Genomic DNA, 72089 nt, shown 5'->3' with positions numbered 1-72089 from the left:
GTTTTCCCATAGGTTTGAGTCTGAGGACCATACAATACCTTGGTTCTGTCCAAAAATTAGATTTTCTTTAAGTAGTTGGTTTCCCCATAGGTTTGAGTCTGAAAACCATACAATACCTTAGTTCTATCCAAAACTTAAATTTTCTTTAAGTTTTGAGATTAGCCCCTGGACCAAGGTGTGAGGCGTTGACTTGATGTTGGAAGCCCCTAGAACTGCCCGTGCCACTGACACTGCGAAGTGTAGTCCCTAATGGAACTTTATATTAGGGCAACAACAGCATGCTGCTGGAAATGATGAAAGGGCTTTCGTAGACCCTTGTTTGACAGAGACTTGATCCTACGACCGCCTGTGCTAACGCACAAGCCTCCCCACAGACGGCGCCAATTGTAAAGACTCAATTTGTAGCGATCCTAATTTGGTTTATTGGGTTCAAACGTTAAAGATCCAAACAATAAATTTGTAGAAAGTGGGCTAAAAGGTTAGACCGTGATCAAAAAATCTAATGTTGGCCTTGCCATTGTCATCTACCCCATCAATCTCTGCTAAGCATTTAAAACAAAAGCACACCCAAACATAACTCTAAATGTTAACAAAAAGAATATATCAAGAATTGAGCACACACTTTACACAATTTTTTTTTGATGATATTATTCTTAATTGAAACTTGATTATCCAATCAGTAGTTGTATTTTCTAAATTTCTCATAGTTCTATCTTCTCCTAGGCCTTTCCTAAACACATCTATTTTCAATAGGCTGATACTCCCAGTGCTATTAAAAAATAAAAATAAAAAGTAATTATGATATTTTGAGACCAAAGAATTCAAAGAAAAATACTAAAACCCATCTTTTTTTAAACTGTTTTTGTTTAAAGTTTTTTTAAATCAAACATTAACAAATGATAAAGAGATACAAATTTAAATAAAAGCAACAAAGGAAAATTAGGTTGGCCTGACCTTTATATTTAATCAAGTAGCTCTTCTTGAATAGCTACCAACTGTCTTATAAGCCAGAGCAGAGATGATAGATCTACATTAGCACGTGAGGGAAAAAAAGTCATTGAAAATACAAAATTACTGAGAAGCAACAATGTAAATGAGGTCCTCGAAAATTTGGCATATTTATGAATTATTAGTACTTAACAGGAAAAACTCAACAAAAAATGAAAGGGTAAGAAGGTTTTTTAAACTGACAGAAGAGAAAGATGAAAGATAGACACACACAAAACAAACTATCATTAAGTAAATAATCACACAACCATATTAAGTAAATAATCCCTTAATATGCAGTAACACATTTTTTAAACAAACTATTTGCCATTTATTTGTTCGTTTCTACTCAAAATTTCACTCTGGAAAAATTCTCAAAACAAAAAAGTAGAGACCTTAGTATGAGACCAAAGCATCCTAATAAAAACCAACGTTGCATCTTCTGGGCATTTTATCGAACACTTCAAGTGCATAATTAAACCTGCTACTGTCAAGAACAGCAGCATATTTTGATTCTGTCAAATATTTACACCTGAATGCAATGGGTAGGACTAACTTCCCTTTCACAATCCAAACATTCATATGAAAATCTACTAACCCAAGTTTCGACTAATGCTAAATTAATCATTATGCATGAGCATGGAAATACTTTACTTTGATGCATGAAATGCATAAGAAGTCAATGAAATTTAGAGAAGATATAGGGCTTACCAATTGATAGAGAGCAACAACAATTAATAAGGAATTAATATGCGTAAGGAATTTGATGGAGGAAAGGGTTTATCCGTGTGTGTCTAATCGAGTGGGAGAATTTGTGATTTTGGATTTTCTTTTCCTATTGATTCTCCAAATAAAAACCAAAAACCCTTAATTTGTGGTGGATGGAGGCTTACGGTGATGACAGAACTTGTGGTGGTGCACCTTTCTCAATCCATGGCGCATTAAACCTCTCTCTACCGTTCTCGGACTTTTGGCATCTAAACCTTGATTATCCAAACCCAATTGTAAATACGCTAAAACTAAACCAAAATCAAACACAAAATTAGTTGAATCCAAATACTCCCAAAAGTTTTTAGTATTCTGAGAAAGTAAATCAAATCAAAACCTAATGAAACCCAAATACCTAAATACAAATCAATCCAACCAAATTTCTCTAAACTCTCAAAACAAATCTAGAATATTCCGTAAATTGACGGAAACAGGGGGAATTTATCCCGAAATCACAGAGAAGTTTCAAAACCGAATCAAACAACAAAAACTCATAGAGAGAAGGAGAGGGAGAGGAAGAGAGAGAAGAACGTACCTGGAAAACTCAAAAGAGGACAGCGATGGTCGGCCAATCGAATCTCCAGTGTGGCGCAAGTTTTTTTATTTTATTTTTATTTTTCTCCTAGCAGAGTTTGATGTGAAGAGATCGCCTCTATCGCAGTATGGGTAGGGTTTTTTTAGAGAGAAAAAATATTAAGAAGACTGATGTGAAGAGGGTAGGGTTTTTTCCTTTTTCCCTTTCTCTGTATCGCAATATTAGCAAGATTTTTTAATTTCTACGTTTTTTTTTAATTTCATAGAGATCGGTAGATATTTTTAAATTTCTACGTTTTTTTTTTTCCTTTTAACAGTTTTTTTTTTTAAATATAAACAATTACAGCCAAACAGTGTTAAAGTTTTGAAAACAATATAATGTATCGCTTTTTAAAGTTATTAATTTTAGGTAGGGACTTTTCCTATTTGTCATTATCTCCTTAATTCTAGGAACTCATTTTCTCTCAGCTTCTGCTTTTATATATATATAGAATATAGATATAGATATAGATTAATCTATCACTTTGACTAACATACCCCTTGTGGGCACCAGCTTACAACTGATAATAATTAATTTATTGACATGCTTAATCCTATATAGTATTTTATCAATTTTAATTTTAAAAATTACTATTATATTATATATATGAACATCATGGTGATAATTTTTATTGGTGTCATTATCATCTAATTCATTTTGATAATTCTCTTAGTCATTTGAGGGATGTTCATCTAAATTTTTTGTAACATTGTTAGTAACAAATTTATCAAGAGATGATATTTGAGATTTAATTAATTGTTCTAATCTTCTCTCCCTTTTAAGTTTTCCTAATCAGACTAATAGTTTTTAGTAGACATTTATAATTATAAAATATTTCCAAAAAATAAATATCATCTACAATATAAAATAATAATATGACCCAAATAAAATAAATTTTAAAGCATCAAACAATGAAGTCTAACTTATTAAGTTTATTATTCAACTTCCCTTAATAATAGAATCACCCAATAGCTTCAACATGTTCATGCAATAATGAACTAAACACGTAACTTGATGAATTAATAATCAAACTAAGATTAATTTCATATAAAGAATCAAATATTATGACTAAGTATAAAATCTAACAAAAAGTGAAATTATTATTATTTTTAAGTAGGTTTACTTTACGTTGGGTAATGCGATGCGTTGTTAAGGAAAATTGAAATTTAATTTTCAATTTTAATTTTGCTACTCAGAGAGAGAGAGAGAGAGATTGATGTGTGATTGTGTAGGAGAGTAGGTGATTAATGTTGAAAAATCTACCAGATGCGAGATTGATTTACAAAAATGAAAGGCTCAAACTATTAGCGAAATTGATCTTCTAGAGTCGGGAGCTGACACTGCTTAGATATGGTATTTATTGTTGGAAAAAACGCTGAGCACACTTAAGCACAAAGGCTTTTTAGAGCTTAGTTGCAAAGCACAAGCATGTATCCAATTGAAGTGAAGTGCATATTATTTTTTATAAAAAATAATTTGATAAACTAGAATATAATTATTAATGGGCAATACAATATTTAAGTGATCAAATAATCATATAAATTGAAATAAAACATTTTAAATATTTCTTATAACATTTATATAAACCCATACTACAATTTTTGCCACAAAAATTGCAAATCAAGTCACCTTAATTTTTGGATCAGCTAGATATGGTCATATGAGTACTTCCATGAAATATCCTTTCTTGAATCTCTGGTAGCCATAATGCCACATGGCTAATTACTAATATTAATTAATAATTTAATCACTTTATAAATTTAAGTTTATAAGAATTAGTCAATATAAAGTCAATGGTGAACTATGGAGTGATTGCGGTCCAAATAGGCCTTATAAAAGTTGTAGGAGTTGAGAAGTGAATAGTAGCACACCATAACATTGAATAATATTTATATTAGTAATGTTAAGATTGATCCTATGGTCACAATTCCATTTAGTTTAATCTATGGTGGAGAGAGAGAGAGAGAGAAATCATGGAAAATGTTTGGCGGAAAAATGACACGTGTCACATCATGTGTAATGCACATGACTCAGTTGGTTGGTTGAGTTAAGTAAGTCAAGTGCATTACACATAACAAAGAAAAATATCATTTTTCTATTGGTAGTTGGAATCCAAGGATTCAAACAACTTTGTTCTTTTTTGACATTTTAAATTTGTGAAGGTCAATCTTGACCCTTGCAATTAATTTAGTATTAATGACAGCACTTTTTTAACCGTCACAAATAATACACTTTTTGCATGAGATTTTTAATTTTCCTTCACAAATAATAAGGAGGGAAAAATTCCCTCAAAAATATTAGTATTTGTGACGGTTACAACATATAATTGCAATAGCTTTTCTTGTTAGTCACAAATGTTTTTTTAATATCACAACTTTCATTATAAAGTTTCAAAAATCAATGCAATATTATGAATTGCTAATAATAATAATAATAATAATAATAAATTATTAGTTTACATTAAAATATTGAGCTAAGACATACATTGTAGACTAAAAGTATCATTGTGGTACAGTTACTTTAGGACAAATAAATTCGACCAATCAAAATAATAAAAAATCCATTTTAAACTTACAATTTCAAACACAATCACACAAACCCACTATGAAAGTTCACTTAAAATTAAATAAACTCATATGCAAATATGTATATATGAAAAACTCATAAATATATAACCCATGCTAGGCTTAATGAAGCAACCTATTTTGGCCAGGTAAGAATTCCGGGAAATATTATTTCAAAAGTGCTGATGTTATTCTATGTATCCAATATTCTAGGAGCATTGTTGGACAATCCTCAAATAACACACACTCCCACCATTTATGGAAGCAACTTTGAAAACTTTGAGTACTCAACAAAATTTGGGTGTTTAGGAATGCATGTAAAGATGTGGGGGTGGCCTAACAAATTTTGAAGCCTAAAGCGATATATTTAAGTTGAGCATTTTTATTATCACTTAAATAATATTTAACTAGTATTTAATATTTTGCTCCAAAAAAAAACTAGTGGTTAATATCATAATTTTTTATAACAAAAATCAATTCTTTATATTTTGTAATATGCTTTTCTTTTTGGAAAAATGCTAAAGCTATAACAAATTTTACTACAAAAAAAAAACTTACAAACGATGTAGCAATGAATTTGATTAGTGATACTTCAAGAAGATAATAAACAAGTATTTGAATAAATAAATTTAGAAATATTATAAATTTTACAACATGAGGCATACAAAGATGTTCCACCAATCACAAAAAGAAATTTAAAAATGTATTTAATAGGTTGTTAACGTCTACAAATCATGTTAAAAGTCACATCAATTTGTAAAGGCTTTGAAGTAAAATTTATAATATTTCTAACATTTTCCTATTTAAATTATTTCTTATGATTAGTGACACTTATATTTATAAGACTAATGTATTTAAAATTGTATTATCTCTAGTATTACTCAATTTTTTGGGACTTTTTAAAAGTAGAGGAAAAATGTAAAGCTAATTTCTTTTTCCTGTATCTCCAAAAAAATAATTTAAAAAAAAAATATATATATATATATATATATATATCAATTTTTGCCCCAAAATTTTGGGGCCTTTCTCTTGTTGGGGGCCCTAGGTGATGGCCTAAGCAACCTAGGCCTAGGGCTCCGGCCCAGGACATTCATGTGGGGTCCACCCCCTTGTGAGGGGGAGGACGCATGTTTCTGAAACATGCTAAAGTTTCTCCGCAAAAAGAGCTCATTCGCCAAGTCCAAACTCCCACTTTATCGTCGTTGACAACTCTTCTCGATGCTAGCAACCGTGTTTGACCCTTTTCCGTGCTTCTTTCAATTTCCTTACATAGGGCCGGCCCATACAACCCACAAAATAAATTTGTTTTGCCACAACGTAATTTCTAGTTTGACATGTGATAATTATAGGGAGAAACATGAAGGTGTGACCCATGCTCTATGTTCTTGCCTAGTGATTGAGGAAACTTTGCGTGGAGTTGCTTGAGTGAAACCTACTTAAAGTTTTTCAACATTCCCTTCTTTGATGTTACGATTCATATGATAAACCACTTGAGCAAGTCAGAATCGGAGATAGATAAGAAAAATATGTTATATGTGTATCATATAAGAACAATTGGTATATCATGATCATAGGTTAGGTGCACCACCATCAGTGCTTCTGAAGAAGTGGTATATCAGATAAGAACAATTGCTGCATCATCCCGTCGAAAATGATACACCAATTGCACTTTTACAAGGAGTTGGCAACCAAAGCCCTTGCGGATTCAGAGACTACAGATCCTATGAGCCATGATATGCCTCTTCCTTTTTCTTTTACTCATTTCCTATTTTCTGTTTTAGTTTGGATCCTTACTCATTTTCTATGTCTTTCTTTGCAGAGGTAATTATAAAAAGAGTAAATCAGCTAATCAAGTTGTATATTTTCATTATTTTGTAATATTTCTTTAGGCAGAATTTTTAATAAAAGAAAAAAGACTTCAAAGTAAAGGCTTGCATAGATCTAAATGCTCAATGTAAATCATGGAGATTGGTCATACAAACAGGTGATCCTAGTGGCGGCCAGCAAAAAGATAGGTCATTGTCAAATGTTAATTCCAGTTGGTTAAATTGCAGAAAGTAGTAGTGTCAATCCACAATAGCCTACATTTAGATCGGGAGAGTGAAGATGGAAACAATCCAGCACAACCAACGAAAGCAACTTAAAACTCTGCAGCAACATTCTTGTACTACCCCGTGTTATCGTACGACTAGCTTGACTCTTGCATGACCCTGTGATATTTGGAACTGCTCATTTATACCAAAATGTGCCATAAGAAGCCACACATGTGTGAGAAGCTCTCCACCTTGGCTTAACTGCTTAGCATGATAATTCCCTCTGCAATGGCAGGCTGCATAAGCAAGCATCTCCACCCAATTCCTAGTAATCATCTCCCATTTCTGATTTTTATCTTCTATGGCTTGCAACTTTGATGCAAGCCTACATGCATCAAATAACACAGATTTGCTTCTGTCCCCTTTCACTTTAGCTGGCAAAACTGGAGTGTTCACTTTAGACAGTATTTCACATGCTTGGTATTTGTCAAATGCGGGTTCTCTTGATAGGAAGCAATTTACACCCAACAAGCAAGTGTTCCTAGACCTATGACTGTAATCCACACTATCTGCCATGTACTCATGATCTTCAAAAAATCGTGTGACCTCAGCACAAGTATCTTGAAGCCTTATCATCCCAATCCCCATCGGCAACATGGAAGGACAAATGACTAAAAGATAAAGCACATATTGCGATAGCCAGTTGCTGAACTTAACATTTGACATAGCAGGTTCTTGGTCTCTCCAATCCAAGTGGTAGCAGAGATCTGTAGCAATGTGCCAGATAAGAATTATTTTGTCAAACTGTCCCTGAATACTCCAATCCAGTTCATTATGATTAAACTTTTCTAGTACTTCACCTGCTCTGAAGGAACACAAGGTCCTGAGAACATTCTCATCATTTGAACTTCTTTTGAGATGATCGAATTTCTCTTTGAGATACTCAAATATGAATTCTTTCAAATCCACAGTGACTGTCTCACAGGTCGTATACCGATTATTTTCTAGCATTTTATCAATGCGAAGGAGCTTCTGGATTCCATAACAGATCGTCTGCTTATCTTTGAGGGAAAAGCTCAACAGATTGAACTGTGACATGGAATTTGACCACCTAGGTTGTTCAGGTTGTTGAATAAAAGAAATGGCTTGGCCGATGCAAGTGGTTGCATGTTTAGTCAACCAAAGCCTGGTCCAGTCGGAGGAGAGCAGTAAGAAAAATGCATATACCTCTAACAGTATAGCAACAATCAGCAATAGGAAAGTTAAAACTAGATCAATAGTTGAGTACTTATGCTTATCAATGACTGGGACTGAGAAGACTACCAACGCAATAATAGTGGAAGACAAACTGAATATGTGAAGAATCCAGCCATGGGATGAATGTATTACAGTTGCTTTGGTATAGAGTATATCAAACATAAATCCAAGTTCCATCTCCATCATTCTAAAGGCTTTATCTGAAGAAATTTTATTGAACAAAGATTGACTGTGGTTCCTATCATCAAAACCGAGGATAAGGTCAGCAAAAAGATTCTTGAAAATTTGGAGTAAGTCGTAGGCAGTAACCAATTCAGCTCCATCTGGAATGAACTCATTCTCGATAAGAGGAATCATCGACTGATCCTTAATCTCTTCTACAGTCACATGGTATCCCTCAGACTGCTTTAAAGTATATTCCCTCGAGAATTTGTAATAATTGGGACCAGGATCAGGAGGAGGGAGCAAGGATTCTCTGAGTTTCCCATTGCTTGCTAACCAGAGGACCCATATCCTTTCACCATACTTGATTATTCCTGGGAAAAACATCAAAATTGAAAGAATGCAGAGTTGAGAACCTGTCCCAGCTACAATCCATATGTAAATTACCGCCACTGATTGAAAGCCTAATGCAAGCAAGTGCCTTAACCATAGCTCATTATCTTCCAAGGAATACGCTGTAATGGTATCAGGGCCACCCAAATGCAATAGAAGAAATGGTGCCCAAAATGCAGTTATTTCAAGGAGATACTTATCTTGGTCATCTTTGACATCCCAAAGGTTTCTTGAGATAACACCTAACACAAAAGTTGCTACGGAATCAGCCATCAAATAGGCACACCACAGGACAATTCTGATACTTCTTCTGCTTGTAAATTTTCTGTGTTTGCCAAAACTGATAAGTACCATCTGCAATATGAGGCTTACTAAAACTAGAATTCGCACCTCCCAGTCCTTCCACTGATTCCCAAAACTTAAAGGAAAAAACTCCATGAGTTTCCTTCCCTTATTGATCAAACTGCCAACAACTTCCACAGATTCCCCAAAGCAGGTTCCAAGAGTCTCCTTCAAATCAAGCTATCAACAATTGAATATCTATATGCTATAAGACAACATTCAATGTATTTAAAGCTTTAAAAAGCACATTGATTATGAATTAAGAATTTTCACAACAAGAAGGTCTACTTTTTTCATGATAACATCCCTAGTTTCAACTACAAAAACTGCACAACATCCTCCAAAGTAACTTTAATTATGTAATTGTTCACAAAAGAGATCAGAACCATCATTATACAAGCAAAAAGACATTAAAAATTTAAATAAAAAGTATCTAATCTGCTAATTGGAAGCCCTGTATCAGGCAAAGATGTAAATAAAAAAAGTTTATGATATTGAACCCTGTATCAACCAAATGTACAACAGTGCATATATTAGTTGTCGTGAGACATCCCCAAGATCAACTTCACAAGAACGTAAAAAAAGCTTTCAGATGCTAAGCAATAAAGTGAGTGCATCACACAATTCACTCAAGTAAATGAAACTATAAGAACCAATGGAGTTACGTGAAAAATCCATATTTATATCTGTATTATCACCATGAATTCAGGACTGCAAAAATGTAATAATTATATAATGTTCTACTTTAAATGTGTAAGAGAATTAGTTTGACTAACAAATAGACTACATGGCTCTGACTTCGTCGAATTCTTCCTCAAAACATACAAAGATTCATATCTTGGATTCAAAGAAGTCATACTTTGAGAAACATGCTTGATCATAAGCACAAAATTGATTGAATTAGATAAAAATAATAATGTAATCTAGTTCTAGTGTACAAGGCAAAAGAAAGCTGTGCTCCAATACCCTCAAATTATAACAACAAAACAGCAAATGAAAAGTCACAAGACTACATGAATATCTGATTCACTGGATCAAAGGAAGCAACTACACCCAACAGATTTTTGCATGTATCCTCAAAAACAATAAGAATAATCAAATGGACATAATGGGGTATTCCCAGCATCAGACTTATCGATACCCAATTCCTCTTCTGTGTAAACAGTAAATGGCGTAGCATATCAAGTTTTTTTTTTTTACATGAATTAGAGTTAATGAAACCTTTCAAGGAATCCCTTCAAAAATTATCAACTAATTAGAATGGTTCCTTATTAGACCATGATATTTGATTCACCAAATACACCATTATTGTATACTCTTTCGTATGTATGGCAAAACCCATTCCTTTTTTTCTAAAGTTTCTAATGTCTTACCCAGCCCCCCATTGGAATATTTAACTAGTAAGAAATTAACTCTTGACATACTGAAATTGCAAAAGAAAACTAAACATACTGAAATTACTAGCCTGAAATCAAGATTTCATGGGAATTGAAAATGATACCAACGAATAAATAAAAGGAAAAAGAAAATGACAGGGATATTCCAGGCTTCAACAAATAAATAACTAAAAGAAAAGGTTTTTATGTTTTCTTATTGCAGTTTTTGTTTGCAGCTTGTAATTCAATCTTTTCTTCTGTAGATTTTTAAACTTCTTTAGTTCGATAAAATCTCAATCAACCATGAAAAGAGATTAAAAAAAATAGAAAAAAGAAAGAAAGAGAGAAACATAAGTTAAGTTACATACTTGTAGAGATCACTGGCGGATGTTTCTGGTATCTTCAAAAAGATAATACTGTGTTGGGAACATTGAAGATGAAGTGATCTTTTCTAATCATATCAAGCTTGATTATTTGCTTTCAATCCCTATTAAAGTATCAATGTGATTGTGAAACACCTATATAAATACAGATTGAAAGAAGCAAAAAAACAGAGTAACAAACTTCCCTGATTTGTAGGGAATTTGGAGGGAAAACAATTACAACCAATTTCTATGTACACGTGTGCTTGGAGTGGCTAATCACACAACCAATTACTTAAGCTATCTGACATCATCACCAATAGTGTATGAACTGCTCATTAGCTCTCTGCTACATGTGAGACTTGTGCAAGTGTTTCAGCATGAAGCACAGCTTGAACCTTACTCTGATGTTGTGCAAGACCTCTTTCATTATTATCAACATGAAGCAAAGTTTTGGAAGAGCAGAATCATAAGAGGGAGAGAAATGCGACCAGAATGAATCGAGCATGGGTGGTCTCACTTTATCAAAATAATGAGGTCAAGAAGAAGTTATTATCAGCAAAGAAGAAGTTGGTCTTGGAAGAAAACACTGAAGAAAGCCAGAAGAAGAAGAAGAAAGCTCAAAAACGACTATACTATAGTCTTACTCTCTGTTTTAGTTCTTGTATCTGTACTACATTTAGTTTTAGTTGTATATAGATATTAGTTTAGTTGTCATAAGCACGAGTGCTTTTAGTGAGTTAGATTAGGCGGGAAATCCACATAGTTTGTGTTGAAAACAAAGAAACTCAAAACGACAGAGGTAAAGGCAGATTTAAGAGTGAAACGACAAGGGCTAGAAGAAGCTCAAAACGGGGAGTTTTGATTAATGAACTCACACAAGTCACACGTGCAAAGGGAAAGAAGAATTCAGTTAGAGGAGACAGCTGTCAATTTGCCATTAGATAGTTAGTTACAATTCTGTTAGCTTGTTTCGCGCCTAGAGCCATGCTCTGTTTTATGATTGTATATAAGTAGCTTAGTTGGTAATTATTTTACTTGATTCATTTGGTGTAAAATTCATTTTTCAGTTAATGAGAATTCTAGCATTCCTCAACTCTCTGTCATTTTACAGTTTGGAAGTTAGTTTTCTTTCTTCTTTGCCTCTTATATAAACAGAGGTTGTACCAATTTTGCTAATTAATCAAATCAATTATATTTCTCTCAATTTCTCATACACTTTGCTCTTTAGTCAACCATATATATCTGGCCCCGCCTGTGGATGTATGATTGTACGAGGAGAAAAGATCTCGAGGCTCTTGCAATTGGGTAGAGGGACTCCACTGAATTTCAAAAATGGGGAAGTATTAATTTCTTGTATGATCGGTTGGGGATGGAGCCTATGGACCTTTAAAAGCTTATATAGTTAGTGATTGTCCATGTCCATGCACCAAACGGAATTTTTGGGACTTGTTTTCATGACGTGTCGGAGAGTATTATATGTTTTTGCCGAACCAGAGAGTATTCGAATACATGATTTAATTCTAATTTATATTATATTTATTTATATCCAAAAACTAAAAGGTAACATTTATTGTTGCTACGCTCTAATGAAACCACATTAGCGTCCATCTCATTATCATTTTCTTTTCAATTTTCCTATAATTGTTTTTAACATTTACTTTTTATTTTATTTTAATATTTATACTTTTTCTAACATTTTTCCACCTTTACCTTTCATCTCCCCATTACCCTCTACATAAATACTATTTTTCTTCTTTTTATCTTCCCACTACCCTCTACATAAATATTATTCTTCTTCTTTTTCTTCACCTTCCTTTATTTTGTCTTTTCTTATTCACATTCTCTTACTATAAATTTGTAACTATCTATTCCATTCTATGCATGATTTTCTCTCACAAAAAAAGGTTCTCTCTCTCTCTCTCTCTCTCTCTCTCAATTTTTTGATGAATTTTTTATACATTCTTCTATTTGTGCCAAATTATTAATCTTTGGGAATCCTTTCTTTTCTTTTTTTTTCTTTTTTTTTTTCCTACACTAAAATCATTATGCTCATTTTCTCACTTAATTTAATCGGGTAGTTTGCCGAAATTCAAAAAAAGGTTCTCTCTCTCTTTCTCTCTCAATTTTTTGATGAATTTTTTTATACATTCTTCTATTTATGCCAAATTACTAATCTTTGGGAATTCTTTTTCTCTTTTTTTTTTTCTTTTTTTTTTCTACACTAGAATCATCATGCTCATTTTCTCACTTAATTTAATCGGGTAGTTTGCTGGAATACAAGTAAAACTAGACAATAAGAAATTTTACAGCATTGGAGAATGCTTGAATATATACTAGCCAAAAGTTGAAAGTTAGCAAATTAGTGGAGCTATGATTAATCTTTAAACGGGATTGATAGTATTGTCAATGTTCTTTAATTAGCATCCTTATTTCTATTTCTCTATATATGTTTCCTAGAATTAGTATTAGTCTCATTTTTATTTTCTCTATTATATTCTAGGTAAACCAAGAGTTCTTTAAAACTCCACATTGGTTAATGTCATTTAAATTTGTTTTTTTAAAATTTTTTTCTCTTTAATTGTTAAATGTTATCCTATTTTTGTTCTTTCTTATAACTCTAATTGATGTTGATGATTCTTTTTTTATTTTTTTGGGTAGTTAAGGTTGATGGTTCTTTCTTACAGAGAAAAGAAAAAATTGAAAACATTTGAATTCCGTATAAACCTGTACCTAAAGGGAATAGGAGCCTTTGTTTATTTGATTAGAGATAATATATCAAAGGAGCACATAATTTGGCCATTGCATTGCATTTCTTAGAGGTTAAAAGATAAAGCTTGTCATTATAGGAAAACATTTTGGGTGGGGATAAGGGTGTCATTTTGTTTGCTCTAAAAGTAACAAAAATCCTATTATAAAGGAAGTCCACAATCATATCACATGCTTATTACACTAACCATGAGCACAACCCATTATTCTCTCTCACCATGTTTCTACTACATTTGCATTTAGCAACCTAAGATTAGAATTTATTCCCAATAGAAGACTTGTAGAATCATTTAGTTTTTATAGGAAACTAGCCGCTGACTCACGCGATGTGTGGGGATATAAATATTATGCAATGAAGTGTAATATATAAAAAGTAACAATTACTTCAAGCATTGTCTTTTTTTCCAAAAAAAAAAAAAAGGATTTTTACACTTATTTTTTTAATCTTTTTATCACTACAAATATATCATTTTAATTTTTTTTTTTGTGTATTTTATTAATATTTTTTAAGGTGAACCATATTCTTCTAACTTTGTTGTAGTGTGTTACATTTGCTTAATATACAACTCATCTCTTTAAGGAATAAGGAAATTATCATAATAATAAAAAATCATCACAAAATTATAATGTTAACTTAACCAAAATTAAAATAAAACTAAAGAAATAAAAAATAGATTTTATAATAATTTATTAGTCAAAAAACTGGTAGGCATATTCAAATTCCTATTTCCAAAAACAACTAAGTATTAATCCAAACCAGAATTCAATCAAAATTATAAAAGGGAAAGAAAAGACTTTCTAATGGGAAATTAAAAAAACACAATACAAAAACACATATTAAAAAAAAAACCATCAATTTTAATTAGAGTTATAAGAAAAAACAAAAATATTTTATGTGCAATTGTTCTTTTTATTGGTATTTATTGTTATATATTTTATTTTTACTCTTTTTTTTTCTTCTCATCTTATGTTATTCAACATTTAAATTCAGTCACATCTTCTACATCATTAAATTATTTATATTTTCTCTCTTTTTTAATTTTTAATAATTAAACATGGGATATTTTATTTAAATTCAAATCATTAAAATTATCCTTAAAAAATTGTACTTTTTTTTTATTTTTACATTTACACTTTGTCCAAGCTTTTTCCTTACTTTTTTTTTTTTTCATATCCCCACTACCTTCTACCTTAATATCACTATTCATCTCCCCACATCTTCCATATCATTAAATTATTTATATTTTTCCCTCCTTTTTATTTAAAAAAATTAAAATTTTAAAATTTTACTTAAATTCAATAAATAAAAGTGTCCTCATAAAGTGGAGTAATACTATGGACACACTCATTCTTAAACCCAATATATCAAAGAAAAAATATAATACAAAACAAATGCCAATTGGGAAACACTAAATTAAAAAATAATAATAATAAGGATATCAAACCAAATATAATATAAAGAATAGCTATGGATATACTAACTTAAGGGTGGCAAAATTAAATTAAAAAAAAAAAAAAAAAAACTAAAATGCATATTTTATTATTTAATGCAATAAATTTAATGCAATAAATTTATGGGTCCATATAATAAGTATTGGGCATAAAGTGTTAATCACCTACACTCATCAATATATTGTGAAACTTGGCGTGTCCCTAGATTTATTCAGATATAAACAATAATGCTACGAATACAATTATGGAGGTGTCAACTTTTTATAGGTCAAAATTAAATAATAAAATATAAGACTAGGACAAACTAGAAATAAATGTATTGTGAAAATGTTGTAACATCTTCTTGTTGTTATGATATTTTCACAATTTCCAAGATCTTGGTTCCTTATAGATAAAAAAAAACAAAAAAAATGCTAAGTCTACAACATTTCCACATTAATTTCATAACAAATCTTATCTGGCAAGCTCTTATTGATAGATAAAAAAGTGATATCAATGATAGACCTAGTTTAAAACCAATAACAAGTTGTCATCTATAATTTTCTCACTTAAGAGCAACACGTAACTTGCACATGCAACCCAAACTAGTATATATATAGTAAATGGGAGTAGTTGGAGTAAGAGTGAGATTAAGAAGGCTATAAAAGAAATTAAAAAGTAAAAAAATAAAAATAAATAAATAAATAAACCTCATAATTATTTACGTTGTATATATCTTTTAAGGATAAGAGCGTAATTACCACCCATTAGGTTTTTAAAAAGTACTAAAATAAAAAGACCAAAAAGTCTTACACTTATTTGACTTTGTATATGCTTCTAGTTCTAGGGGTACCAATGTAATTTTAGCCCCCATTACACTACAAACAAAACCAAACAAAATTCTTATTTTTTTTATCTATCTGTTTATTTATTTTTATTTTTTTGGTTAACATTTTTTTATCTATCTATACTACTACTAACATGATTCTTCTGTTTGAGCTTGACTTTTTAATTGTCCCAAGTTGCCCTCACACACATAATAGTTAAAAACTAAGTCATATTTACTATTTTTTAAAATCATTGATTTTAGATAAACTTCTTTTTTCCCACTATATAAATTCAAATTGAACGTTCATCCATTTGTTGAACACGTACTTGGGTTTCTTATCTTTCATTCTTTTTTTTTCTTTTTTTTTTAATTACTTTTTGAATCTCAATCTTATCGACATCTATTTACGATTTTATGGCTTTTGTTGCTTTGTGATAGTGGTTTCTTGGGGTTTTTGGTTTAATTCTGTTTTGAAGCGAATTAGAATTAATTTATATGCTGGCAATTAGATAATTTTATGTGAAGTCTCTCTTAATATGTATTTTTTTTTTTCTTGTTGTATTTATGTTATGGTTATTAGGATTTTCCGTTTTGATAGGCTAGTTATTAGGAAGTTTGTTTCCTTTTTTTTTTTTATGGGTATCTTTTATTTCTCACTATTAAACAGATGATTTTGCTTTTGCATGAAGTTGGATTTAATTTTTAATTCTTAAGGTAGTAAGGAAGGGTGTCTTTTCACAATGGTCTATGTTTGCGTGTGAATTGTAATTTGTGGGGATGTAAATGATTTGATTTTATTGTAATGATTGCATGGGTTAGGGAAGAGATGTTTTTGTATTTATTTTATTTTGTGGCTCTAAAAATTTATCAAGAACCCAAACACAATACAACCAAATTTAGTATATGAGGAGTTTATTTTGGTACTATGGTATAAGAATTACAATATTAAAAGCTATGGGTTTCTGGCCTTTAATATCCATGGTTTTTAAATTTTTTTTTTTTTATTGAAACATAGATTTCAAAGTTACAAAATATTTCAATTTTTGTATTAATTAATGTTTCTAGAGATTTCAAGTCCATATAAGATTTAGCGTTAAGTATTACTTTCTTTTAAAATTACTTTAGGGCCTGTTTGGTTTCAAAAAGTGGTGTATCCACTTTTTATTTTCTTTATTCTATATTCAAATCATGAATTTGAATATATATATATATATATATATATATATATATATAAGAGCACTTATTTTCACATTTGGTAGTGTTTAGTTAGTTGTTTTGAATAAACAATTTGAGTATATAATACATCATACCTGAGTTTGGTCTTCATTAATAATAAAAATCTGAAAGCACTTAGTTACAGAACCCTATGGTGTACAAAACCCAGTAGCTTCTCACAAGGAAAATAAGTTTCTTGGTCTCTGTATCCGTATGTGACAACTTTTAAAATAAGCCTTATATATGTCTAGGGTTGTGAGAAAAGAAATTCTAAACAATTACAAAAGCCTGGACTGAATTTCAAATCTGAAAAACTGAAAATCATAAGTCTCAATAAATCAAGCTGCTGTCGAGCTATCTATCGAGCTTCACATTAAGTTTTGATAGTAGGCATCTGTTAAGTTATCTGTCGAGACTTAATGAACAACTTTTCTTCACTTGTTTCTTAAATCAATCTTCATATCTTTAATATTTGACTTGAACAACATATTTCTTGAAGTACTAAACTCATCTTAAATCTACCCAATTACAAGTAAAATGCATTTTGTTAAGGATTAGCCAATTACAAAACATATGACTCTAACAGCATATCAAATACTCCCGGATTCAAGTCCCACCACTCTCAACTATTGAATTATCAAAATAAAATATTAATCAATTATCTATAACTAGCTTGTAACCAATGGCATAGCTATTAAAGGACTGAGGGGGGCCTGGGCCCCCTCAAAATTTTTGAAAATTTTTTTTAAAAAATTGGAAATATCTTAAATAATTTGAAAATTTTTAAATAATCTTGTCATCTTATCCCCCAATACTTGATAATAAACATTGTCTACCCTTAAAAAAATATTTGTGACCACCCTAAGTTTTTTTATGCCCAATAAAATTAAACTTTGGTCTATAATTTGGTCCACTTAACAATATATTAGGGCCTTTCAAGCAAAAAGAAAAAGCCCAAAAAAAAATTGCACATTACTATTTTACATTTCATACCAATATATATATATATATATATATATGGCCCCCTAAAGATAAATTCCTGGCTCCGCCACTGTTTGTAACGCCATGCATATGCATGAATATACTTAAAATATATACATTAAGATGCATAGTATAATTCTTACATATATAATTTAAATATTGTTGATAGTCATTCTTATATATATTTTTTTAACTCTTAAAAAAGTCTTGTAAGAATATTATTATTATTAGGTAGAAAATGTAAATTGTCCATTTTTTTATAATTTTTTATATTCATTAATTCTAAACTCTTTGGTTTTTGTACGGAATAACTCACTTGAATTAATATTTATGATGTGGTTTCATATTTGACTCCAAAATTAAGAAATAAAACTCTCTAAAAATAAATAATTTAGGTTATATGGCATAAAATTGGACTTCAATTGTGTATATATATACACACACACATAGGACATAGGTATGTTTCTTACAACTATTGTCAATAAAAGAGGCTTTAGATTGCTCATAGGGAAATTGTTGCATCTAAAGTACTCGTACTTGAGAGTTGGGATGGACTTTCTTAAATTCACTTCCAATATCGGTTGCTAATCTGTTATGCTTGGATACTTGAGATGTGAAGTAAACTCATATAAACACTTTGCTAAGTTCTATTTCGAAGGCAAAAAAGTTTATACATCTCTACCTAAACCAGATTTATTTAGATACGTCCATTGATCAGTCAAATAGTGGGCCTTTAATCAACATTCAAACCTTGGAAGGGTTTTTTATAGGTTGTAAGAGTAATGTGGAGACTTGCTTGGACAAGTTGATTGGCCTTAGAAAACTGGGATTGACATGTAATTCAACCTTGGCAGGAGCAATAGCTAACTGGATTTCAAAATTGACCGATTTTTAGTCCCTAAATTTGAGATCAAATGATACATTCAGTCAACATTCAACTCTTGATTTGAGAGACATGCCAGCGAACCACAAGCTATAAGACTTGTATTTGCAGACTTACAGTTGCTTGGATGGTTACAGACTTACAGTTACTAAGACGATGCTGGTCAATTCCCTCTTAGGCCTCAAAATTCTCAATTTATCAGTATCCCAACTAGAGGAGGACCCAATGCCAATTCTTGAGCAGTTGACTTGCCTAAACATCCCCAAACTTCTCTGTCATTCCTACATAGGAAGAAAAATGATGTGTTGTCATAATGGACTTCCTCGGATTCGTGTCTTGAAATTGTGGATGCTGGAGAATTTGGAGGGCTGGTTTGTGTATGAAGGAGCCATGCCTCAACTGGGAGAATTGGAGATTAGATGCTGCCTTAGATTGCACAAGCCAGTGACATGATAAGAGATCAAAAACTTGAAGCAAGTAATTTTGATGAATATGCCATCTTATTTTGTGCCTAGTTTATACAGTCATGACTACTACAATTGTCAGATTTTTCACGCTGGTATTTGATCCTTTCCCAGTGAGATTTCTGTATTATTATTTTTGTTTTATTTTTTATTTTGCGGCATTTGAAAATGTTTTGAAAGTATGTAGTTGTAAGTACCATCATAAAGCTTTAAATATTTACTATGTTGTTTAGTTACATGCTATGATTGTAGGGAGAAAATGCGTAGAGGCAAAAATCCAGATGAATTTGTAGCCTGCTACTTGGTGATCTAAATGAAGTGGGCATTGGATTTGTTGTGCAAAATTCTAAGGGGAGGTGTTGGCAGCTTCATCAGAGAGGATTCCCATGCTATTTTCTGTGGTTATTTTGGAAACTCTTCCAGCTTGAAGAGCAGTCTAGCTGGTTCGTTAGATTGGTTTTCATAACTTTGTTTTTTAGGGTGGTTCTGAGATGCCCATTAACACTTACAATAGTTATTTTTTGATTTTCAAGTCAATGAATAAATTGCTGTTACGACCTTCCTCTCAAAAAAAATCGCAGTTCTTGGCTCATGAAGCAATTTAGTTTTTTTATATAGTCTTTACAGTATATAAAGATAGTGATGTGGGCAATCTTCCATGTTTCAGTTTTTATAAAGCTTTTTATAAACAATAGTACAATCTATAGCTATATAAAAAAATAAAAGTTTGAGTTTTTTTTTTTTTTTTTTTTTTGACTGATCTAAATTTTTGAAAGCCTACGTTTTTCCATGTTATCATCGTAATTTATATTTTTGTCAAAAAAAGTTATTTTTTTTTTTTTAAGTACACAATAGAATTAAAAAGCCAAAAAGGAAAAAAAAAAAAAAAAACCTTTAAACACATGCATGAGGTTAGTTTATATATAAATATAATGTCATTTAAAATCGATTGGGATTCATCTATAGGATAAAATAAGAATTTAAACAACATGATGTGTTCTTCTTAAATAAATAAAAACTTGATGAGGTTTGGGTTAGTATAAGGTAGAATACTAGAATCAAGTTTTTTTTTTTTTTAATAAAAAAATACAATTTGCTCCCAAAGCACAAACATCTCTTTATTACATCATTTGAAAAATCTCATGCCTTTTGGCTTCTTTCTCCATTTATGAAATCTATTTATCTATCATTAACTACTCAAACATTCTTATAAGGGTAAGACTTAGGTATAGTACTTAGGTGTTGTTCCTTAGGTTCTTTTCTTAAAATTTTGCCATGTGGATTTTTTCTCATAGGATGAAAATTTATTTTTTTAGCTACGTAGTCACATGACTGAATTTTAAGAAAGAAACATAAGGAACAGTACCTAAAGTACTGTACCTAAATTTTGTCAAACATTTGTCATAATGCAATCATTGTAAGACTACCTAAACTCTCTTTTGTGCATATAATTGTAATGTAGTCACTGTTTAATCTGTACACTTAACAAAATTTATTAGAAGAAAATAGAAAACTTGAAAAAGTAGAGAACTTTCAAATGGTGTAATGTCATTTGTGAATAGAGAGTAAATTTGACATTTTTGAAAAGTTATAGTAGAATCTAGCATTTACCCAAATAGTAACTTAAAATTTAAAATGTTTATATAGTGAAATTATTAATTACTTCCGCAGATTTCAAAAGCAAAACGGTGCGCTTCGACCCAACCCCGCACTCACTTTTTACCTTTATTACAGTGGACAGTAGTACCTATTGCCTAAAACCAGGGTTTTTACCTTTGTTCAAAGTTTTAGCTTTTCTAGGGTTTAAGCCTTGCTGAGCTCCAAGTCCAAAAACGACGACCAAAAACGACGACGTATCGGAAGCAGAAATGGACGTCGATATGGACATGGACACTTCTCCTAGCAACATGAACCCTAAAGACCTCACTGTCAGAGAGCAATTTCGCCGTTACGGGTACACTTCACATTATTATATATCAATGCCTCCCATTTTTCTTTGTTCTGAAAATATTTTTAGGGTTTGAAAGAGTTTAACAAATTCTTCTGGGATATATAAAGTTTTGCATTATATATATACTTCAAAGTAGAATAGGTGAAAGAGAATCATTCTAATGAAGTCCATGATATGCTATGTAGAAGATGAATGTGGCCATCCCAATTCCCAATTCCCAGTTCCATGGGAGTTTGAACACTTATCGATATACATATATTTGTAGTTTTTAAAAGTTAAGTTATACACACACGGGGCCATGTGTATATTTTTTTTGGTGTATGAGCGGAATGCCATTTCATGTTAAGTAATTAGACTATGTTTTGGGCTTAAGAGCCTCATAGCTCAACTGACACCTCTTGGTATTTCCAACGGAGACATCCTGGATTCAAATTCCCCTTCCTCCATTATAAGTATTGAATTGAAATAAAAACGTAATTTAGACTATATTTTTGGTTCATTTTTTTTAAACAGCTCCCTTTTGTTGAGAACATTTAAATCGACTTGGAACTAATTTTAAGGTAGATATTTGTGATAAGATTTGAAGTCAAGTACATGTAGCACCTACTATTGCTCATTTTGTGAGTATTTGATTGCCTTTATAAGTAATGCCTTAATGGGCTTCTGTTTATATGTTATACTGTATTTTGAATTGGTATTGTATAGTGGTAAAATCCTGGTATTGGACATTTCAAGTATATTTATTGGAAATCCAAATCTCATACTTATTTCACTTCGGAATTATTATTGTGTGAAATTAGCTGTGCTTTCTGTTATGTGTATACCATCATATAAAGATGTAATGTGTACAGGAAAAGGCACTCAGCTACAAGCATGTCGCCCCTTCGAGAACGTTCAGTCTCAAAGTTCAGTGAATCCAGGCTATTGTATGATGGACAGAGTATCCATAGCCCAACTAATGCAGCCCTTTTTCTTGAAAATATTAAACAAGAGGCTGAGAGCATTGTTGCTGATCACTCAGAAGGAACACCTGCAAGGACACAATCTGCTTCTAAATGGAGATCATCCATTGATGGTCATGGAATGACAGATATGGATACCGGTACTGATTCAGTTCGCTATTCGCTAAAAGCTTGTAAGCATGAGGATGACTCATTCGCTGATGTTGGAGATACAACTTTTGCTCTATTTGCATCTCTACTTGATTCTGCTATTCAAGGTGCTTGAATTAACCTTTTTGTACTATTTTGCAATACCCAAATTTATTCCAACATCACCTTTCTTTTAAATGATGCCTTCAGTTCATTGAGATAATTTGTTATTGAATTTTTCTATTTTATTTGGCTGGTGACCTGGTTGTGGCAGGGATGAAATGGTTGTTCATTCAGAAAAGTGTTCTCGGCTTGAAATTTTGTTACTTGGGGAATATATATATATTGTCACTGATCTCAAACTCCATCTCATTGTTATTGCTTTTGTTGAAATCTTGCAATAGTGCTAGATGTAGCATATTAACATTTTTCATGTCCTTACTTCTGTAGTTCATTTTCTTTGCAGGTTTGATGCCTATTCCTGATCTGATACTAAGATTTGAGAGATCTTGCCGAAATGTTTCAGAGTCAATGAGGTTTGTCCTCTACTATTGATAATATTTATAAATAGATAGATATATTTTTCAGTATGCAAATGCACATAGATTCACACATGGCGTTATTTCATTTACCTGTTTTCCATTATTTAATAGTGATAGTCTGATAGATGCAATGACGCTGTAGTGGGTCTAAGTTTTTACTTTGCACCAGGCTTAACTTCATTTTTAATATTAACTTTGTGATTCATTCTTTCTTCATTTGTTCAAGGATACGGTATAGAATCAAATTTTTTATTAGTGAGAGATATTGATCCAATCAGAATGTAACATCACAGGTGTCAGAAGGGGGGAAAAGAAAAAGAAGAAGATTCCATTTTCATCCAATACAACAAAAAATATACATATAAAATGTAACGTCACAGGTGGTAAAAGGGGAAAAAAAAGGAAGAAGATTCTAGTTTCAGTGAAATCTCATGACTGAAGCTTGTAGAGAAAGAAATAGGGTAACAGTGAGCTTGAGAGCTTGGTGTTGTGTATTGGATTTTCTGTCCCTAACTCCTCCCCCCCCCCCCCCCCCCCCCCCTTTTCCAATTTTTTTTCCCCACAATTCCATGTCCCCTCTCTACACCCCCTCCATACCAATTTTAAATATTCCCCAAAATTTTCTAACCACACCCATTCACTGTCCCCTCTCTATACCCCCTCATACCAAACAAACCCTAAGGTTTGAGCATCCAAAATTGAATTTCCACACAAATGAAATACTCTAATGTGTAATCTTCATAAAGTGAAAGAGGATTATCTTTCTTCTTGGCTAAACTACCCCAAATTGGAGAAGCAAATTAATAGAGGAGAAGCCATTATTTTATATCCTGTCAATGATTGGGATGACCTTTATGCTTAGTACGTAATAGATGCTTATCAATATTTTAGTTAAAAAAATATGGTTCTGTGTGATGCAACTTGATCTGGATATTGAACCAAGCAGGGTTGCCGTTGATCCCTACAACTGGTCTTGCTTCCTGGGATTGAGTGTTTTAGCTTATGCTGTGGATGCCTGTGTTATGGAATTATTGTTGATCTCTGTAACTATTATGTGTAACAAAGGGTGATACTAAAAAAAGATACTTGTCGGTCTAATTTGTGCTTGGCTTGGAGTCTTTGACTTTGCCATTCAAATTGTAGCAGCTGTGCAATTCAAAATCATTCATATTCTTTGTTCTTTCTGGTAGAATATAGGTAATATTTGTTTCTTTGGTGGCTGTTTGACTTCTTTTATGTGCATTTCCTCTACAGATATGGGTCCAATGTACAGCATCGGGTAGTAGAGGACAAATTGATGAGGCAGAAGGCTCGACTCCTGCTTGACGAGGCTGCTTCCTGGTCTCTTTTGTGGTACCTCTTTGGGAAAGGAAATAAATCTTTAACCTCTTCTCTTTTTGATGCTTTGTGGATTCAGTTTGTTAGGATCTTTTTATGAACTGCTGGTAATAATGCATGGTTTTGAATTCTGTTCCGGATTAGCTACTGGAACTGAAGTGCACCATTTCGGGATTATTCCTGAGACTCTTCTACTTTTGATGCTATTATTATTGGTGTTGTTAAGCTAATTGTGAGAGAAATACATGCAAAGATTAACTAGTTTCAAAGTAATTTATTCAAATTAAATTAATATCCTAGTGAAGTGCTATATAAAATACAAATTAAGTGAAGAGTTATACTAAAGGGAAAAGAAAAGCAATTGTGGTATTCCTGTATATAAACAAGATGGTTAGACTATATTTATAACTATGAACTTCCTGGAAGCTTCCTCAATAAAAAAAAGTTTCAACTCAATTTCCAAAGGTCAACAACCCTCCCACGTGAACTGTTGTTTTAAGTCTTTATCATCTTTTTCTCTTTCCCTCTCTCTCAAGTCTTCTTTTCACAGAAGCTTTTTTCGCTGCTCTTGTTATTCAGGTAGCGTTTTGCCCCAAATTTCATCAATTTTTGTATTTTGGTTTACGATTTCCCTTTGGTCATCAATTTCTTTTACTGGTAGAAGTAAACAGTAGATCACGGCAGTGGGACGGAACTCCGGTTCAGGTTGGAATAGTCCAGAATTGAGGACGAGACAGAATAGGGGGGGTCCTTTTGCACAGGTCCAAGCACCAGAATGGAACAGAATTCAAACTTTTAATGATGTGTATCATAAATATAACCTCCTGAGACTATTCCATTTGAATGATTAGCATAATTTAGGCAGTCCCCCACCTCTCTTAGTGTGTAACTTCTAGCATCTATCTCTTTGAAAATTTCTTCCTCATGATGTATTGTTCCTAGAGATCAACTTTGATTTTTTTTTTTTTTTTTTTGAAAATTAGGATATTATGGAATTGTGTTTGCTTCATAAAAAGAGGTATATTAAATTATGTATTTTATTAATTTATTTTGATATCAGACATTTATTTTTGTGTAATTTTTGGATTCCAAACTTACTTTATAAATAACTTTTTTTTGATAAGTAAGAAGAAAATATTATTAATAAAAGAAAAATAAGAGAAATACAAAGAGTTCACGGTAGTGAACAAAGGAAAAAGGAACAAAAAGACGGAAGAAACCCCTAAACTATTCTAATAGATGAAAGAAAATCCAAAAGGGTGGAACAATCCGTGAAACCCCAACATCGAGACCAATCAAAGAGGGTCCGCTGACAAATCTCTAATAATTGAACCACAGTTTTCTCCTCATCCTCAAAAGACCGCCGATTCCGTTCAGTCCAAATAGTCCACATTAAACAGCCTGGAACCAAATCCCAAATATCAGAGCTATGCTTCCCATGCCAATGATACCAACTAAATAAAAAGTCCACAACTAAACCTGGCATGACCCAATCAATCCCGAACAACCGAAGCATATACATCCACAAAGAATGAGTTATCGGGCAAAAAAGCAATAGGTGATCCACAGATTCTGCATTGCAACAACACAAGCAACAACGATTCACCAAAGGGCGACCGCGAAGCATAAGATTATCCAAAGTAAGAATCTGACCATGGGCTGCTGTCCACATGAAAAAAGCCACCCTTTTAGGAACCTTAACTTTCCAAATTCCTTTCCAAGGGAAGGTGGAATGAGCTGCATTTCTAATCTTATGATAAAAAGACCGAGTATCAAACTTCCCACTACTATTAAGATCCCAACAAAGCCTGTCACACCCTCCACCCCTAGGAATACGGGTTTGGATGAAATGAAGAAGGGAAAGGGAAGCCGCCAACTCCCAATCATTGAATTCCCTATGAAATCTTAAGCTCCACACTCTGTCATTATCCCCCACTGGAGGGCTTAATACCTCAGAAATACAAGCCTCCTTATTAGCTGAGCACAAAAATAACTGAGGATAAATAATTTTAAGAGGAACATCCCCAGTCCACTTATCATGCCAAAAAAGAATGCGGGAACCATCCCCCACCACAAAAGAGAAATGCTTAGCGAAAACGTCCCACCCTTCGCTAATACTCCGCCATAACCCACAGCCATGAGCCCTAGAACAAGCTCTAGTGCACCAACCCCCTTTTCCCTCCCCATATTTCATGGCAATGACCCTCCGCCACAGAAATGAGGTTTCATGGCCGTACCTCCAAAGCCATTTCCCTAATAGGGCCTGATTAAAAGGCGCCAGTTTTCGAATACCTAAACCACCCAACTCACGCGGAAAACACACCTTTTCCCAAGCCACCAATGGATATTTGAACCTCTCAACTGATGAACCCCACAAGAAGTTCCTTTGAATGCATTCCAATCTTGTCGCCACAGCTTTAGGGATAGTGAAAAGGGAAAGATAATAAGTCGGAAGGCTTGAGAGGGTACTCTTCAGCAAGGTGAGTCTACCACCCTTTGACAAATAAAGCCGCTTCCAGCCTGAAAGCTTCTTTTCCATCCTCTCAATAATCGGATTCCAAATAGAGGCTGTTTTGTACAAAGTTCCCAAAGGCATACCCAAATAAATCATAGGCATACTGCCTACCTTGCACTGAAGGATATTAGCCAAAAACTGAATATTTCGCACCTCCCCAATAGGGACAATTTCACTTTTCCCCACATTCACCTTCAAACCAGTAAAGGCTTGAAAACAAGTCAAAACCAACCTAATAGAAAGAATTTGCTCTCTAGAGGCATCACAGAAAAGAATGGTATCATCAGCAAATAAAAGATGAGAAACACGGATACCAGTAGAATTAATAGGGCCCACATGAAAACCCTGAATGAAATCACCTTCCTCCGTTTTCTTCAAGATGCGACTTAAAACCTCCATGATCAAAAGAAAGAGAAGGGGAGACAAAGGATCCCCTTGTCTCAGACCTCTAGAGCTACTAAAGAAACTAGCAGGAAAATCATTAACCAGAACAGAGAAGCGAATTGTAGAGACACAAGTCTTTAGCCAACTCCTCCATCTATCCCCAAAGCCCATCCTCGCCAACAAATAAAACAAAACGTCCCAGTTCACATGATCATATGCTTTCTCAATGTCTAACTTACACACCACCCCTGGAGTACGACATTTCAGTCTACTATCTAAACATTCATTAGCAATAAGCACTGAATCCAAAATCTGTCTACCACCAACAAAAGAATTCTGTGACTCTGAAATGAGTTTATCCAGGACCCGCCTCAATCTGTTAGCTAACACCTTAGACAACAGCTTATACACACTGCCCACTAAGCTGATAGGCCTAAAATCTTTGATATTCAAAGCATTGTTTTTCTTGGGAATCAAAGATAGGAAAGAAGCATTCAAAGACCGTTCAAACTCAGAGCTCCTATGGAAATGATCAAAGAAAGCCATGACATCTATTTCCACTACACTCCAGCATTTTTGGAAAAAAGCCATAGTGAAACCGTCAGGACCAGGAGCTTTGTCACCCTCCATCTCTTGAAGAACCTTTACCACTTCCTCCTTAGAAAAATCCCTCTCTAAATCAAGCCGCTCATCCTCCTCAATACTAGCAAATTCTAAACCTTCCATAGAAGGGCGCCAATTATCTGACTCAGTGTACAAATTCTGATAAAAATGGACCACCTTAGACTGCACCTCTTCCTCCTCCTCATAGAGAACCCCATCCACCTCTATACCCCGAATATGATTAGTTCTTCTATGGGAGTTTGCAACCCGATGAAAGAAACGAGTATTATTGTCCCCCTCCTTCACAAATAAAATCCGAGACTTTTGTCTCCAAGAAATCTCCTCCAACGAGGCAAGATGAGCAATCTCTCCTTTAATCTGAATACGACGAGATTGATCCTCCTGAGAAAGACCTGACAAGTCCTCCCTAGCATCCAAACCCAACAATTCGGATAAAAGACATTTCTTCCTAAAGGCCAGATAAACATTTCAAAAGAGAGGGGTGCAACCCGAGTACATGAGGTTTCACATGAAGGCTTAAACAAGCAACCCTCTATAGTTTGGGCTTTTATTTTATTTTTATTTTTTATTTTTTATTTTTTTTGGATAAGTAACCCTCTATGGTTTAGTAATCCAAGCTAAAAATGGAAGAGATGACTTCTATGTACTCTATAGATGCCATGTATAAGCTTTGTGCGGCTATCTCTAGAGCTTTCATATTGCTCTATGTATGTATGTGTGTGTGGTGTGTAGCCTAACTTATAAAAAAACGAAGGGTGTGTGTAGCCTTGCTTGGTTTCCTCACTGAAACAAAGAATAGGAAAGAGATCAAACATTTGTTAATGCTTGAAACTGTGTGATTCGTTAATTAATAAAATCATTTACTTTTAAAAAAAATTCTTTAAATGTTGCCATTAAATTCTGTATTCTTTGTTTCTAAAATTACAGACTGCTCAACCAGAATCTCTTCTGACCAATTGATGCATGCTATGTCATGGTGGCAGTTGCTCCTTAATATACTTGATGCCTTAACTGTGATGCAAACATAGAAATATTGCTCTGTGGTCTTTTATACTGCTACAATTTTGTTACATCAAAATTGTTCCTCCTAATCTTATACAACATGCCTTCTTGTTGCCTTTTGCATTTAGGTTTTGATGACAAGGCCATTATTTATGGTGTAGTTATTTTGTTGTACTATTTTTTTGGTTGTTGCCAATCTTATCCCACTGAGCTTTGGGTTTTCTTCTCTGACCACTTGATGCATGCTACTTAATGGTGGCAATTGTTCCTTAATATGCTTGGTGCCTTAACCATGATGCAAACACAGAAATATTGCTTTGTGGTCTTTTATACTGCTGCATTTTGTTAAAATCAAAATTGTTCTCCTTAAATTACACAACATGCCTTCTTGTTGCCTTTTGCATTTAGGTTTTGATGACAAGGCCATTTATGGTGTTATTGTTTTGTTGTACTTCTGTTTTGCCACTGAGCTATGGGTTTTCTGTGTGACAAATTTTGTTTCTTCTTGCAGTGTCGGAAGAACTCCCAAAAGAGCTAATCCTGGTGATGTATTTTTCTAGCATGTGCTGCTTCATAGGAAGATGATATTTTAAATTTGCATAGAAGAAATGTCTTTTATTTGATGTTTTAAAAGATGAGTTTATTCTCATTTAAATTGATTGACTTATGACAGTACCCCCAAACATCGCATTTGGAGGCATGCCAGTTTGTTGCAGAAGATCATACAGCACAATTATGTCTCCGAGTTGTTCAATGGCTTGAAGATTTGGCTTCCAAAGCACTTGACTTAGAAAGCAAGGTGATCAGTTTTATATCACTTCATGCTTAGAATGTTCAAGTGTGTTATTGTTAATTTTTATGGTAGTGGTCTCGCCTGTTTATTCATAGGCCCTTTGATAGACAGTATTAATTGTCTTTCTTGTTGGCTGAATAATTTATCCTCCTCTCTTTTTCCAAGCACTCTGCTGTTATTCTTAATGTTATTATTATCTTTTCCCCCCATTTTCTTCTTCTGGCCTGCAGCTGTTGCATATCAAGATATTGCTATATTGCATGCTGCATCTCTTGTATATCACCATTACTCAAAGAATTTTAAGTTAAGAGTATAGATCACAGGACAAAATCCATTGGTTCCCTATCATGTTTCTAGCTTTACTGATTTTATTAGCCCTCTTCTCCGTACATCTAGTGTTCCTTGAATTGGGGTAGACCTTGAGCATGTTAAACATCTTAATTAAATCTTAAAGAAAATTTTACTGAAATTTAAGTTCATATGTTGCGGAACAGAGGAGCCTTAAGAAGAGAATTTAGATTCAGAAATGGAGGATTTTCTGTTCTTCTCCCCCTTAACATGGTATCATGGGATAATGGTCTGTTTTTGGTATCTTTCTTGGGTATAGAGGCTATGGTTCTGTACATATATATATAAAAGGAGAGTATGCTTTTGTTTTCTTAATGAAATTTCCATTATTAAAAAGAAAAGGAAAAAAGAAAAGAGTATGTGTATCAAGCTTAATAGTTGTGGCATTGAATGACCTATATAAAAAAAACAGTTGCAGCTTTGAATTTTTTAAGAGTACATTGTTTCTGTTTAACATGGCAATTAATCAATATTTGCAGGTGCGAGGATCTCATGTTGGTACCTATCTCCCCAGCTCTGGTGTTTGGCATCATACTCAACGGTATCTTAAGAAAGGAGCCTCCAATACAAACACTGTTCATCACTTGGATTTTGATGCTCCAACACGCGAACATGCTCATCAGCTACCTGATGATAAAGTACTCTTTATGTGATTGTCTTTTGAATTTCTATAAAGCCAATTTACACTCTACACCACCATCTTTCTCCACTAGTTGCTTACATTTAATTTTTAACTTGCTGTGCAATTGTTGAATTCCAAAAGAAATATGTTTTAATGATACTGTAGAACCTGCATTAAAATTTACACAATAGCCCATATAGGTGTGATGCAATTGTAGGGCTCATGATAATGCTGAAATCCTGGTGTCAACTCCTCAGTAACATCAAAAATAGTCATTGTTAATAGATGTAGTTTTCATGAATTTGGAACTCGTAGAAAGTATTCACATGAGTCTGAGCGTATATTTATTTCCTTAAACACATCAATAACATTTTTAGCTCAACAGAAACAAGATGAATCTCTTTTAGAAGATGTCTGGACCCTTTTAAGGGCTGGAAGACTGGAAGAGGCATGTGATCTTTGCCGGTCTGCTGGACAGGTAAGCAATGTTCTGGATTTATTAGGTTATGGTTTATGTTTGTTGGTGCTGTTCTGATACATGCTAACATTTTGGAAGCCATGGAGAGCTGCAACATTATGCCCATTTGGAGGGTTGGACCTATTTCCTTCTGTTGAAGCCTTGGTGAAGAATGGAAAGAACAGAATTTTGCAAGCTATTGAACTGGAAAGTGGCCTAGGTCACCAATGGCGTCTCTGGAAATGGGCTTCCTATTGTGCATCAGAGGTAGGGTTGAGAGGGCCCCCATCAGATAAATTTCTTGCGTTTTAACAACAAGTCCATACTTCTTTATTTCTGGTCTCTGCTCTATTTCTCTTCATACGGTTATATTTATGGCTCTCGTTTCTCTCAGAGGCAACATTTCCTGGCTTCTTTCTTGATGGTTTGAAATGGAACTACATACATTTTTCTGGGAAAGCTATTCAAAACACATTCTATCTTTTTTGTTTTTATGTTGAGACCCATGTCCTTAAATAGATTTTACAGGTGACCCATGCCCTTAAATAGATTCTATAGGTTCTTAGCTTAATAAGTTTAGCACTTGTATGTTCTATTCTGTTATGTATTGTGTGGATCAGCAATTAATGCACATGGTGTATACAACTTTTATAAGCTAATGGATCTTTGCTTTTCTACCTTTATTTTCTGAAGAAAATTGCTGAGCAAGATGGTGGGAAATATGAAGCAGCTGTATATGCATCCCAATGTAGCAACTTAATTCGCATGCTTCCTATCTGCACAGACTGGGAGGTATTTTCTTCCCCCTAATTATATCTCAAGATCTTCTTTTAAATGCATTTATGTTATTGCATTTTTAATAGGTTTTCTTCTTATGGTTAAGTGTGTGCAACCACACGCATGCTTGTGTTTAATAACAGTCAGCAGCTTGTTCATGTTTTCTGTTCATTGTTCCACATTTTCTGCATTGATACATGATGTGTGTATGGCCCTATTTCCTCAAATATGTGGCATAATTCAGACGCTATAGGAAGCAATTCAAATGGATAAGACTTCAGGAGTGTCAAGCTTATTCATGTAATTTTGAATAGTGGATACAAAATAGTATTATTCCTTTCTTAAATTAACATTCTCCATTACATCATACCATTTTAGTTTTTGTTGTATGAAATAATTTAGATCTATGATTTGATGTGATTTGCTACTTCAGATTATTTGATGGAAGAACTAAGAAAGCAGATTTTGCAAAACGCTACTGCCTAAGTACTTGCAGTATAACTTTAACACTGAATTTCTTTATTGTTGCAACATGCATTGAAATGTGTTCATGTACGAGAATGGATGGTTACTGTTAAATTATGATTCATATAGAATAGTGGGTTGTCATGGCTCTAGGAGAGACAATTGTTCAGCTGTTAGCCTGTAATAGGTGCCCAAATCTGTTTGTTTAAAAGAATTACAGACACGATTTTCAATGAGGTCTGCCTTTGCTAAATTTTTTATGATACAAATTTCACCAATTTAAGAATCTTAAGTGCTTTCTTAACATTGTGAGACATTTGTTTTAAGTGTTGACATTTGTTATGTATCTTGTTGCTTTGGTTTTAAGGTTGTTGGCATGCATTAATTTTAAAGTTTCTGATCATTGATCTTTACTTTCTGCTCTTTTCTTATATGACTACTTTCAATGCTGGTTGCTGTTGAAATTTGTTACTCATTGTATTTTGCAGTCAGCATGCTGGGCAATGGCAAAGTCGTGTCTAGATGTTCAAGTGGATTTAGAGCTAGCTCGTCTACCACCTGGGAGAATGGATCAAATTAGCAGTTTTGGAGATGTAGTTGATGGAAGTTCTGGACATAGTGATGGCACCGTTCAGCCTTCAGGTGGGCCAGAAAATTGGCCAGTTCAAGTTCTGAACCAGCAGCCACGACAACTTCCAGCTCTTCTTCAAAAACTCCATTCAACGTATTTGCAGTTTTCATTCAAATATTATAGTCCTTTCTCTGTGGTGTGGTTTAGTATGTTGAATCTTTTTTTCTTTTCTTTTTTTTTTCTTTTTAATATCTTCTTGATTAGGGAAACAGTACATGAAAGTGTTGCTCGTGCTTGCAAGGAGCAGCAACGCCAAATTGAGGTATTTCTGAAAAAAAGAGTGTTAGTTTATTTAGCTATTGGATTTCCATCTGGACAAGATAGTTTTACAACTGAAAAGTGTCTAGCTCAATTTATTTTAAGTGACCTGCAACTGGGTACACTTGGACAACTGTTTATTAGATTGCAGCACAGAGATATATAGGGATGTACTGCCTGCTAAAGTTATTTCCTCATCAATTTTCCTTAACTTCAACTGAAGTAGCTCTCAAATTAAACCTCCCCCAAAAGGAAAAAAAAAAAATAATAATAATAATAATAGTAATAGTAATAGTAATAGTACCTCCTCGGCATGAGGATAAACTGCTTAGCCCGTCAGGGGTGAAAAGCCCCTGGATTACCCGGTAACTGGTTCTGGCGGGTGGGGTCAGTTGCCCGTAGGAGTTTGATTAACAATGAGTATTGTTGTACAGTATGCTCTGCGACGTGCAACTAATATGAGTGAAGTTCTCCTATGTCATCAAAAAAAAAAAAAAAAAAGTAATAGTAATAGTAATAAGAAGAAGAAGAAGAAGAAGAAGAAGAAGAAGAAGGAAAGAAAAGAAAGCAAAACAAAAGATTTACAGTTGACATCTTCATCAGGACTTAAGTGAATAGAAGAAATGCCAATGGAAGAGTTGAAGGTTTCTTCTCAAGCACTTGTTACAGCCTAATTTGGATGTGATCTGTCTAGCAGATCTTTAGTTCTTATTATTGCCCTATATAGTATTATAGTTTGCTGGCAATTTGTGTAAGATATGTCCAAGAGAATTCTTTTATGTGGTTAGAGTATGTGTCTTTCTTCACCTCTTTGCATATTGAAGATGACACTTAACATAACAGGGCCTTAATTGCAAGTTGCAGCTACACAGGGTTGGCTGTAATAAGGAAAATGAAAAATTGGCTAAAATCTACCTTTTCTTTCAATTTTTCTGAAAGTAACTATGCATGGCTCATTTTACATGGAAGCAAGCATTGGTCTTTCCCTTCCCTGCCTTGGGGCTCTGAATTTCAATTTTATTCTAGATGTTTGCATATTAGGTAGGCCCTTTCTAATGTTATTTTACTTATTCAAAGGAAGAGACAAATTTTCTTTCCTCAGGTTTTTTTTTTTTTTTTCAGTTTGATTTAAATTTATTAGCTGTGTTCTTTAACCAAACGATGCTTCACAGATGATTCTAATGTTAGGAGATATACCGCGCCTGCTGGACCTTATATGGTCATGGATAGCACCTTCAGAAGATGACCAAGATGTCTTTAGGTAATTCCATGTCATTGGCCTTCATATGTTTGCTAGATTTGCGTCGAGATGAATTTGGGAATGTTCCATTAGTTGTGCCTTTGACCTCTTTTAACATGAACTTCCAAATTTTCTTGGCTACTTGTATGGCTACTTACTGATAATGGTATGGTCTGGTTTCATTAATATCCACTGGAAAGTCATATCAAATTATAACAAAAATTAGGTGAAGTGTTTGAAAGCAATTGATGTTCGTCATTTTATTATGTTAAAATCGATCTTTTTTGGTGATTTCCGTCACCTGAGATGGTCCTCTGAGTTAATTTCTGTATTGAGTCATTAATGGACCATATTTATGGTGTGTGTGTGTGTTTTGGGGGGGGGGGGGGGGAACAAATATTGTGCTAATAAATATTTGTGGATCTGCCTGTTTAGAGTAATTTGGTTGACCAATGAGTATTGTGGTTTCTGTCAGGCCCCATGGAGATCCTCAAATGATTCGATTTGGTGCACATATAGTGCTTGTACTTAGATATTTACTTGCTGATGAAATGAAGGATACTTTCAGAGAGAAAATAATGAGTGTTGGTGATCTCATTCTACACATGTAAGTAGTTTAAAGTTATGGTTCCTAATAAATTTTGTTATGTTGACATTTATATAACTAATAATTAATATGTTTTAGTGAATTTCATAAGTATTATGCCATTGTAATCTAGCTCAAGTTGACTGTCCTCCCCTTGTAAAAGTAAGGTAGAGAATGGGTTGTGGGTTCAAGTCGTATTGGGTGCGTACCTTACTGATAATGAAAGCATAATGATGTAGGCCTGTAACTAGGGAGCAGATAACCACTAAATAGTTTTCTATTTTGGGTGTGTACTGTGCAGCAAGACAATATTAGCTTACATAGTATGACATTTGCAAAGTACTCACTACTCAATTATGAAATCAGCCCAACTCCCCCCCCCCCCCCCCCTTTTTTGATAAATAATAAGTTTCATTGATATAAAAAAAAGGGACAGCCTAGTACACAGGAAGTGTACAGGGCTCAACAAATCAAGTAAAAAAATTACAAGAATCAATAAAATCAAGAATAGAAGAGAATGATTGGTTTCGCAAAGCAGACAACCAATCCAATAAAGTTCTAAAGAAAAATAACTTGAGGTCTGGCATGGATCTCTCATTATCTTCAAAACACCTATTGTTTCTTTCCTTCCAAAGACACCTCATTACAAAATGGGGAACAATTATCCATATATGACCATTTCGATGACGACCAAACCGGCCTTGCCAGCAAGCAAGGAGCCCCACAACTAACTTTGGCATAACCCAACTTACTCCATATACCTAAAACCATAGACCACAAATCCATAGCAACCAGACAATGAAGGAAAAGATGCTCAACCGATTAACCATTACACTTGCACATATAACACCAATCCAATATCCAAACCTTTCTTTTTTGTAAATTGTCAATTGTCAAACATTTCCCCAAAGCAACAGTCCAGACAAAGAAAGCCACTCAAGAAGGGATCTTCTGCTTCCAAATGCTTTTCCAAGGATTAGAGCCCAGTAGAAGAATGTAATAGTCATTAACCATAAACCCCTTATTTCTATCTAGTTTCCTGCTCATTTTATCCTCCCCAAACCCCCTTATTGAAGAGCCATATATGTTATCCATGAAGTTTGACATAGCCTCCAATTCCCGATCATGAACACCCCTAAAGAAACTTACATTTCAATAAAGGAACCCATTTGTGAACTTCATAAGCTCAGCCACACTTGCCTCCTTATCTCGGAAAATTCTAAACAATTCAACATAGCTAACAGCAAGAGATGTCTCCCCACACCATCAGTCTTGCCAAAACTTCACCCTCAACCCATCACCAATATCATACAGAATATAACTTCCCTTCCCACCTTTTGTTGGCAAAAAAATCAAGTTGACCATGTAATCATTCTGGGGTTGCAGCTTCTAGGCTCAGTTCTTTCTCATTGGCTGTACATCTCTCAGCTTTTCTTGCTCTTTGATCAGAGTGTTGTATCCTAAACAGTGAAGGATGAATGGTTATTACTTATTATGTTTACAGTGATGCACAATTTTGCTCTATTGTTCATTGATACAATTGGCTAATATGGTTTAAGGTATGCGATGTTTCTGTTTTCAAAGCAACATGAGGAGTTAGTGGGTATATATGCTTCTCAGCTTGCACGTCACCGTTGTGTTGACCTGTTTGTGCACATGATGGAACTAAGGCTGAACAGCAGGTAAAACAACTTCTTATTCAGGTTATATTTCTCATGTAATTTGTTCTACTACTCAGTTTATTGGTTTTTAAGTATATAATCATGGCATGGGGATTTGAATTTGCAGATGCATTATATCTTTGTGATGAGATATTCTAGATTCAAGGATATTATTTTGAATTGTGTCATGTTTGTTTCTAAAGGGTGGGGATGTGCAGTTTTAGTTTCCTCTTCAATTCACTACTTGTGTGTTCCTAGGGAATCTTCACAACCCTACATTAATGGTTAAGCATAAGATTAGAGATATCAAATGCTGCTGATGCCTGTCAAGAATGTATTCTATCTGGATTCTTTTTTCCCCGTGGGGCTGGGTGATAGTGGAATAGCAAGTCTCTCTTATTCCTGTGAACAATTTCTTTGGAATTGCAACTGTTGTTCACTATGTACTCCTTTTCTTTACTTCTCAAATAAGATTTTTTTTCCTTCTGATTTTTAGATATGAAAACAATAGATTTAAAACACATTATTGTCAACAAACCTTAAGGGAAGATTTCATACTGTCTATTCATCTCAATTTTGGAGGAAATAAGCTATATGTATAAAATGAATGAATCAAGATTGTCTTCCATAGATAATGATCCTACATGACTCCTTTGAGTCTTTGACAGTTGGGCATAATGCAGTCTATGAGCTGTTATTTATATATATATGTGTGTGTGTGTGTGTGTGTGTGTGATTGTGTGTATTTTTGCGATAAGAAATCTTTATTGATATGGAAAACAAAAATAACAGCAGTGGTCAGTACACAGGAACTGTACTAGCAGGAGCAAAATTAAAGAAAATTACAGCAATCAATAATATATTTTCTTCCCATATACTGTTATGTCTGCAGAAATTTAGTGCCCATTTATCTGTATAATTATAAACTAAGAAATAATTCCTGTGATTGCCATTCTGTATAATCACAAACTGTGAGAGGAAATGCATGTGGAAAGCTGGATTAGTTTTATGTCACTTTCAATTCATACGTTTTTATTTTTTGTGAAAAATATTGTTCTCTTCCATAGAAAATAGAGAATTATGGCGAGTACAAATTAATAATAAGATTTGGTGTTAACCGGTTTTCTCTACTAAAGACCTTAGCTGACTGGATTGCAAATTGCCAACCAGTGTAAGGGCAGTGGGTCTGGATGCCGGTTCTTTTTTATTTTCTCTTTTCTTTTTTGGGAGAAAAGGGAGGGGGGGGGGGGGGGGGTTTAAAAAGTTGATTTGGTTTATTTGTGGCTAAATCATAAATTTGTAGCTAATACAAACTAACCAACAACCTCGCCGTGTGAGAGGAGGGAGGGATCATCTCCAGGTGTCACTGTGCACAATCCTTTACTAATGTTGTTCTTGTTGAATATGCAAATGATTGAGTGGTCTAAGAACGAATGACTGTTTCCTCTGTTCAGTTAGTATTGAAATTGCACTAAAATAAATTTACTTGGCAATAACTGTTATATATTTTTTAAGAGATCACATATGGTGCATATCAAAGTACAACAGATATTAATGAATTAACTGAAGATATTGCTGCACGAATAAAAGATATCCATTTGCAATGACTAGGATCATCAACTTATTACCGTGTCTATAGTTGCAATCTAATTTTTTGCTGTTTATATTTTTTTTGGTGTTGATGTGTTATATTATGGTTTTTGGCCTGCCAACAGTGTTCATGTCAAATTTAAGATCTTCCTTTCTGCTATGGAGTACTTACCATTTTCTTCCGGGGATGATTCAAAAGGAAGTTTTGAGGAAATTATTGAGAGGTATGTGTATCTCTTCTTCAATATTTTCTTATATATCTCAGGCAGAAAGAATGGAAATTAATCAAATTATGTTATTTTCATATAAAGTTTGTCGGCTTTGTAATTATCTGTTTTAAGCACAGGATTTTGTCAAGATCCCGGGAGCTTAAAGTTGGTAAATATGATAAGTTATCAGATGTACTAGAGCAGCACCGGCTTCAGAGTCTTCAAAAAGCTATGGTTATCCAATGGCTCTGCTTTACACCCCCCTCGACAATCACTGATGTTAAGGATGTTAGCACAAAACTTCTTCTGCGAGCACTGATACATAGGTAAATTTTTACGAATATAGCTGTACTGTATTACAATTTTCTCTTTTTTCTGATGAGTGAAAGGGTAAGGCCCCAGTACACATGTAACAAACAGCAAATAATAGCTATAAGATAGGATTCCATAGATAATCAACATTTGTTCTGCACACAGCTGAGTCCTCATGAATCATGTACTTTTCTTTTCTTATTCTAGAAGACAGGTTTTCCTTTCTATTCTTCATCTAGTTCTTGCTGGTTTGACATTATAGCTTTATAATTTAACTCTTCTTATGATGTCTAATTTTTCACATCCAAATTTCACAAGTCTCTCTCTCATGCAAAATTGTTAAATTTTATTGCCACTTTTGTTGTTGTCTGTGTTGTTCGTTCTTCTGAAATCTAACCTTTGCTTTTTCTACAGTAATATATTATTTAGGGAGTTTGCTCTGATTTCTATGTGGAGAGTGCCAGCAATGCCCATAGGTGCACACAAATTACTTGGTTTTCTTGCTGAACCTTTGAAGCAGCTTTCAGAACATCAAGATAACTTTGAGGCTTTTAATGTTTCTGATAATCTAAGAGAGTTCCAAGACTGGGTATGCCTCATTCTTGCATACCTATTTGGTTACTTTTTCCAACTTGCTTTTGTGTTATTTCCAGCTTGATATTTATACTTCCCGTATTAATATATATTTTCATTAAATAGAGTGAGTATTACTCCTGTGATGCGACATATCGCAATTGGCTCAAAATTGAGTTGGAGAATGCAGAGGTTTCTTCCATTGAACTCTCATTGGAAGAAAAACAAAGAGCCATTTCAGCAGCCAAAGAGACACTGGATTCTTCTCTATTTCTGCTACTACGTAAGTTGCATTGACTATCATTTTACATATGCAAAAAGCAGAGACTGACCTTGTTGGGATTATCTAGTATGTTTCTTATGGCATAATTTTCATTGAGAATGGTGGATTTAGGCTCGTCATATTACTCTGGATTATAATTGACTCATCTACTTTCTCCAGGAAAAGAGAATCCTTGGTTGGCTGCATCTGAAGATCCTATTTATACGTCAGAGGAACCTTTATTTCTAGAATTGCATGCCACAGCGATGCTCTGCCTTCCCTCTGGTGAATGTATGTCTCCAGATGCTACAGTGTGCACTACTTTAATGAGTGCCCTTTACTCTTCAGTGACTGAGGATGTTGTGCTAAATCGGCAGCTAATGGTATGCTTATTGAGCCTTAGTTTTCTGATTATTATTTTTTTAATAATTAAGGCCGTATTGGTACAAGCATACTTCCTTCAGTCTTCATGCAGAGGCTTATTTTGCCAAATGAATCGACTACTAAGATTATCTTTTCTTTTCCTTCAGTCTTCATGTAGAGGTCTGTGTTAATAATACAAAGTTGAAAGATAGAGTTTTCAATTTGTTTTAATAGTCAGGGGTGAATGCCCTGGATTACCCGGCAACTGGTTTGGTGGGTGGGGTTAGTTGCCCATAGGTTTTACTGGCCAAAGGCAAGTCCAAAGGGCTCTTATTTAGAAAGGTTCCTTGCATTATCAAAAAGAAAATAACTGAGGAAAAAGATCAGCCTTGACTGTGAAGTCCATTCTGGCTTTAGATAATAAATTAATTAAGAAATATGAATAACTTAATTTTGATTTCTTTTTATTTTTTATTGAGTCAATTACTTTACCAAGTTAAACCTTTAAAAGATGGCAAGGGGGTGTACCAATGACCAAAATGAACACTGGAGCCCTAGTATAGGCTTAATTGTGGTCCAAGTTGTTCTTAATCTCATTCTGCCCTTTGAAAGATGTTAAATCTGGAGTAATGCTGAATTACTCACCAATTATACTCTTAAGGATTGCAGTAGTCGTGGTACATTGAAAAAAAAAAAGATGTGATCCTTATCTTGTCTTATATCACAAATGAAATTTAGTAACTTGTTAATGCTACACTTCACCTGATATTTACAGAAATTAAACCCAAGAATCTGGTCCTGGACCCAGTATACCTCAACTTGGAATTTGTAATCCATATAAACTTACATGTCACAAAAATCCATATTGGACTTCGGAAATTAGTTTTTCATGCATCAAAATCCTTATTTAATTCCCCTCTTTGACATATTTGCCTTTTGTCATATTCTGAAATTTTTGGCAGGTGAATGTGTCTGTATCAGCAAGGGACAATTACTGCATTGAGGTTGTACTTCGCTGCTTGGCAGTTGCAGGTGATGGAATTGGGCCACATGAGCTGAATGATGGTGGTATAGTTGGTACTATTATGGCTGCTGGCTTCAAAGGTAATTGACATAATCATAGCTACAGTTTTAGTAAAGCACATACACGGGTTGCAATTTGGTTGGATTGCATTGTAATGATGAAACATAGTATTTGATTAATCTTGTGTAGTTTTGTTGCCAATTCTCAAATTTCATGTGTGCAAATTAAGAGAATGTTGGTATATAATCGCACATTAAAATTTAAGAAATTCTAATCTGAGATGTTTGAACGGGATAACTTTTATAGTTTCATCTTAACTTCACCTTTTCAATTACTAAATCAGGCGTAAGAGAAGTGAAACAGTTCTCCAAAGTGGCATTAATTGATGCAGTACTGATTGCATTGATTATTACTTAATGCAGGTGAGCTTCTTCGATTTCAAGCAGGGGTTACAATGGAGATCTCCCGTTTAGACGCATGGTATTCAAGCAAAGATGGTTCTATAGAAGGCCCTGCTACATACATTGTGCGTGGTCTTTGTCGTAGGTGCTGTCTTCCTGAAGTCATTCTTCGGTGCATGCAGGTAAGCCTGTCCTGCAGAATAATTTCTTACTGTCTTTTAAATTATTTAATCTTAATACAGTGGATTCTTGCACTATCTTTGTTCATGTAGGCTTCTCTAGCAACTTTTAGTGGTGATTTTTGTCTCATTTGCAGGTCTCAGTTTCACTTATGGAGTCTGGCAATCCACCTGAAAGCCATGATGAATTGATTGAACTGGTTGCTTGCCCTGAAACTGGGTTTCTTCATTTGTTTAGCCAGCAACAATTGCAGGTAAGCTAATAAATAGTTTTACATACTTGTGCACAGAAAAATTGTTTGCCGCATGCTTGAGCCTTTAATCATGATGAGCATTGTCTGTGGGTCACTTACTAGTTATTAAACCTTTTCTCCCACTAACTCTTGGGATAGACTGTTCCCTCTAAGGGAGCACAACACTTGGAGGGTTTTTTTTTTTTTTTTTTCCTAATCAGCAAGTGCATATTTGTCTTCAAGGCAGATTTTAAAAAAAAAATAAATAAAAATAAAAACTTAATAAATATATAGGATCTAATTTTACTACTAAAATGGCATGGACTAGCAATTCCATTTGCAAATAATAAGTTTGCCACTTTCATGTCATCTAAGTAATATAAGTTTACAGTTCTCAAGAGTATTTAATTCTGCAAACTTCTTACTAGTGGTCTACTTCTATTGGGGAGCTCCCTCTTTCTTCTTTTTTTGGCTTCAGAAATTTTATGCATACTTAGGTGTAATTTTTTTTAGGGGATTCTCTTGTATATCCTGCGTATTTGAGTTTGTTTTCTTAATCTAATTATTGTACTCATCCAAACATAGTATCCACAAAATGTTATTTTATTGAACTGTTATATCTATGACTATTAGGGACTGCTAAGCTTCCTCATTTTACCTTTTTTTTCCCCCTTGTCCATGTCAAATTGATTCGGCTGACATTATTTGATTATTTTACCATGTTCAGGAATTTTTATTGTTTGAGAGGGAGTACTCAATATTTAAAATGGAGCTTCAGGAAGAACTTTCTTGTTGATCATTGCTATGAATGTAAAAATCAAGGTCTTAGTACAGGGCTTGATAGGATTGTAAAATTGATGAGTTAATGCCTTTCTCCAGTTATGAAAGGATTAATTTTGTTGTAAAACGTGTTCTATTCTGTCAATATCAAGGCAAGCTTCATTATGGGTATCGTGCCACTGCATGTTTATTGTGTTTGGCCTTTTTCATTATTTCAGCCCTATAATATGTACAAGATATGCCTATTTTAGCGAGGTAGTGGAAGACAGTTCAGTTATATAAAGCAAAAACAATAATAATTTTCTGTATACATCTTGAAGAGAACTGCAGTCTTCAGTGTTGAATGTGTTGCATTGGTCCAACTGGAAATAGTTACTCTCAGTTGCAGGATGCAGCAAGCAAAGTACAAGAAATTTTTGGTGCCTAGATGAATTAATTTTTGGCATAGAACAAAAATTTGTGTTGCATTTGCAAATCGGATGGTATTTTGATTCCGTATCAAAGTTAAGGATGTTATTTGATAGATGAAAAAGTCATATCTTGTACATATTCTAGGGATGATGGATTATACGAAGAGAGTTGCATGTGTGTCAAGTGTTTTTTTTTTTTTTTTTTTTCATTGTTGGGTTTAAAATGAGTCTATATAATGGTAGATTTTTTTTTTTTAAATTTTTTTATCATTTTTTAAATCAGTTTTTTTTTTTTTTTTGTTGGGGGGGGGGGGGGGGGGGGGTCTATAATATCAGTTTGAAATCACCATAAAATTTTTGTCTTATCCTATCCTAGTCTCATCCCGCATAATGAGGAAAATTTTCTTGCTTCATTCCCGCTCCTTGGGGCCCTACGAATCCTCACTCCCATTGTAAAACTCTACTTTTTGTTAATTTATTTGCAACTATTAAATTTTTTTTTAATAAAACCTGTTTCATTAATAAAAATATACTTGAAATTACAAATAAATTTATCGCATCAAATCAAACTAATCTTTAGCAAAAATTGAATAATTTTATTAAAGTGTTTAACAAAACTATATCACAAAAAAAAAAAAAAAAAAAAAAAAAAAAAAAAGAATCTCCTAATACAAAATCAATGATTTAACAGTATATAAATTTGTTTATAATAAAAACAAAAAAAAATGTTAAAATTTGTACCTTATATCCAACCTTGATAAAGAACGGTAAATACTTGGCTTATACTTACAACCTTATACTTACATACTTGGCTTGAAGTCAACTACAGAACGGTAAATAATGCCAGCCTTTTCTCTGTTCCGTGGCATACTTTATTTTCTTTTGGCATCTGGACCATTTGGATGCACCGTAACAAGGTGGTATTCCAAAACCAAGCTCCTTCTCCTTTTTTTCACCAGGAAGTCATTCAGAGAGCTGTGGAATTTTTCTTTTGTGCTCAAGGGAATAGCTTGTATAAGCCAACGGCTCTTAAGATGGTAAGATGGGAAAGGCCATATAGGGGCCGGTATAAACTGAACACGGACGGATCTGCTTTAGGAAATCCCGGGATTGCTGGGGGAGGCGGTGTGCTCAGGGATGATGCAGGGCTATGGGTCAGTGGTTTTGCTAGACAAATTGGGCATACCACCAGCTTCTTGGCAGAATTATGGGCTCTTAGGGATGGCCTCACTATGTGTCTTGATCTCAATATTAATGCCTTAGAAATAGATTTGGATGCTAAGGTGGTAGCTAATCTAATGAACAATTCAGGGTCCTCCAATGCATCTAACTGCTTTATTGTGGCAGTGCAAATTGTTGATTTCTAGAATTCCCCAAGTCAAAGTGAGGCATTGCTACCGTGAATCTAATTCCTGTGCAGATGCTCTTGCTCGCTTTGGTGCAAAGATGTTTCCTGATTTTCTGTATTTCTCCTCCCCTCCCCCTAGTTTGTTTAGCACCTATGTTTCGGACCTTTATGGTCTTTATCATTCCAGGCTTTGTCCTGGCCCAGTTGTATTTCCTCCTCTGTTTTAGTTTTATGTCATTCTCCAGATTACCAAAAAAAAAAAAAAAAAAAAAAACCTTGATAAAGAAAAAAAGAGGCAAAAAGTCTTGTTGGGTAGAATAAAATAAGATGATGATATGTTTGTTTTAATAGAAGGGTTTTAGGGTATAAAAAATTTACAATTTAATCCTTATTAATACGGGGCAAGGCAGGTTGGGTCTAAAAAGTCTAAATCCATCCCCGTCTTGGCCTGTGGTGCAGAATTAAAATCTCGCCCCATCGTCTTTGGCTGTGTTAGCCATATTAGCAAAATTTGTAAAATAAACTTATTTTAATAATGACGATTTAAATTAACACAATTTATAAAAACAAATCCCAAATAACTTCAAAAAGTTAATAAATATTAAAATAATATTAGTTATCAAATTAACCCATCACTTGCCACCTCTTTGTGCTTTTTTGTTTGGATAAAATACTATTTTGATCCTTAAACTTTATTAAAAGTTTGTTTTGCATTCTTAAACTTTAAAAAATTTGCTTTTCACTCTTAAACTACTGAAGATTTTATTTTTAGTTTCTAAACTAAGGAAAATATTTCACCTTTTGTTCTTAAATTCTACTCCTTTTTTTTTTTTCTTCTGTTCTTAAACTATTGAAACTCTTTTTTTCATCCCTTTTTTTTTTTTTTCTATAAACTAATAAAAATATTCTTCTTCAAAGTTTAGGGATGAAGAAGTCATTTTTTTAAGTTTAGGGATTAAAAAAAATTATTTAAATTTAAAGACCAAAATAATATTTTACCTTTTTTGTTTTCTAAGTTATTTAAACTAATCAGTAATTGGAAAGTTTAAGATAATATTGTTATTTCGTTTCTTTAACTATTAATAGGCATTTAATAGGTATTTATTTATTGGGTAAGATTTAGGTACAGTACTTAGGTGCTGTTCCTTAGATTCCCCTTTTAAAATTATGCTATGTGAATTTTTTCTCATAGAATAGAAGTGTATTTTTTAGTCAAGTAGCCAAATGACTGAATCTTAAGAGGGGAACCTAAAGAATAACACATAAAGTACTGTACTTCAGTTTTGTCCTTATTTATTTTGATGGAATTTTATAGGTATTTATTACGATGATGCTTGTATTTAAAATTATATATTCTATCATTTAAAGAAAAGTATAATATGGCAAGAATTTAATGGAGTATTTAAGTTCAATTAATATGTGTGTATTAAAATAACTAGTGCATAATTTGTACATATGCATTGTACACTAAAAAACAATCACAATTACACATATATTTGGGTTCAAATTATACCTAGTGTTATTCTCAAAAAAAAAAAAAAAAAAAAAAAAATTTACTTAGTGTAAGAGTTACACATTTTTAAGTCATAAATGAGTTCTACTCTTTCTCTCTCTCTCTCTCTCTCTTATTTTTTTTTTTTAGTTTTTTTTTCATATACATTTGAGTTTACTTTTTTTTTTTTGTTTATTTATATTAGATTCTTCGTTTTTTACACAACATTAACACCTAGAACAAAAATTAAAAAAAAAAAAAAAAGACATGTGATGCAAAATTAGACAACAATTGGAATTCAATTTAGAATCTAAATGGATTTTTTCTTTGCTTTGGCTTTAATTATATATATACACACACATATATATATATATATATATATATATATAGATGATGTGTAAAACTATGAGATCTTAAAATTTATGTGGCAAAAGATTTCAAAGTTAACTAAAAATTAAACTGCTTCATTTTTATAATTTGTAGATAAATTATAAATAAGGAGTGGAGTGGACAAAAAGTCCAATTAGATATTATTAAAAAAATCAATAAAAAAAAATATCGGAGGAGTTTATGTTTTTTTTTTTCTATTCATTCTTATGTTGTTGAAGAGAAAATGGTATATCGAACTAACCTTAGGTATTATCCTACCATAGTATGTGTTTGAAAGAATTCAAACATAAATTTAAACAAATAAATTAATCATTATTCTTATTTATACTATTACAAAACCAAAATGTTTCTAAAAGATAAACAATTCAGTAACCAAGAATCTTGTAATTCAACTAGCATTTCTTGGTGTTTTTAACAAAGATGTTCAAGATTTGAATTCCCCCATAATTATCAAATAATAATTTTTTTTAAAAAAAAAAACCAATACAATTCATTATGCCATAAAAACATATATAAAGTGCAAGAATACTATGAGTCTAGATAAGTGGCATCATCAACATTCGTGGAAAACCCACAAAATGATAATTTTAAATGTACACAAATTTTTTTTTTTTCTGTCGAAATTGGATTAGAGGGATCTCTTCCAATTTATTACCACAATATGAATGTTTAAATTGGTAAGTATTAAACAATTTGACATGTCTAGAAAAATTCTTCTCCCATGACAAGTCATCCTCTCCAATAACACATAAGTTATATTACACTAACCTCGTACTAGTATTACATGTCATAACCAACAATGGGTTATACGACAATTAGCGCATTAACTTAGTTAGTATAGTCTGTGAAGTTTGTTAAGGTGGTTTGTTACCGTGAATCCATTATAACTATAGTCTTACTCTGTTTTGCATATAAACGATAGAGCCTCTCGTATATCATATCATTCTTGAATAACATTACTTCAGTCTTGATTTTTTCTCAAAATTTTCTCTATTAGTCAACTAATCATGGGATTCTTCATACATGACATTAGTATTTTGCTTAGAAGAAATTGTTAATTCATTTAAACAAATCCCATATTCAATGTGTCGTCTCACTTTCCTAAAATTATATATGAATATTCATTTGAATTTACTCATTCTAAAATTTACATGTTTACTTTTTTTAGTATTGCTTGTAAAAAAACTATGATATATGTGATTTACATTATATCATAACTATCCCATTTACAGAAAAAAAAAAAAAAAGAAGATAAAAAGAGAAAATAAAAAATTCTAATAATATGATTTGATTGGTCCTAGCAACCTTTAGATGCATTTTTTTGACAATAAAACAAAAATATAGTTGACCAAAATTTATCTAATTTTTCTAGATTTCTTAAGGTGATAAATTCTACTATGAGATAAGTATTGTTTATTAATTTTTTTTTTCTTCTAGATTTGTTAAGGTAACAAATCATTAATAAAAACCTCTTGAAAGAGTGAAAGTCAAACACCAAACAAAACAGAGCTATAAAAGAACACCTACACATTTTCACATCTCCTCGCGTGTTTCTCTGTCTCTGTCTCGCCCTCGCTCGCTCTCTCTTTCTCTCTCTCTCTCTCTCTCTGTACTTTTTTTTTTTACTCTTTCTTGTTTTCTGCTAATAACAACAAAAACAAAAAACCCTTTCTTTTTTTTTTTTTTCCTTTCTTTCTGGGTTTTTGGTTTTGCCCGACAACCTGGTTTTGTTTATTTTTATTTGAATTACCTCTCTTTCTCTCTTAATTTTCTCTCACTTTCTTATGATCCAAACACCACTCTAAGACCCGCAGAATTCTTAGATGGGTGTCTCATTCAAGGTCTCGAAAACTGGCGCGAGGTACCGCCCCAAACCTCCGGCCAACGACGGCGCTGTTGTCACCGCCGACGAGCCGGAGAGCAACTCTAAGGAGAGCTCGAGAAAGCAACAGGTAACCAAAAAAAAACAAAAAAGTTATGTGAAGTGAATTGAATTGAATTGAATTGAATTCATTTAATTGGTGTCTCTTGATTGTTTCCCGGGAAAACGTGAGGGAAATTGGAGAAGTGGGAATTGGGAATTCTGGGTATTGGATTTCAGCTGGGTTTTGTGTGAAAAAGCTGAGATTTTTGGTTTTGATGTGTGTACTTGTATGTGTATAGAGAATTAGTTGTTTTAAGCTCAGCTGAGTGTTCATTTTTTTATATATTAATGGGGATGGTGGAGACTGAGATTTGGGATATGAATTTGTTGTCTTTTGATTGCTGTCATTTTCTTGGGTGAACAATTGAAGTTTGTGTAATTAATTGGGAGTCTGTTTTGATACTGAGAAAATGAAAAGTATTAGTGATCTCAATTTTGCAGTTTTTAGATCTTTTGGGTTTTTCTTGGAAGTAAAGGCTTCGAATTTCAGCTGAGCTTAGTGCAACTAATTGGGTTTCTTTTTAGTGCTAATTTCCTTAATTGAAGTGAAATTTTCACCTTTTTTTTGGGGAATTCAAAGCAAATGATGTAAAGACATGAAATTTAAGGCTTTTTATTTCTTTCATCGGGTTTCTCAGGAAGCACTAAATCAAGATATATTTTCAGTAAATGGGTAATTTATTTAAATAGGATTTTTCCCAGATGCTAAACCTAGTGGTTTGGTGTTTTTTTTTGTACTGTAAATGGGTAATTTTTTAAAATAGGATTTTGCCCAGATGCTAAATTTGGTGGTTTGGTGTTTTTTTTTTTGTACTGTAACTGACAATAGATGGAAAATTCACTCGTATTTTTTGGTAGGGGAGGGGGTGCTATAAAGGCAGAAGCTCCAAACTGATAATCACCTTTCGTAATCTTTTTTGTTTTTAAAATATTGTTGATGACCTACCAAGGTGTTTTAGCAGATGCCATGTTAAATTAACTGTTGGAAGCTTGTGAAGCCAAGAGCTTTGTGGCCTGATCTCCCCAATGAGGAGAACTTGAATTTGAATTCCCCCTTCCTTACTTATTGCAAGCAAAATATATATATAAAGTTGGAACCTTGTGAAAATTGTAGTTACTTCATCTTGGCAGTGTGATGTTCCGTTTATGCTACATTTTGTTGCTGAAAAATATCTTTAAAAAAAGAAAAAAGAAGAAGACATACTTTGCATGTTTTTTGAGCTTGAAAACCCAAAATTTTGAATGGAGCCTACTTGGTTAATACAACCATTCAGCTCTTTCGATTTAAGTTTTCCTTCTTCAGAAATGAGATGCAGAGGAAATTTATAATTCAAAACCTAAAGTTTCCCTTTTTTCTTCCAGCAATTGAAATAGATAATTTGATATATTGTATTATTCAGAGAACATGATTATACTCCCCATATTGCAATCAGCAAGGCTTTTGTTTTTTACTTGATTGCAAGCCCTTGAATCAGTAGAATGAGAAGCTGAATTACATTGATATGAATTACATTGATGTTTAATTATTTATACTTTATTTTCTGTCATGATAGTTTGGATTTTCTTATGATATAGGGTGATCTTCTTGGAGGAGGTGAAGATGTTATTGGGGTGTCTGCATCATTTATGTTTCGTGAAGGACATCCTCCAACAGCAGGTTAGATATAGTTGTTTTTGTTAGCCATATGCGAGTTATGTTTGGATCCTCACTGTGTTGGTTTTCCCTTGTTTTGATAGAGGATGAAGTTTCCTTCACATTGAACCTCTTCCCAGATGGATATTCTATTGGAAAACCCTTAGAGGTTTGTTGAAATGAACATTAACTGGATGATACCAATTGAAGAAAGTAAATTGAATGCAGAAAGAGACTCCTTGTACAATCTCATACATAGCATTCTAAGTATGTATAATTTATGATTTTTCAGAATGAGACTGCGCATCAGGCTACACTTCAAGATACTCCAAAGTTGTTACATCCATATGATAGGGCGTCTGAAAATCTCTTCTCGGTAAATGTCTGGTTGTTTCCCTGCTTTTCCTTCAATTTTGTTCAGAGATAATTATCTTGATTGTTGTTTGTAAAGTGACTGATGTGCTTTTGAATGGAACATCTTGTCCATGACTTCTTTGGTAGACATTTGTTTTGCATGAATATTAGGAATGTGGCATTTTCCCTTTTGTTGGTCTTATTAATGTAAGGAGGTTGATTCTTAGTGTTTAATAATCTAGATAACACTGATGGATTTGCATGTGCAGACCATTTGTCACACATGGTGTATTTCAAGAAAAAAATGGGGTTTCCAAGAATTGCTTCATATATATATTTTTTTCATTGAACTTGTAAAATGTTGCAGTATCTTTGCATTGCTCACTATTTTTTACCCTCTGCATCATCACTGTCTAGATTTCCCTATGTCTCTGTTTGCTATACATATCTCTTACTCTAATTAGTTTCTTTCTATTTGTGAATGCATTTAAAGGCCATTGAATCTGGCCTGTTGCCTGGAGATATTCTAGATGATATACACTGCAAGTTTGTTGATGGGACACTTGTGTGTGAGGTGAGTCATTTAACTACTGAAATTTACTTTTATCACACTTGCATCATAAACTTTTTGGCTTGTCAAAATAAATGATAATTAAATAGAAAACTTAAACGAATTGTATGAATACTAATCTCCATGTGTGCATGTAAAAGTAAACATGCATGTCAATGTGTATGAACCAAGAACTTTTTTTTTGATAAGTTGTATGAATTAAGAACTTGTTGAAGCCAGCTAAGTTTATTTTTGATAATATTTATACATTATTCTTAACAACAGTTGAGCATGGCAGTATTAGTAGTGAATCCTGTTGTTTTTAGGTGGTCCATTCATGTACTTCCCATACCATTTGACCAGCAGTGACGTTTCTCATTACTGTTACTGTAAAATTCCTTCCAGCATTACCAGACCGCACTACTCTGCTTGCACTGTTTTAACTATCATTATTTTGGTCACTTCGAGTTTGCCTATCATGAGAAGACTACTGCCTCCGTTTTAATTCCAGCCTAGTGTTTTACAGACAAATCTCTTTGGTATGCCTCAGAGAGAAAGAGAGGATCAAACTTGGATACATTTTTAAAGATTCTATCTTTATAAATGATGTCTATGATTAGGTTTAACTTTGTAAAAGTTTCAATCTGGGGTAGAGAAGCCAGGCAACTGTTTATATACATCTGATGTCTACTGTTGTAGCTATTTGAAGTTTGTTCTATTAACATTTCTTAGAATTCAGGTTATGATTGGTACCATTAATATTTAGGATTTTTAAAATTGCCATTGCTGAATTTTTTGCAGGTGCGGGATTATCGGAAATGTGCTGTTGACCAAGGGTCTGGTGATCCATCAACTAATGGATCCCCTGTTGTTAATAAAGTACGCCTTAAGATGTCATTGGAGAATGTAATAAAGGACATTCCATTGATATCTGATAATTCTTGGACTTATGGCGATCTGATGGTAACCATAATCAATTCCTCTGAACCTTGGCCATTAAATTTCTATCATATAATTGGGGTATTGGAGTCACATATTTATGTTCACATGACTGCAGGAGGTAGAGTCCCGTATATTGAAAGCCTTGCAACCACGGCTTCTTTTAGATCCTACTCCTAAGTTGGATAGGCTTTGTAATAACCCAGTTCCCACAAAGGTAGTGCCTTTTCAGATCGAGTTCTTGTTCCCTGGCTCGAGATGATTGGTTGTGTCTTTAACTATTTAAAACTTCATTTGCAGCTCAATTTGGCTCTGTCCAGTGTCCGGAGAAAGAGAATGAGGCAGATGGCTGAAGCTACTCTCTCACCTTGTAATAAGACAAATGGGAAGAAAGTTTGTGTAGATAGAGTACCAGAAAGCTCTAATGGCAGGGTGGGAGATTCAGGAATCATTTCAGGCAATGCAATGCCTCAGCATATACATGAGAATCTAGCTGCACAAAATCTTAACCCAACAAACATGGTAGCCCTAAGACCCAGGAGCTTTATATCAGATGCCTCTGTTCCAGCCCTACCTCCGGCTTCTCATCAACAGAGGTATCAGATGGGGATTGGGACCCCCAGAGGTATGCAGGATCCTGGTTCAGGGCCTGTTATCAATTCATCAGGGGCTTCCCCTGCTGGGCAGGACATGATGTCATATGCCGACAATGTGAATTCAAGTGTCTCTGTTCTTGGAAAGAGGGAGAATCAAGATGCGCAAATGTCACCCTTGCCCAACTTTAACAAAAAAGGAAGGCCTACACCAGTGGGTCTTGATGGAATGCAGCAGCAGCAAATAGGGCCACATATAGATGGCCTCACTGGTTCTGATATAAACTGGAAGAATTCATTGTTACAGCCACAAGTAATTGCAAGAGGAATGTATGCAAATATGCCTATTCAAAAGTTTACACATCAGGTGTTTGAAGGGGCTCTGAATCAGGATGCTGGAACAATGCCATTTGCTGCAGGACAGAGGGGCATGCGACATGCTGCTAAGGAAGAACCGTTCGAGATTGATAAATTTGATGGGTCAGAGTTCAACCGCAATAAAAATGATATGCCGATGGTGGAAACAGAAACAAGCCATCTGGAATCACAGCGATTACAGTATGCATTGATGAGATCTAATATCCCTCAAACAGCTTGGAATAGTCTAGGTCCGCATGTAGAGAAAGATGCAAGAAAGGAGGACCAGCTCCAGAAAAGGAAATCAGCGCAAAGTCCTCGGATTTCTGCTGGAGCTTTGGCTCAATCTCCATTATCATCAAAATCAGGGGAGTTTTCTAGTGGTTCACTTGGAACTTATTTTGGGGCAGTTTCAACTACTGTTGCACTTGGAGCAACACAAAAGGAGAAGTCAGCAAACACCTCAGCTCCTACTGTTGGTGGGAACCCATCTATGACTTCCAGTGCTAATGATTCCATACAACGGCAACACCAGGCTCAAGTTGCCGCGAAGCGGAGATCAAATTCCCTCCCCAAGACCCCAGCAATGAGTGGAGTTGCATCCCCAGCTAGTGTTAGTAATATGAGTGTCCCATTAAATGCAAACAGTCCTTCAGTTGGAACACCACCTTTGGCTGATCAGACCATGCTGGAAAGGTTCTCAAAGATAGAAATGGTGACAATGAGGTATTCTGTTCATCAACCTGTAATCACCTAAAATTTTATGTGCTGCTTTGTTTTGTTTGTGTAGTTGTTTTTCTATTCGTTGCTCCAACCTATCAGTTGAACATATTAATGCTCTTTATTTTGTTTTTCTTTTGACTTGACCCTAAAATAGCACATTAAGGATTACATAAAAAGGATTTTTGGATCAGGTCTCTCTAATACCCCCTGCCCTGGGGACTTTTTTACCTTGCTGAGGTATTTGAGAGAAAAAATTTTCACTGCTTGCTTCCTTGTCTCTTTTTATTTTTTAATTACAATTTTTTGGATTGCACCCTGCATGTTTTATTATTTGGAAGTTTCAGGATGTATAAACTGTTGACATCCTATTGTTTTTTCACATACATTTAGTAAGTGGTAGTTTTTTTAAGTTCATTTTGCCAATGATGTCTAGCTCACATCGCACTTCCTCCTCACATAAGAATGGGTGGATGGTGAGGTCCTGGGTTTAGAGCCCACTGGTTGTGTAACTTACAGAGCAAAAAAAAAAAAAAAAAAACAGAACTCTATCCTGTTCTTATGCTTGTTCTATGGATTACTGTTTCAGGCATCAACTCAATCGCAAAAAGAGTAAGGTCGATGATCAACACCCCATCAGGAAGCCCAATGCATATCCCACTCAACGTTTGGCAGAGTTTCTCTCTGATATTTCCACTAATGAGGATTCCAAAGATGATGCAGATGCAAGGTCATTGTCTAAGTCACTAGCAGGTGGCAGCATGAATATCTGCAAAATAAGAATAATAAAAATTCTGGAGCCAGGTTTGTTGTACTATTGGTTGCAAGTTATTTAATCTTACTTATGTCTTGATGTTTTTCACCTTATCCTTGTGTTCCATTTTGCAGATAATACTGCTTCACATAGGGTAAGAGCTAGGATGATCATGTCAGAGAAGCCATGTGGTACTGTAGCAATGCATTATGGAGAAATAGAAGATGTAGATTATTTGGCTGTGGAGGATTACCTTCCTACATTGCCGAATACAGTGAGTTCTGCACAATTTCTATTTTTGCTGTCTAAGAAGGATCTGCCTATTGAATTGGTCATGGTGGCCATTTTCAGTTAGGATCTGCCTATTGAATTGCTGTCTAACTGAGGAGATGATTTTTTAACATGACTAAAAAAAAGGACCAAATACTGAAGAATCATGGGGAAAGTTAAAGGTATTCAAAAGGGTAAATACAAAAAGCAGAATTTTCTTCTTTGATACCCTTTTGGTGGTCCTCCAAATCAGCCTACCAATACTTCTCCTGCGAATTTTCTTCCATTACAGTTCTGACTGAATCTTTTCTTTTTATGCCATTGATCAATGCATTTTCATCTCCACCACACTTGTTGTGATATCGAAGTTGTCCTTTAATTGCCCATGTTCTGTCTTCTAAAGCATTTTTGCAGTGATGATGTTATCCAATCCTTATGGAAATTCATTGATATGTTGCATCATTTATTTAGAAAAGTCTATCTTGTCTGGTTATATTCCCAGCATCCATTAGCTAGTGATAGGAGATGGCTTATTGATTGATTGGCAGTCAATGGCTTGATATGGATTGATAGGCTAAGAAGTTTTTCAACAGTGTTAGTTTTATGTTTTCCTGATATTTAGACTCTCTTTTATTTTCCCCCTTATCCCCTTGCAAGTATGTGTCTTCTGTCGTTCTGATTTAGATATCTAATTCTTGTGACAGCATTTGGCCGATTTGCTTGCAACGCAGCTTTGTTCACTGGTATGTTATAAGATATGGTGTTGAAGCTCAGAAAAAAAAAAAGATTACAAATTACTGTGTTTTGTTTTCCTCTTCTTTTTATCTAATGTGCATAATGGTATCTGCTCATGCAGATGATACGTGAAGGATATCATGTGGATGATCAAATCCGAACAAAACCAATCCGAATGAATCTTGCCTCAGGCAGCCAATCAAATGCTGCTGGAGTCCTGCACAATTCAGTAGCTGAGATGCAGCAATATCCAGAAGCAGTTTCTGGTCAACCATCAAATGAAGTTGCAAAGCCAACTAGCAGTGGTAATGCCTCTCTAAACTCATCCCAGAATCCTTTAGCAAATGCAAGGATGCTGCCTCCAGGAAACCCCCAGGCCTTACAGATGTCTCAAGGACTCTTGTCTGGGGTTTCAATGCCCCAGAGGTCACAACAGCTGGACCCACAATCATCACTTCATCGTCATCATCATCAGCAGCAGCAACAACTACAGCAACAGCAACAGCAACAGCAACAGCAACAACAACAACAACAACAACAACAACAACTGCAACAACAACAACAACAACAACAACAACAACAACAACAACTGCAACAACAACAACAACAACAACAGCAGCAACAACAACAACAACAACTACAACTACAACAGCAGCAGCAGCAGCAACAACAGCAGCAGCAACAACAGCAGCAGCAGCAGCAGCAACAACAACAACAACAACAACAAAGCCAACATCCTATGATTCCACAGCAGCATGCCCAGTTCCAGAGGTCACCTATGATGCTTGGACAAACTACACTTTCACACTTCGGGCAGAATCCTAGCATACAGTTGAGCAACAGCAGGGCTTCCCAACTTCAGGCGTTACAGCAGCAGCAACAACAGCAGCCACAAATGCAAAGGAAAATGATGATGGGACTTGGAACAGCTGTGGGTGTGGGAAACATGGGCAATAACATGGTTGGTCTTGGGGGCCTTGGCAATGCCATGGGCATGGGAGCTGCTAGGGGAATAGGAACTGGAATGTCGGCACCAATGGCACCTATTTCTGGTATAGGGAATGTTGGCCAGAAACAAATGAATCTTAGCCAGGCTTCAAATATTACCAGCGCAATAAGCCAGCAACTTCGATCTGGATTGAATCCACAACATGCTGCTCTCGTGGCAAGAATGGCACAGAATCGAGCAAACATGTTAGGTAGTCCTCAGTCAAGCCTAGCTGGGATTTCAGCAGCCAGACAGATACATCCAAGCTCTTCTAGTCTTTCAATGATTGGTCAGACTTTAAACCGGACTACCATCAACCCAATGCAACGGGCAGCCATGGGGCATATGGGTCCACCGAAGTTGATGGCAGGGATGGGTATGTACATGAACCAACAGCAACAACAACAGCAGCAACCACAATTACAGCAGCAACAGTTACAACAGCAACAGCAGCAGCAGTTGCAGCAGCAGCAATTGCAGCAACAGCAATTGCAACAGCAGCAGCAACAGCAATTTCAGCAGCAGTTGCAGCAACAACAGCTACAGCAGCAGCAAGAAACCACCTCACCACTACAGGCTGTCGTCTCACCTTCGCAGGTGGGCTCACCATCGACCATGGTAATACCACAACTGAACCAACAAATGCAACAACAGCAAGCTAGTCCTCAGCAAATGAGTCAACGAACACCAATGAGCCCTCAACTGAGCTCTGGGGCAATCCATGCCTTGAGTGCTGGTAATCCAGATGCCTGTCCAGCTAGTCCACAGTTGAGCTCTCAGACCCTCGGTTCAGTTAGTAGTATTGCCCACTCTCCTATGGACCTACAAGGTGTGAATAAGGGCAATTCTGTAAGTAATGCATAGTGAAGCACAAAAGTATCAGGGTTTGCTTCAAGTGCTGGTTCAAAGCCTTTGTTGGGAAGGTCATTTTTAGTTCTTGATTTTAGTCAGAAAAACCAGTACCTAGAAAGTAATAAATCTGATTTCAAAATGCCCTGTGCTTTACAAAGTGTATAAACTAGCTTGTAGGCGTTGCAGTGCAAGGGGTTCATTTTTGTGAATGTTATATTATGTGACATTTGAAATATTTATAGTATAAGTTTATATTAAAAATAAGTCATGAATTAGAATGACAAAACTTGATTATTTAGATGTTTTTGTTGCGAGTATACATTGTAAGGAAAGACATGATTTTTACAGAGATGAAGGAACACCTGGGCATATGGCCTTGGATAGGGTCTTAATCTTAAAGCTTAGTTGAGTCGAATTGATGGTATTGTAACCTGTTATTTTAGTGATTGATGCCATTTTAATTGCGACTCACTCACATTGTCAATTGGGCTATCTCATATTTAAAGCATCCTTATGAATCAGAACATAATCAACACCTAGAATTAATGCCAGTTTCTTTTTATTCATTTTATTTTTGGTTGGATTTTAAGTTGTTATATTGTTGGAGTACAAGTTGTTATAACTTACAGTATAACGCTGTGTATAATATTTTACTGAAATTAAGATAGATTGCATGTTATTCTAAAAATAAAAAAAAGTTTGCATGATGCAAGCTTGTAAGCCTGAGTAAAATGTACAAACAGTAGACAAAAAGAACCCAAAAACCATCCAGAAGGTTAGAATTACAAGTTTCAAAGAAAAGAAAAACATGCATCTTTTCTCCATAATGTGTATCAGCTTTGAATTAAATTGAACAATTTAGACATGTAAAAATACAAACATTCTAAGGATTTATTCCCAACGACACTGTTTCTTGATCCACAGGCATAACAAGTACCATTCAAGTGTTGAACCCAAAAGGGGTGGACTTTGGTTTGATTAATCATATGGATTTATAGCCTATAAGTCAATGATCTTGGTCATCAACAATCTTTCAATAAAAAAAAATAAGGACCTAAGCAAAAGTGGGCATGATGAAGAATGAAAATTGTATAATATGAAAGCTTGATTATTTTGGAACTTTATATTATATATTGTCATAACCCTAATATGGATTACTAAAATCTGGCACTAGTTAAATTGCGTGAAGTCACTTCAATTTCAATCATGTCATCCCAACCCAGGTACTTGCTAATTGGTACAAGCTACAACTTTTAGTATCCCAATTGAAGATTACTTGAATAATGGTAAGGAGAAATACAAACTTCAAAATTGAGGAATGTGAATAGTGATTACTTGGAATCATACGGTGGTAAGAGCAAAGATTTTAAATAAAATAAATTTTTTATTTTTATTTTTTTCCCATGTGGGTCTAATTAGTTATATTTTGACAAAAGTACAATTTACACCTATAAATTTGGTGAATTATCATTTTAGTCTATTAAGTTTAAATTTTGCCATTCTAGTCTATTAATTTTGACAAACATTGTCATTTTTGTCATTTTTAGTTCTTCTGTTCATTGCCATTTAACAAAATGTTGTTAGTTCTCTTAAAGGATATTGTTTCACGTTTGTAACATTTAAAAATGATTTAAAATGGCGCTGTTTTTAGAGTTTTAACAATTTTTTTTTCTTCAAACTTAAATAAATGGAAAGACTAAAATGAAAAGAATTATCAAAATTAACAGACTAAAATGAAAAAATTGAAACTTAGTGAACTAAAATGACAACACCAAACTTATAGATAGTAAATTGTATTTTTACCTTGTATTTTCCATCACTGGTGAGTTAATCAGTTTACATTGAGATTTTGTTTAACTTGTCTAATTTCTTTAAAAAAAAAAAAATTTTTTAAATATTGAGGGAAAACGATGAATAAGTAGTACTTGTACTGCTAATAATGTAAATTGTGATAGTATATTCTTAACAATGTTACTTACAATCTATATATAATATATAAGATTGGTTTAATTACATTTTTTTATTATTATAAACATTACTTTATAATCTCATTTTTCAATCTTAAATTTGTTTCCATATACTGTGGTCGATCATGGAGTTGTTATTAAGATCCAGCTCAGGTGCAATTGACTTTGCTGGGACTGGAGTGGGGTTGCGCATTTCGTTGGTGGGATTGCGGGCTTTGGGGCTGTTTCATAGAAGGCCCCAGGGTGGACCGTTTGGTGCGTTTGGGAAGCCCATACAAAGAAGAGGCTACAAGTATATGACTTACATCAATTGAGCCTATGGACTCTATGATCAAAGCCTACAAGTCTAGGGATGGCAATGAGGCGGGGCGGGGCTGAAGGATAGGGTTTTTGTCCCTGTCCCGCATGGTTTTATCTTATCCCATCCCTGCCCTACCCGTATGATGGGGAAAATTTTCTCACCCCATCCCCATTCCTTGGGGCCCCGTGAAGCCCCGCCCCATCTCGTAAAACTTTATTTTTGTTAATTTGCCTTACAACCAGTACAATTTTTTTTTAATCAAAACCTATTTCATTAATAAAAATATACTTGAAATTACAACTAAATTTATCCCATCAAATCAAATCAATTTTTAGAAAAAAAAAATTGAATAATATATCCAAGTGTTTAACAAAAAAAAAAAAAAAAACTCATAGTATAACACAACAAAATAAAGGCAAGAACCACATTAGGTAGAATAAAATAAGCTAATATTGATATATTTGTTTAAATAGTATGGTTTTAGGTATGAAAAATTTACAATTATAACCTCTTAGAAACATGGGGCGGGATGGGGATGGGGAGGGACGGGACGGGGTGGGTCTAAAAAGTCTAAACCTATCCCCACCCCGTGGTGCGGGACTAAAATCTTGTCCCATTTCTGCCCCACCAACTTTGCAGGGCGAGGAAAACCCACACGGGGCAAAGCGGGGAAGGGCGGGTTAAGCGGGGCGGGGCAAAATTGCCATCCCTAAAGCAATGGGGCGGCGTGGGGCCGAAGGATGGGGTCTTCGTCCCCGCCCTGCATGGCTTTATCTTGCCCCATCCCCACTCTGCCCCGCATGATGGGGAAAAATTTCTCACCCCATTCCCACCCCATGAAACCCCACCCCACATCGTAAAACTCTATTTTTGTTAATTTGCCTTACAACTAGTACAATTTTTTTTTAATCAAAACTTATTTCATTAATAAAAATATATTTTAAATTACAACTAAATTTATCCCATTGTTGATGGCCATTTTGGAAGCCCAAGTGGAAAGGAGAAGCCTAGCAACACGGACAGAAAAGAGTTGGCAAATAGATAGAAAACCCATTAAACCCAAGCGACAGGAATAATGGATCACAAGCTCGTGAGATAAACAAATGGGCATTGAGGAGGTAAATGGGCTTAAAGGAGCCCGGAAAGAGAGAAAAAGCAAACCATGGGCAGTTATGACGTGGAAAAGTGAGAATGGGCCACGGCAGACCCAAAATAATGAAAGTAAATAAAGTAAGGGGTTGATGGCAAGCCTATGAACCTCAAGAATGAGGGATAATGTAATTGGGCCGGGGAAGCCCAAAGAATTCAGTAAAAGCCCATAGGAATGCAAAGTTAAGAAAAGGATCGATGAAGCCCGAGGAAAGTAAACGGGCCTAGGTCGCCCAAGGGAAAACAAATGGGACACAGGAGCCCGCCAGTGATGTAATAAAAGAATCAATGGCCGTACTGGGCCATTGGGAGAAGAATAAACGGCAGGCCCAAAGAGGCCCAGCAGGATTGAGACAAACAATTTTGCAGCAGGAATGATAGAGTGGTATGACAGGAGATGGTAGCAGGAAAAAGGACGGGCTGAAGAAAAGCAAAGCCCACCGTCAAGCAAGGCCTAGTCCTTAAGTAGGGCAAGCCATAAAGGAAACGAGAACCAGAAAATAGTCAAAAACGGACGGCAGACTGTACAGGCCAACCACGGCAAACGCATGAGCAGCAAACAGATTTTGGACATACATGGAAGAGAGGCACGCGCAAGGCCAAGACCTCACCAGCCTGTACCCAGCCAATACAGGACATAGTGAGGACATGTGTCAGAGGTAAGAGGGCATGGTTTGGTGGTGGGGAGAGGGGAAAGACCTATTTTAAGGTTCCTGCTCAGGATCTTTTGGGGGAAGTGTCCTGCTGGGATGACATATCACCCAAAAGAAGCAAAACTGAGTTTGAACCACTAGGTGCATGCCATGAGGGATAGGAAGAGAGAAGGTACCCAGACCATAGCAGGAAAGGGTGCCACGGCAGACAAATAAACAAAATAGTTTTCTTTTGTCTGGCGATGGGGAGTGGCACACAAACAGATCAGTGGTGGTCAGCAAGTACACCCAGACCAGACAAAGGTTGTTGAAGGCCAAAATAGTAAAATCCGGTCACGACAGACATTATAAAGGGGTTCTTGCCGTGTACAGGAAGGACGACACAAGCACTACAGTATTAGGAATTTGAAAACTAGGAAATAGAAAACAAGTATTAAGAAAAAGATGCAGTAAGAAAAAAGATAAGAAAGGGGAATTTTAGAAGAGAAGGAAAGAAAAAGATAGAGAGTTAGAGCGGCAGACATGCACCAATAGGTTGATTCCCTTTCTCTCTCTCAAAGTCCTGCTCTATGCCGGAAACAAAGGGTTCTCTTGTGCACCAACCATTTAGGTTCGCTTCCCTCAAAGTGATTAATTTCCACGGCAAGATCTCCCTAGGAGATTATTCACTTTGAGAAGAGGCGTTCTTCCCTCCTTGGTTTTGGTCCTACAGATCAGATTTAATCTGATTTCTTTCCTCTTTCAATCAACCCATATACTACCTACTTGTTTCTCTTCCTTTTTTTATAAAATAATTGTTGTTAAACTGTGATTATCTTTTCCTAAGTAGGGATTATCTGTTTACCTTAATAAAGATGTTAAAGTACTTTATTTTATCTTATTATTATCATATCTACCTGCCACAATTCATCTGAAACAGTTCTGCCCACCGTAAGCGTGCTCCTGGCAGATGAGGCATAGTTTGCGCACAAGCCAGACCAAATTGAGTTGTAGTTGGATTAGTCTCAACTTCCTTACTCAGAATATTTGGGCCCAGTACCACAGGAGGCAGCCCGACCCGATTTAACCAAAAAAGGCCCACTACACCCATCAAATCAAATCAATTTTTAGAAAAAAAATTTAATAATATATCTAAGTGTTTAACAAGACAATCACCAACAAAAAAAAAAAAAAAAAACTCATAGTATAACACAACAAAATATAAGCGAGAACTACATTAGGTAGAATAAAATAAGCTAATATTAATATATTTGTTTAAATAGTAGGGTTTTAGGGTACGAAAAATTTACAATTATAACCCCTTAGCAACATGGGGCTGGGTGGGGATGGAGAGGGGCGGGGCGGGGTGGGTATAAAAAGTCCAAACCCATCCCTGCCCCGTCCTGTGGTGCAGGGCTAAAATCTTGCCCCATCCTCGCCCCACCACCTTTGCGGGGCGGGGAAAACTAGCGCGGGACGAAGCGGGGAGGGACAAGTTAAGCGGGGTGGGGTAAAATTGCCATCCCTACTTCAGACGTGCCGTTACATGCTGAATAAAAGGTTGGAATTTTCTTTTGGATTGCTGGGCTTTGGGGCGGTTACATTGAAGGCCCAATGGTGGACCAGTTTGATGCAATTAGGAAGCCCATAGAAATGGGAGGCCACAATATAACCCTAGTTGTAGTACTAGAGACATTTTTGTTGTAGTTTAAATAGCTTGGGTTGAATCTATAGGCCCCATTCAATTGGTTCAATAGCTTGTGCAAAAATTTATGTATATATTTTTAGTGAAAAAGAAAACCTATTTATTTTCTATTTTGACTTGACCAATTTTCAAAACATTAACATCGGTTTATTTATTCTAAATTCTATTTTATTAAAAAATCAAATTTTTTTTTTTAAAATTTTCTATCTCTTCATACACTACAACTATCATTCACTTTCTTCATTTATTCTCGAGAAACGCAAAGAAAGAATAAAAGATTGAAATGCACAACTACAGTTGTTGTATATATTTGCACAAATATGGTAGCAAAATGAGTTTTGCACAATGGAAGTATAAAGTTGATGCGGGTGATTTTTGGGGTTTGTTAGGCAAAATTTAGCTCTTATGCCATTTTGCCATAGTTGATGCAAGTGCTCTAAGCCTCTAACATTACGAATACAAATTCCTTATCCTATTTTTTGTGTTCCACCACAACCTGTCATATATTCAATTAACTTTCTTATAAAATAACCAAAGTTTAAAATGAAAAAAAAAAAAAAAAAAAAAAAAAAAAAAAAAAAAAAAAAAAAAAAAAAAAAAAAAAAACAAAAACAAAAAAGCCACTTGATATAAAGAAACATGCTATAATTGGTGAAACATAAAGTAAAATACAAAAAATAATACTACAGAGCATATGTTTTTCTAATACTGCCCACATTTGTTTTTCTAATACTGCCCACTAAGGTAATTAGGTTGGACTCTCTACTACACAAGCTATGAACCCTTTTCAGCCGACGATTACTAGTGGGCCTTTGGGATGCATTAGATGTTTGGACTGGGTTGCTAGGTGGGTTTGTTGCAATTACAACAGGTACTCCGTTGTTGAGCCATGGGTTGCCATTGTGTGTGGTTTATTTATTTTAAATGCATAGGTCTTGATTGGGATCATTATCTTAGCCCTAAAACTGAAATTTGTTGACAAATTTAAGACCACACAATATTATAAATGAACTAAACTGTTCATAAAGATTTCCAGCTTGGCTTGATAAAAAACTCGTTCATGTTTGTTTGTTTATAAATAAACCAAACTTGAGCCTTAATTTTAGGTTTGTTTAGTAAATAAGCAGTCCAAGCAAAAAATATTATTCATGAAAAGGCTCGTGAATGAACTCGATATAAAGAAACATGCTATAATTGGTGAAAAATAAAGTAAAATACAAAAAATAATACTACCGAACATATGTTTTTCTAATACTGCTCACATATGTTTTTCTAATACTGCCTACTAAGGTAGGCTGGAGTCTCTACTACACAAGCTATGAACCCTTTTCAGCCGACGATTACTAGTGAGCCTTTGGGATGCATTAGATGTTTGGACTGGGCTGCTAGGTGGGTTTGTTGCAATTACAACGGGTACTCCGTTGTTGAGCCATGGGCTGCCATTGTGTGTGGTTTATTTATTTTAATTGCATAGGTCTTCATTGGGATCATTACCTTAGCCCTAAAACTGAAATTTGATAACAAATTTGAGACCACAGAATATTATAAATGAACTAAGCTGTTCATAAATATTTTGAGTTTGGCTCGATAAAAAGTTCGTTCATATTTGTTTGTTTATAAATAAACCAAACTTGAGCCTTAATTTTAAGTTTGTTTAGTAAGTAAGCAGAGTCCAAGCAAAAAATATTGTTCATGAATAGGCTTGTGAATGATAAGGATTGATAAAAAACAAATCAAGCTTAGGTTGGCTTATGTGCTTTGTAATAAGTTCGACATGGGCTTGAACAATTAATCCATATCTTACTAAGCCTTAAATTAATTGAGTGTTGGGACTACTCATCTAAACCAAATAGGCTAGACAATATACTTAATATGGGCTTGATAATGTACTTGTATTGGATCTCAATCTCAAGAGCTTGATACTGAGTTTAAGCTTGATATTGAGCTCGAGTTTGGTTTGACTAATGAATCAAGTTAAGTGAAGTTGAGTTCAAGCTCAAACATTGTTTGTAGGCTTGGTTTAAGCTTAGGCCAAGCTTGATTGTTTTTTATTTGTTGTCAAATCGTGCTTGAACATTCAATACTTGGCAAAGTTCAACTCATTTACAGCCCCACTGATAGTTGCATGGTGGCTGTGTACGGTTAGTGTCGGACCATGATCTATGTCATTCCACCTCAAAACCAAATGGTGATGAGTAAGGCACACTCAAATCTTTTATGGCATTTGACATTACGCCACACGGACCTGTTTTTAGAGTGGTTGTAGGGAGTCAAATTATGGTCCCCCCAACAATCCCTCCCTCACAATGACACTCCCATGACTTGAACCCATGACCTTGGCTCTGATATCATTTGTTGAACCGTGAGCTATGCTGTTCTATCTCAAAACCAATTGGTGAAGAGTAAGACACACTCAAATCTTTTATGGCATTCGACGTCACGCCACGCGGACCTGTTTTTAGGGTGGTTGTAGGAAGTCAAATTGTGGTCCCCCAATAGTTAGTTTAGGTCATTTAGGCCATAAGTTAAAAAAATGTAAAAAAAAATACTACAAATTTTATTATATAAGTTTTACAAATTCACATATGATTAGTGGATTTTAAAATGTATAATAATATGTACATGAAAAGCATTATGTTTATATTTGTGCTAACCCATTTTACGAAGTATATATATATATATATATATATATAAATATATATTTATATGTATTTGTATATTTATGAGTATGTATGCTAACATGTTGTGAACTAACATTTGCTTGATGAGAACTTTCTTTGGGCTTTAGTGTCTTTTTGTGTAGACTTGCAATAGTAAAGAAGCAGAAAGTGGAGAGCCTCAATGGAAAGCAGAGTACTGTTCCTTTTGCAGAAAGTGGAGAAAGCCTCAGTGGAAAATAGAGTAACATTCCCTTTGGAGAAAGCAGTGAAAAGTTCACTTTAACAGCATAATAATGTTCCTTCTGCAGAAAGTGGAGAACAGCCCCTTATGCGGTAGTAGAAGAGGAGAATAAGCTCATTTTGCAGCAGAGCTTCTTGGACCAGATTTAATGCTTGTGCACATACTGGCAATGGGAAAATGGGACCCTAAAGCCTATGCCCCGAAGATGTCAGACCCGACTTCTTTAGAAAAAGCCTAGACTAAAAGATGTCTAATAGATGCAAGACACATGGCTAGGTGTAAAACGTGAAAAAAATGACCCTCAACACTTTTTAATTGACACCAGATGAGAGTTGAAGATAGAATCCCCTCATGAAACCCCTTGTTTCATCATCCTCTCTTTCCGGAGCAGTCACTATTATTGATCCATGCCATGGATTGTTTCTATATTTTACATTTATTGGTAAAGACTGAAGCCTGCAAAAGGAAACAAAGAACCTTGGGCCATCTTACTTATCACAACAATACTAATTCAAGGCTTTCCAAGTTAAAGATATGTGGTGGAAGTAGTTGCTGACTTTGGCAATAATTCTCCATTTTCAATCAGTTTTTTGTTGTTGTTGTTGATAATTTGATAGTTTTAAACGGGTTACAGGTACTGGAGGTTTCTTTTTTCTAATACCTGCTCTTTTTTTTGGCAACACCCATGCATCAATGAGCCCATCTCTCTTCTCATCAAGCTTGGCTCCATCACATTAATCAGCCTTAAAAGCTCCAAGCCAGAAGTGAATTCAGCATTGCCACTGTGAAATTCTCTCACTACCATGCTACCAATCTACCATGATTTGTCTTTACCACTTATAAGAATTTAAGGAAAAAAAAAGTCCCCCATTTCAAAATGTATTTTTCAATCAATAACTTTGAGACGCATATCCTTCTACCTGGGTTTATGGAATAATTTCTCAGGGTATGAGCTTGAGCTTGCATTTTTTTGTTTTATTCTGTAGAACTTTACAAAGATCTACCGATAGAAAAGTAGAAAATATCAATCCTTAAACTTCTAGTACAATTTAAGAGTAGAAGAAATGGGGTTCTGCTCTGAACCCATATCTTTAACATGGACTTCAAGGTTCCACATATAGAACCACATTTATTTATAAAACAGACATAGATATGGCAGAAGATAGTATTCATGGTCCCATTCCACTATCTACATGCCATCTTGATTATTGAAGAATATTCCACACCTATTCACAGTTACTTATTGTTAACAATGTAATTACAAATGTATAGATATTATTGATGATCTGAATCATTTTTCTTTAGGACATTGTCCTAATGCTTCAAATATTTTATTAGAGCATTGAGTGGATTTTTTTATGCTCTGTCCTCACATGGCTTCTAGTAATATCTTTCACACTAGGACAGCCAGACAGTGCCATGGTGAGCGCTCATCCTTCAGCATATGGATGACTTTTCTCACCCCATATTCCCCCTTTGCTGCCAACCCATAGACAACAGGCCTTCCAATCTGCAATAATAAATATATAGATTACAGTAGAGTTTAGAGAGCTTTGACCAAGAATCATAAAATTTTAAGAGGTTTTTAAATATCAGCATTGACTTTGGGATGGAGAGAGAAGCAAAAATTAAGTGTTGAGGATTAACACTGCCAAGACGTGTCACTCCTACAATTATATCCTGCACTCTCAAAGTGTTTCAATGATCTAGGTATTTATCTTGAGCAACTTAAAAGTTTTTTATTTGCACATGCAAGTTAGACGGAAATTAGACAATAAGTTGAAAAAAAAATGGCAATCTAGAAGCAGAGTACGATAGAGCTGCTTCCCAAAAAGGCATCAGTTGGATTCACTGACATTCATTGACAGTTGAAACTCACGTAAAAGCAATTACACAAGCGCATGACCAAAAATACTACTTGTTCTCTTTATATAGCAACCACAAGGTGGACATTGAATGTGAAGAAATGGTGTAAGAGAAGATTCATAAGTTAGTTACATGAATTAAATAGTTTGGGGTGGAGAGCTTACAAGGATAGCTTGTGCACCAAGGGCTAATGCCTTGAAGACATCTGTTCCTCGCCGCACTCCTCCATCAAGGAACACAGGAACTTTCCCTCCAACAGCATGAACCACCTGCAACCACAAGATGCCTAAATATCCACAATCGCTGATTGAACTTTGGCATGCCAAAGAGCATAGTGTAACTCTACACAAATCCAGACAGAAAAGTCCTGTGCAGGAATGCATGGCCACATACGTGTCTTGTATTAAATTGCTAAAATTTCATACAAATTTGAATGTTAAGGATGTCTAGCTATGGCATTACCTCGTACAAAACGTCCCTAAACCCTTATACTGTTAACATCTATATTAAAGAAGGAGCACAGAGATGCAAAATGTAGAATCTGTGTTTACACCTACACACATAATGAGAATAATATTCTTATGCTAAGCAGTAGAGATAAAACTTCACCTCTTCCAGAACAGTAATAGTAGCAGGAGTGTAATCAAGCTGGCGAGCCCCATGATTCGAGACAACAATCCCAGCAACACCTACTTCTGTCGCCTTTATTGCTGCCCATGACAGTACATCAAATGTTTAGGATATCTGAATGTTGAACAGAAAGTAAAGCAACCATGACATTCAAGGATCTGAGTAAATTATCAAGAGCGTGAAAAGATGCAGAATTTAAGGTGATTTACATAAAAATGTTTGACAGAGCAGATAGAGGAGGTAATTGTGAGAAAAAAAATCACACAATCAGGATGATTAACAGGCCTCCTATACTTGAAATTCCAAAGATAAAAAGGATGATTAACTGAAATTTTCATTGAAAGTTTAAAGTTTCAAAGGCAGAGAATGTTCTTCCTGTTACTAAGGGAAGGAAAAAATAGGGAAGATGCAAAATAGAGATGTGAATATCAGTAATAAAGCTTGATCTTACCATCTTCATGAGTAATAATAGTGATGGTAAAATAATGATGAGATGCAAATATCATAAGATGGAGAACCTACCATCTTCCCGAGTGAGTACTCCCTTGATTAGAATTGGCAAGTTTGTTATAGATCTTAACCATCCTATGTCCTGTTGTGATGCTACAGTTAAACTCATAAGAATGTAAGAAATCATGGCCCTTGCACACACCCTCAGCAAGCAAAATAAAAAGTGAAACCATATAGGCACTTCCAATGGTATCTTATGCCTCAACCTTTACATTATAAAAGCACCAACTAAAACACATAACGCAAAAATATGTGTTATAATGAGTAAAACAACTAGTTTTGAAAATTTATGCAGAAGGGGAAAAGAAACTATTTTCCAAGTAAAATCTTTCAAACATTTTTGCAACAGCACATTAAAAGGTAAGCAGAATAGGTTACATGTTTATACCCTCCAACACAAAGAAGCATCAAGGGCCCCTTTGGCAAAACCTTCTAAAATTGAACCTTCATCCTGCAGAAAATTTGATTCAGTGAGTAACAATAAAAGCTTTAGTTTTAAAAGTTTAAAAATAAGATTAAAACTTCAGTTAACATGCATACATGTGTCCATTTTTTTAAATTCAATGCATCTGGCACATTTCAATGTGGCAATTGGGAGTTACACAATTTCACTCACATTGTCCACTTCAGTTGATACAATGCCCTCAATATTCTTTAACGGCGGTAACGGCGGTGCAATCATCCTGCAGAACTTATTACAGTCATATTTCAAATAAGATATAAGATCAAGCCTATTCTGTTAGCATGAAATGAACATAAATACCATTTCATGGAGAACTTTATACCCAACTGTGAAGGGAATAAAATGATTAGTGTTGGAAAAAAAAAAAAGGAGATAATATCTACTTGTTCTTTATGTCTGCCTCCCTTCGACCAAGCATGGGAGCATCAACTGTCAGCACAATAGCCTTGTATCCATTTCTTTCAGCTCTCTGAACTAGCTGAGCTGCTACATCTCGGTTCTTATGTACCTATTCCCAGACGAATATCAGATTACAGTGTGACTTGCTAACAACAGGATCACCAATACAAAGACAAAGAAAGCAACCAAAAGAAAGTGTTGCTGCTAAAGAAATATACATTTCATTAATGAAATTATAAGAGCTAAAGAAGGATTGAATACATATAATTGAAAAAACCGAATGGCATTGCAGCTGGAAGCAACCTCCTCTATAGTGCAGGAAGACACGGAGGACAGAACCTGCAATGAAAAATAACTTACAATTCATGAAACTTAGCAAGAAAATTAGCTCCATATTTAAAAATTAATACCATTATAGTATTAGATGCAGCTGCTGCTCTGGCTGTGGCGATCTCCCCTAGAATAATCACAATGAGCAAGTAAATAAGAATCCAAACAAATTTCAACTGAGACTGAGAACTCTTCCAAGAAGATTTGGACCTTCTGGATGTGCCAACTTATGCATTCCAGTTGGAGCTACCATGATTGGTGCTGAGATTTTGTAACCTAGTACAGTAGTTGACAAATTTATTCTGCTTACATCTACAAGAATTCTAGGCCGGAACCTGAGAAGCAGTGGAAAGTGATCAGGAAATTATTGTAGCCAGTTTACAGCAAAAATCACCAACTGAATTAGCAGCAGCATACGTTATTCTGCGAAATGCTTCCACATTCTCTTTTAGGGTGTATTGATCCTCAGCTCCCCCAGAAAAGAAGTCATAATACATTTTTGGAAGAGCTTGCCTAGCCAATTCTTGAAACTCGTTAACATTAACGGGTTCACCCTCCATTATCCTGGATACATGAGCATTAATAGATGGATTACTTTCCAGTGATTTAATACTAGATGCATTCTGAATAGACTACACCGTATAAAGACATTGATTATGATAGTATCAACAATGGCAAGAGTTTCTTAAAATACGTGATACTCCTGTTTAAGGCCTTAAAAATTTTGCTTGGCCTTGCTTATATTATGATATAGCCACAGGCCAGCTTGAGACAAAGTTGGGTTCCCAAGCAACTCTAAATTTCTTGCACAAAGTAGTATGACTTGGATGAATCATAATCAAAGCCATTCACATACTATGTACTGGCTATTGGCCATTCCTCACCAGTCACCACCATTTTAAGCAAGTCAATCTACAATATTGAAAATATTCACATATACATATTCATATGGATTGGTAAGATATCCCAGAAAACATTTTTTTTTTTTTTTTTGTTTTTGTTTTTTTTCTTCTTCTTTTCCGTGTTTATTTCATGGTCTAGAAAGTACTGCAGAGCATAAAGATTCAACATGGTACTTACATAAGCAGAATCAAAACCAGGTAAATGCCTGAAATCACTTCAAAGCAATCAACACCAATAAAAAGCATGATGACCCATTAAAGTATTAACATTCATTACTACTCAAAAGATGGTCAAGTAGATCATGATCAAAATATAAGCAGCACATACCTACAAGAGCTGAGATTGAAAGTCCCTAGAGTTTTTACAATCTGAGCAGCCACTGAAGGAAAAGCGTATTAAGTTTGACTTCCTACTCAAAAGAGTTAAAATCTCAATTGAGTTAAATATGTCAGTGGGCCAGACTCTAGAGAGCTACTAGGAGTGGTGTAACTTGCACAAATGGGCAAGGTTATAATTGTCATTGTGATGAACAAAGTCGTGTTAAAACCAGACTCTGAAATTAGGCCACCTCGGCCAAGTTCTGTTCATCCCATATTTGAGTATTGAATAATAATCTCAATGATAATTTTTAAATTATTTATGTTATTATGTAGAATTAAATAATAGCTTATTTAAATATATTGATTTTTAAACGAATGTCGAGTGTCCTAAAGTTAATGAGGATTTAATATTCTATTATTTTGCTTTTGAAAATATAGTCTTTGAAAATATATTATCTTTGATTTTTTTTTAATTTTTATATAAGTAAAAGGACAGTGTACTACAAGTCACAACTATTCTAAAGTCCCTCAATAAATATATATATATATATATATTTTTTGATGGAATAAGGTCCCTCAATATTATTTTGCAATCATGAAAGATGTTGCATACTCCGTAGTTGGTGGCTAGTTTAAGACCATCTAATAAAGTTCAAAGTTCCAAGGCCATGCTGGTTGTAAAACATACGGTCTGAGCAAAACAACAAACCTATTGGTCAGTAAGGTTCTTGATGAGGCCTCCCTTGCCAATCCTGAATTGCTTGGTGCAAAATCCTTGGTTTTAATGGTTGACTGGTTGAGTTTGAACTTTGAACCATGAGTGGGTTTTCAATTTGATCTCAATTTATCTACCAAGACTAAATTTTATTTCTTAATGAACATCAAAGCTATAAAAAAATTAAGAACCAGCAATAATTACTAGCCAGACCCAATTGGTTAACTATTAATGGGGGTAAGCTACAACAGAGGAGTGCCGTTCAGAGGGCACTGGGGCGGAAGCATAAATAGGTTACAAATGTAGTTCTGTGTACAAGTGTAAACTAGGGGAAGAGAAAAGAAAAGAGCCATTCTGTTTAAGTGAGAAAGCTCTGAGGGGATTCTAA

General features: G+C 34.6%; 3 protein-coding genes, 1 long non-coding RNA gene and 1 pseudogene across 5 annotated transcripts; 3 read left to right on the top strand and 2 right to left on the bottom strand.

The window, feature by feature from the left end:
* The first annotated feature begins 501 nt into the window (after positions 1–501).
* Positions 502–1030, top strand: LOC115988687. Its single transcript, XR_004091621.1, has 2 exons — positions 502–585; positions 944–1030. It is a non-coding gene; the product is annotated as an uncharacterized LOC115988687 (long non-coding RNA).
* Positions 1031–7070: 6040 nt separating this feature from the next.
* Positions 7071–9011, bottom strand: LOC115989357. The gene has a single exon (XM_031113030.1). It carries the CDS (start codon positions 9009–9011, stop codon positions 7071–7073), a length of 1941 nt encoding a protein of 646 aa, XP_030968890.1.
* Positions 9012–21131: 12120 nt separating this feature from the next.
* On the top strand, positions 21132–42925 carry LOC115993064 (nuclear pore complex protein NUP107). Of its 2 annotated transcripts, XM_031117344.1 has the most exons (24): positions 21132–21344; positions 22193–22560; positions 22899–22968; positions 24229–24344; positions 29349–29380; positions 29511–29636; positions 30458–30616; positions 30986–31078; positions 31157–31324; positions 31751–31849; positions 32788–33023; positions 33135–33192; positions 34361–34449; positions 34904–35035; positions 36574–36696; positions 38391–38489; positions 38612–38800; positions 39201–39375; positions 39486–39642; positions 39802–40004; positions 40947–41088; positions 41431–41591; positions 41726–41842; positions 42549–42925. In XM_031117344.1, the coding sequence occupies exons 1-24, from the start codon at positions 21259–21261 to the stop codon at positions 42615–42617; spliced, it is 3267 nt and encodes a 1088-aa protein (XP_030973204.1). In that variant the 5' UTR covers positions 21132–21258; the 3' UTR covers positions 42618–42925. The 2 variants fall into 2 exon arrangements, with proteins under 2 accessions (XP_030973204.1, XP_030973205.1); XM_031117345.1 differs by lacking the exons at positions 21132–21344; positions 22193–22560; positions 22899–22968; positions 24229–24344 and adding an exon at positions 25287–25330 and having other exon boundaries at positions 29349–29385.
* Positions 42926–47948: 5023 nt separating this feature from the next.
* LOC115989372 (protein PHYTOCHROME-DEPENDENT LATE-FLOWERING) lies at positions 47949–57371 on the top strand. Its single transcript, XM_031113047.1, has 12 exons — positions 47949–48193; positions 49741–49822; positions 49903–49967; positions 50091–50174; positions 50646–50726; positions 51504–51665; positions 51760–51858; positions 51942–53317; positions 53901–54115; positions 54200–54339; positions 55040–55078; positions 55192–57371. The coding sequence occupies exons 1-12, from the start codon at positions 48065–48067 to the stop codon at positions 56920–56922; spliced, it is 4203 nt and encodes a 1400-aa protein (XP_030968907.1). The 5' UTR covers positions 47949–48064; the 3' UTR covers positions 56923–57371.
* Positions 57372–66571: 9200 nt separating this feature from the next.
* LOC115988644 lies at positions 66572–70966 on the bottom strand (annotated as a pseudogene).
* Between the last annotated feature and the right edge of the window lie 1123 nt (positions 70967–72089).

Source organism: Quercus lobata, chromosome 5, assembly GCF_001633185.2.
Source record: "Quercus lobata isolate SW786 chromosome 5, ValleyOak3.0 Primary Assembly, whole genome shotgun sequence".
NCBI classification, from domain to species: domain Eukaryota; kingdom Viridiplantae; phylum Streptophyta; class Magnoliopsida; order Fagales; family Fagaceae; genus Quercus; species Quercus lobata.
This window is presented reverse-complemented; position numbering and strand designations above follow the sequence as displayed.

Excerpts from the sequence above, each read along its gene's own strand:
- LOC115989372 (XM_031113047.1), top strand. The coding sequence starts at position 48,065 with ATGGGTGTCTCATTCAAGGTCTCGAAAACTGGCGCGAGGTACCGCCCC. Across the intron at positions 51,666-51,759 it reads GGACTTATGGCGATCTGATG|GAGGTAGAGTCCCGTATATT; the intron begins GTAACCATAATC and ends ACATGACTGCAG. Across the intron at positions 53,318-53,900 it reads ATAGAAATGGTGACAATGAG|GCATCAACTCAATCGCAAAA; the intron begins GTATTCTGTTCA and ends TTACTGTTTCAG.
- LOC115989357 (XM_031113030.1), bottom strand. The coding sequence starts at position 9,011 with ATGGCTGATTCCGTAGCAACTTTTGTGTTAGGTGTTATCTCAAGAAAC.
- LOC115993064 (XM_031117344.1), top strand. The coding sequence starts at position 21,259 with ATGGACGTCGATATGGACATGGACACTTCTCCTAGCAACATGAACCCT. Across the intron at positions 36,697-38,390 it reads GAACTAAGGCTGAACAGCAG|TGTTCATGTCAAATTTAAGA; the intron begins GTAAAACAACTT and ends GCCTGCCAACAG. Across the intron at positions 38,490-38,611 it reads TTTGAGGAAATTATTGAGAG|GATTTTGTCAAGATCCCGGG; the intron begins GTATGTGTATCT and ends TTTTAAGCACAG.